This window comes from Rosa rugosa, chromosome 3, assembly GCF_958449725.1.
Source record: "Rosa rugosa chromosome 3, drRosRugo1.1, whole genome shotgun sequence".
Lineage (NCBI taxonomy): Eukaryota > Viridiplantae > Streptophyta > Magnoliopsida > Rosales > Rosaceae > Rosa > Rosa rugosa.
The window spans coordinates 35,786,573-35,855,410 of record NC_084822.1 but is presented as its reverse complement, the minus strand read 5'-3'; the positions used below and the strand labels follow the sequence as shown (position 1 = coordinate 35,855,410).

At 38.5% G+C, this 68,838-nt stretch overlaps 8 protein-coding genes and 1 pseudogene across 21 annotated transcripts; 5 read left to right on the top strand and 4 right to left on the bottom strand.

Annotated features, from left to right (window-relative positions):
• Positions 1-169: 169 nt before the first annotated feature.
• Positions 170-3,803, top strand: LOC133741109 (G2/mitotic-specific cyclin-2-like). Of its 2 annotated transcripts, none has more exons than XM_062169050.1 (11): positions 170-324; positions 520-580; positions 685-784; positions 912-968; positions 1,067-1,103; positions 1,195-1,413; positions 1,511-1,627; positions 2,488-2,577; positions 2,671-2,991; positions 3,078-3,256; positions 3,386-3,803. In XM_062169050.1, the coding sequence occupies exons 2-11, from the start codon at positions 529-531 to the stop codon at positions 3,522-3,524; spliced, it is 1,311 nt and encodes a 436-aa protein (XP_062025034.1). In that variant the 5' UTR covers positions 170-324; positions 520-528; the 3' UTR covers positions 3,525-3,803. The 2 variants fall into 2 exon arrangements, with proteins under 2 accessions (XP_062025034.1, XP_062025035.1); XM_062169051.1 differs by having other exon boundaries at positions 477-580.
• A 3,501-nt stretch (positions 3,804-7,304) lies between these two features.
• LOC133737650 (uncharacterized) lies at positions 7,305-8,744 on the bottom strand (annotated as a pseudogene).
• Positions 8,745-11,189: 2,445 nt separating this feature from the next.
• LOC133740437 (uncharacterized) lies at positions 11,190-12,505 on the top strand. Of its 5 annotated transcripts, none has more exons than XR_009861218.1 (5): positions 11,190-11,344; positions 11,435-11,493; positions 11,585-11,625; positions 11,698-11,743; positions 12,031-12,505. XR_009861218.1 is itself a non-coding variant. In XM_062168397.1 (5 exons), the coding sequence occupies exons 1-5, from the start codon at positions 11,198-11,200 to the stop codon at positions 12,082-12,084; spliced, it is 333 nt and encodes a 110-aa protein (XP_062024381.1). In that variant the 5' UTR covers positions 11,191-11,197; the 3' UTR covers positions 12,085-12,505. The 5 variants fall into 5 exon arrangements, 3 of the variants coding, with proteins under 3 accessions (XP_062024381.1, XP_062024383.1, XP_062024382.1); XR_009861217.1 differs by having other exon boundaries at positions 11,947-12,505; XM_062168397.1 differs by having other exon boundaries at positions 11,191-11,344; positions 11,712-11,743.
• Positions 12,506-27,116: 14,611 nt separating this feature from the next.
• LOC133737648 (probable F-box protein At1g65740) lies at positions 27,117-28,460 on the bottom strand. Its single transcript, XM_062165166.1, has one exon. It carries the CDS (start codon positions 28,458-28,460, stop codon positions 27,117-27,119), a length of 1,344 nt encoding a protein of 447 aa, XP_062021150.1.
• A 2,618-nt stretch (positions 28,461-31,078) lies between these two features.
• LOC133736842 (uncharacterized) lies at positions 31,079-34,287 on the top strand. Its single transcript, XM_062164436.1, has 10 exons — positions 31,079-31,225; positions 31,316-31,374; positions 31,466-31,506; positions 31,593-31,624; positions 31,753-31,781; positions 32,425-32,461; positions 32,678-32,734; positions 33,253-33,329; positions 33,551-33,624; positions 34,026-34,287. Exons 1-10 carry the CDS (start codon positions 31,142-31,144, stop codon positions 34,043-34,045), a joined length of 510 nt encoding a protein of 169 aa, XP_062020420.1. The 5' UTR covers positions 31,079-31,141; the 3' UTR covers positions 34,046-34,287.
• A 703-nt stretch (positions 34,288-34,990) lies between these two features.
• Positions 34,991-41,312, top strand: LOC133739142 (protein LAZ1). 4 transcript variants are annotated; one of them, XM_062166867.1, is made up of 9 exons: positions 34,991-35,128; positions 35,894-36,161; positions 36,274-36,330; positions 37,398-37,506; positions 38,385-38,569; positions 38,661-38,749; positions 39,522-39,783; positions 40,227-40,478; positions 40,758-41,312. In XM_062166867.1, the coding sequence occupies exons 2-9, from the start codon at positions 36,009-36,011 to the stop codon at positions 41,112-41,114; spliced, it is 1,464 nt and encodes a 487-aa protein (XP_062022851.1). In that variant the 5' UTR covers positions 34,991-35,128; positions 35,894-36,008; the 3' UTR covers positions 41,115-41,312. The 4 variants fall into 4 exon arrangements, with proteins under 4 accessions (XP_062022851.1, XP_062022853.1, XP_062022852.1 ...); XM_062166869.1 differs by having other exon boundaries at positions 35,052-35,128; positions 35,949-36,161; XM_062166868.1 differs by lacking the exon at positions 34,991-35,128 and adding an exon at positions 35,156-35,790.
• An 802-nt stretch (positions 41,313-42,114) lies between these two features.
• LOC133739493 (topless-related protein 2-like) lies at positions 42,115-45,725 on the top strand. 4 transcript variants are annotated; one of them, XM_062167272.1, is made up of 7 exons: positions 42,115-42,365; positions 42,537-42,684; positions 43,180-43,308; positions 43,402-43,506; positions 43,970-44,152; positions 44,229-44,401; positions 45,163-45,725. In XM_062167272.1, exons 2-7 carry the CDS (start codon positions 42,559-42,561, stop codon positions 45,494-45,496), a joined length of 1,050 nt encoding a protein of 349 aa, XP_062023256.1. In that variant the 5' UTR covers positions 42,115-42,365; positions 42,537-42,558; the 3' UTR covers positions 45,497-45,725. The 4 variants fall into 4 exon arrangements, with proteins under 4 accessions (XP_062023256.1, XP_062023257.1, XP_062023259.1 ...); XM_062167273.1 differs by having other exon boundaries at positions 42,531-42,684; XM_062167274.1 differs by lacking the exon at positions 42,115-42,365 and adding an exon at positions 42,379-42,396.
• A 255-nt stretch (positions 45,726-45,980) lies between these two features.
• On the bottom strand, positions 45,981-46,505 carry LOC133737647 (putative F-box protein At4g22180). Its single transcript, XM_062165165.1, has one exon. It carries the CDS (start codon positions 46,503-46,505, stop codon positions 45,981-45,983), a length of 525 nt encoding a protein of 174 aa, XP_062021149.1.
• A 12,046-nt stretch (positions 46,506-58,551) lies between these two features.
• Positions 58,552-67,416, bottom strand: LOC133735390 (uncharacterized). 3 transcript variants are annotated; one of them, XM_062162801.1, is made up of 7 exons: positions 67,263-67,416; positions 67,089-67,169; positions 66,702-66,830; positions 66,466-66,528; positions 66,183-66,307; positions 65,518-65,743; positions 58,552-58,998 (listed from the first exon to the last, which is right to left on the bottom strand). In XM_062162801.1, the coding sequence occupies exons 1-6, from the start codon at positions 67,356-67,358 to the stop codon at positions 65,551-65,553; spliced, it is 687 nt and encodes a 228-aa protein (XP_062018785.1). In that variant the 5' UTR covers positions 67,359-67,416; the 3' UTR covers positions 58,552-58,998; positions 65,518-65,550. The 3 variants fall into 3 exon arrangements, with proteins under 3 accessions (XP_062018785.1, XP_062018786.1, XP_062018784.1); XM_062162802.1 differs by lacking the exon at positions 58,552-58,998 and adding an exon at positions 60,053-60,459; XM_062162800.1 differs by lacking the exon at positions 58,552-58,998 and having other exon boundaries at positions 65,390-65,743.
• Positions 67,417-68,838: the final 1,422 nt, after the last annotated feature.

Genomic DNA, 68,838 nt, shown 5'->3' with positions numbered 1-68,838 from the left:
GGGAAAAAGCGAGATAGCCGTTAGAGAGAGAGAGAGAGAAGCATCGTGACTTTTCAATTGGTATTAAAATCGGACGGTTGAGATTAAGTAGCCGTTGTATTCAAAACCGAGACGAACACACATGGCCGTTCTCTCCGTGCCTAATTTCGCTTTTTAATTTCTTTTCCTTTTTATTCTGGTATGTGAATCTCTGCTCATAAAACCCCAAGAACAAACTGAGAGAGACAGAAAGAGAGAGAGAGAGAGAGAGAGAGAGAGAGAAGAGAGAGAGAGAGAGGCTTAACCCAACTCGGCCAAATTCAATAGCCTCGACCTTTCGTCAAGGTTTGTTGGTTTTTTTTTTTTTGGTTCTTTGTTCTTGCGGAAATTTTAAATTTTTTGAAATTTGAGTGATCTGGGTTCTTGTTTTAGATCATGGGTTTTGCTCGGTTTGGTCTAATTTTGAATTTAGGGTTTTTGGTTTTTGGTATTTGAAGGTGCTTTCTTTTGGGTTCTAATGTGTTGCGGCTGGTTTTAAAGGTGATCGAAATGGGTTCCAAGGAGAACAATCAAGGTCTCGTTAGGCCTGCAAATTTCCAAGGTAGAGAGATATACTTGAGAACCTTTAAATGGTGTTGAGGGTTTAATTTCGTTTTTGGATTTAAAATTTTGATTTCTATTTTTGTGTCATTGAAATTTGTAAAGGTCCAAGATTGTTGGGGGGTTCCAAGTTTGTGAAGGAGATTGGGCACAATCATCGAGCGGCACTAAGCAATATCACCAATTTCAAAAGAGAGGCTTCTGGGTATGTGGCTGTTTCTTAGAATCTGAATCTGTTTCTGGGTTTTTTGTTCTGGCATTTGATTCTTTTAACTCTAGTAGTCTTTGGGTTTTAAGTAACTAATTTGAGATTTTTGTTAATGGCTATTCAGGAATGATGTGGCTGGTGATAAGAAATTGTCAAATCTGGGACATAGACCCATTACAAGGTTGGAACTCATTCTTAGTTGATCTCCATTTTTGGTTGATTCTTTTCTTGTTTTTTCTGCCAAGATTTCAATTTTTTGAGCCATGATGTTTTGTATAGGAGGTTTGCTGCACAAATGGTCCAGCAATGCCCAAAGGTATATTCTTGTGACCCAATTCTGTTGTTTTCATTGTTTTTCCTTATTAATTCAAATTGAAATTTATTGGGGTTGTGATTATATGTTTTAGGAATCTGAGGAAGTCATTGTGACTACATTGGTTCCAAATCCTAGTGGTGTTAGGGATTGTGATCAGGAAATTAAGAAACTGAACTCATCTACCGTCAATCCTAGTGGTCTTGTGGACTGTGAGATCATAGATGTGGAGGACAGTGAGGATGAAGATTCTGATGCTGTGCCAATGTATGTGAAGCACACAGAAGCTATGCTAGATGAGATTGATAGGATGGTATGTGTGTCTAGTACTTTATTTGATTGTCAAAATAAAAGGTTCCTTTTTAGTTCATTAGAAAATTAACAAGGTAGATGGTGATGCATTACTGCAGGAGGAGGATGAAGAATCAGAAGATCCCATTATGGATATCGACACCAGCTGCGTTAAGGATCAACTCAGTGTTGTGGAGTACATAGATGACATCTATGCACACTACAGGAAAACTGAGGTACAGTTAGGTTATTGAAAACACTGTTTGATTAGAAGAGCTTAGAACATGTATAGGTTGCATTTGACAAATACATGATAACTAGAAGTTATTTTGATAACACATCTGTTTGATTAGAAGTGGTTAAAGCATGTATAAAGGTTGCATTTGTGGTCTCATATGGTGTTGAGATAGAATGGAAAGGATTCAAGTAGATGACCTAGGTTGCATTTGACAAATACATGATAACTAGAAGTTCTTTTGATAACCTTCTGCTTTTTTCTTAACACATTGGTGTTATGTTGTTGTTGTATTTGTAAGTGTTGAGCCACATTAATGGGGTCTTCTTATTGAGATGAAGTTACTAAGTTAATCTATTTCTGTTCTTTTAGGGGTTCTGCTTTCTTCTTAACACATAATACAACCACATTATGTTGTTGTTGTATGTGCAAATGTTGAACGCAAATGTTGTATGTGCAAATTATCTCAATCATAACACTAAGTTATAGTCTTATGATTGAGATAATTTCCTCAGTTGAAAAATCTATTTCTGGTTTTAGATAATAATAGCAACCGTATTTCAATACAGTAGATAAATTGCAATGAGTAGATAAATTGTTCTATACAGTAGTTTAATTTGTATTGTGACTCACTTAGTTATGAATAGTTTTTTTGGTTCTTTTTAACAATAGTTGTGTACTGTGTATTAATTATGACTGATGAACTACTTTGTCAAATAGTTGCCATTATTACAGAAGTAGATGACTAGTTGTGTCTTGTATTTTTGACCGGCTCATTTGTTACTCTCTTTCTTCTGGGTTTTTTTTGGTTGGCCTCATTGCTAATGAGACATTCTGAAAATTTCCACCTTAATCATGCAGAATCAAAGCTGTGTCTCCCCCCGTTACATGGCCCAGCAACCTGACATCAATGAGAAGATGAGGGCTATTCTTATTGACTGGCTTATTGAGGTACGGTATTAATTCATTGGACCAATTAGGTTGAAAAGTCTAAATCTGTGAATAGGTTTTCTTTATGGGTTTGATTTTTGATTTTGTTACCAGGTCCACTACAAGTTTGAGCTTATGGAGGAGACGTTATTCCTCACCATCAACCTTATAGACAGATTCTTAGAGCGTCAAGTGGTGGTCAGGAAGAAGCTTCAGCTGGTTGGTGTAACAGCCATGTTACTAGCCTGCAAGTATGAGGAGGTTTCTGTCCCAATCGTGGAGGATTTTGTTCTGATATCAGATAAGGCATATACTAGGAAAGATGTCCTTGACATGGAGAAATCAATGGTCAACAAGTTACAATTCAACTTTTCTGTTCCTACCCCATATGTGTTCATGAGGAGATTCCTCAAAGCTGCTCAGTCTGACAAAAAGGTCAGTAATAGGAACCCAGATTTGAATCTTGTTTTTCACTACTCATTATGATAATAGTATTGAAATACTCTTGGAATTTGAAACAGCTTGAGCTTCTGTCCTTCTTCCTCATTGAGCTATGCCTAGTGGAGCATGAAATGCTAAAGTTTCCACCATCTCTGCTAGCTGCTGCAGCAATTTACACTGCTCAGTGTAGTCTTTCAAGGTTCAAGCAGTGGAGCAAAACCAGCGAGTGGTATACCAATTACTCAGAAGATGAACTTCAGTGAGTTTTTCAGTTTCATATATGGCAATTTTGTACATAGGGAATAATAAAAGTTTCATTGCCGTATCACAGTACCACCTGAAATCTTATCAGTACTTATTGTGTGTTTTATTGTGTCTGTACCAACAGAGAATGCTCAAGGTTGATGGTTACTTTCCATCAGAAGGCTGAAACTGGTAGGCTAACAGGAGTGCATAGGAAGTACAGTACTTGGAAATTTGGCTATGCTGCTAAAGCTGAACCAGCTGAGTTTCTCCTGAATCCCTGACGCTTCTGTGGGTTTAAGGGGCGAAAGCATTACTAATTTCAAGGTCTTTCTGAAGTTGTCACTTAGCAACAGAAGTTGCCCTGGGGGTCTTAGTGGGGATGATGGGTTTCTTCTTTTGTTGCCAACACAAACATCTACTTGAGAGTCTGCATTCTGCAGATAATAATTTCTTAGTAGTTTTCCATTGACTCAATGTTTTCTAAGTTTCAAATGGTTTCTTTGATGTGAATATCCAAATGGTTGCTTTATGTGAATATATAAATGTGTTTGGTCTCTTGCTACTTGGTGAACCCACATTATTGCTACCTATAGTGTAATTTCTAGGGGTTTTATTCGATTTGTTTGGGAAGAGAAAGGAACCAAATTCTGGAAGGAAGTAATTGACGTAATTGGCAGAGAACATCTATGGAACCGGTACGTCTAGAGAGAATTGGAACCGGTAAAATGTGAAATATTGTATCACCTCACCAATGGAACTTGGGACCTGGGACATCAATTCATTAGCACGATCCAAGGAGGAGAAGCTGTCTCTCTTTGACTTTCCCTTGTACATCAGGAAAACCGGTGGACTTTTGGTGGAGCATGAATGTCTCTGACCCTCTTCTCATAGAAACCGACTGCCGAGACTTGATCATTTCTTTAACATCTTTTAGGTGGTGCCTGCCACGAGCCAAACTTTTGCTTCTTGTATCTCATATATTCTCTTCTGGTAATCATAGTGAAGACGCCCACCAGATTCCCACCAGCCTGCCAAAATAGAATCTGATCAATCCTGGTTAAGAGAATCTTCAAAATGTTCATCACAAATATCGTTTGGTGTAAAGAACAAGATGAATACAAGTGTTCGTCACATTTTTGTTTTGTTTGACATATCGATCAATTCAAATGTTGTTGCATGTTTTGAATGGAACTAAAAGATGTCTACAGCTACGAACACTAAAGTAGATAACAATTAATTGAGGATAAAAGTTTGATTAGAAGATGAATGAATCTTTAAAAGATTGCTTATACAAGATCCGGGCTCTCTGCTCTCTGGATTTTCACTTTTGAAAGGGAATCAAGATTTGGGTCTAGTATGGATGAAAAGAAGCATCCCATGGTATGGATGATCATGCAGAACAATAACCAAGTTGTATACTTTTTTTTTTTTTTTTTTTTTTTTAACTTTTGAATTAAACCTCAGAGGAGCTCACAATTTACATCTCTGCAATATAGAGAAAATAATAATAATAATAAAAAATAAAATAAAAACAGAATCGGGAAACCTAGCTAGAATCAGAATCATCAAGAAAAGAAAAGACTACTGCAATGGTAGCGGACTTCGGCATGGTGGCAACACGTTGGAATCAGACTAATTAGGGGCACTTATGGTCACAAAGCACAGAAAAGGCAAGGGGCAGTCTACCCAAAGAAGATGAGCAAAAAGGATGCGCACTTTGGTTACTTGTTTATTTACTATTTGTTTCAAATCCTAACCATTTCCCCAATCTATAACAGCTTGTGGCAGAGAATTAAGAATTTAAATTAGTTCCCTAGCTTGTGGCTTGAAGACCTCCGCGGGGAAATGATTGGAGCAATATGTCACATGGATCAAATGAAGTTACCTGAGACATATTAGCATGTGATCAACTAATTTAGTTTAGTGATCAACTTTGTTTAGCATATATTAAATTCGCTCCCTCTATTCTATACCTATACATAAAAATAAATGATATCTATGAAGAACCTACTCGAAAAAAAACGATATCTTTGAAGAAGCTTGCCTGTTTCAAAAAAAAAAAAAAAAAAAAAAATTCACCTCAGAATTTTGCATTAGGAATACCCTGAACTGGGTTTGCAGTCAATTAATAGTTTTGCATCATAAATCAAAAGTCATGGAGGTTGAACAAAAATGGAGGATTGGCGAAAAAAAAAAAAAAACAAATAAGAAGGTATATTTGTGAAGAAAAATTAATGAATATATGGAGTTATGATGAGTAATCTCACCTGAAGTTTCTATATATCACAAAGTTTTTATGTTTTGTATATATATACTATATGAGTAAGGTTTTTTTAGTAATTTAAGGGAGGTCAAGTGAGCAAGTTTGTTGTTTAGAAAGGAAAAAAAAAAGGATGTAAAGAGCATGGAAGGTCTTGAGAGCTAAGTTTGAGATCCCAATAGAAACTCTCAATTCTTTTCTAATGTTGCATTCTGCACTTTTCCATCAATAGTGTTAAACGTGGAAGGGATGGTATTTTTTTTAATATTTTTTTATTGAATGCTCAAGAGACTAGAGATCTAAATCTAATACTACCATGGCGAGAAATTACATATATATACCAAGCTCCGACTTAATTGGAGTTCCTTGGACATTCTCAAAACTCTGAGTTTACTTGTTTCTCTTTGGGTGCTCTCGTACTATGACGTCTCAATGTTAGCGCGGACGGTTGTTCTTGCCGGTGCGTGATGGGGGGGTGTGGTTGGTAAAGTGGATGGGTAGGGTCGTGAGCGATTGCGCTTTGGCCTGCCTAAGAAAATGTAATGAAATTTTTCCTTTTTTTCTTCAAAGCCAAAAAAAAAAAAAAATAGGTAAGATTTAGACCCAAAATTCCTGAAGAAAAATGTCACGTCTAGCTAGATTCTGGTGGGTCTTTGACACAGGTAGCCCCCAGCTGATCAGAGCCGAGACTGCAAAGTCTGTTAGAAAAAATACACGTGTCAATCAGCAATGGAGCGACTTAATCGGGGACATTTCCCTATATAAAAGCCCACTGAAACTGATCGGCGTCGCAATTCTTCAGTCTGTTAAAGCAATTCTTCAGTTTGTTAAAGCTCTCTCTCTCTCTCTCTCTCTCTCTCTCTCTCTCTCTCTCTCTCTCACAAGTCTCATCATCTTCATCTTCTTAGCGTAATGGAAACAGAGGAGGTTGCCAGCTTGACTGCAATTGCTCTGCTCTTCATTCTTGTGATTGCGGTCATTGTCAAACTGCCTTGGCGATCATCTTCCGGTACCGGCAAGCGGAAGAAGCCCAAGAGATATTATGCTGAAACTTTCAAGAACACCCGGCCATATGTATAGTCAGTCATCGATCGATCACTTCTTCTTCTTCTTCTTCTTCTTCTTCTTCTTCTTCTTCTTCTTCTTCCTCTTCTTCTCCTTCTCCTCCTCCTTCTTCTCCTTCTTCTTCTGAGATCAGGTAATTGGCTTCTTGAAGTTTCTTTGTTCGTTTCTTCATGGCTCTTCTTCTTCTTCTTGTTCTTCTTCTTTTTCTGAGATCAGGTAATTGGCTTCTTGAAGTTTCTTTGTACATTTCTTCATGGCTTTTCTAACTGGACTGTATTGTCGTATATGGAAGTTTGGCGACGCTGCTAAAGATGAACAGGGTTGATTTGGGGCCTTCTGAATCTCTGAGTTGGGGCTAAGTTCTAGGTCCCCAGTAAAAAACCAAAAGCTTTCTTCTTTTGTTGCATTCGGCAGATAATACTACATGCATCTTCATTAATTTTGTTTTTTACTTAGACTCGAAGTTCATTAAAGATTCATATAATTGCTTTGATGTGAAAAGCTTTTTGTAATTTCTAGGTCTCAATTAGTGAAACCAGATATGGTGGCTTTCTGATTCTTTTGTTGCGGACCTGAACATAGATTTTAGCGTTTGCATTCTGCAAATAATAATGCACCTTCTTTTTTTGTTCTTCTTTGTAGTGGAGTATAACAAATTAGAACTGGTAACAAATTTATTAGAACTGGTAACAAATGTCATTAATGAAAACTCTATCTTTACACAAAAAAGTGACGCTCATCTATCCAGTAAACTTGGAGTAAACCAACTCGGTCCACAGCCGTCTGTTGGTATCATCATACTTGGAAAGGGTCGCTCGACTCTTCCACTATCTAGGTAGAAGATGCCAATCTCACGTGATATACAGGATTCTAGATGTGGACTAAAGCCTCCTATTGTTGCAAAATATATGCAATTCCCCTGCAACTCTTTGAAATCAGAAGCCGGAAGGGCCAAGGAAGAACCATAGTTTGCCACAAATAATATTTGGTCCCCCAAAGTTTCAACCTTTAGAAAGTTGCCATTGTCAGCATCAATCTTATATATTCCGAAACATTTTGTCCTAAGGTAAACAAAGCCAGCTGGATTATCATCCTCATTCTCCTCATTATTGCCTTCTCCTCCCATATCCTCATTACCTAGTTCCTCGATGAGGACCTCATCTCCTTGTTCGTGGTTGTTGTTGCCTTCCATGTTATCCTCATTCACATCTTCTCCATCAACATGATCATAAAAATGATGGATCAACAGAACTTCGTTGTTGGTTGATTCTAACAAATATGCATGGTATGCCACTCCGGGAAAGACATCGATCAGCCCATTATTGATCCACCAATTTTGTTCGTAATAGACCAACTGCAATTTCACTTCAATGTCTCCTCCAAGTTTCAAAGTCTGAACTGCACCAACACCATTGGCACCACTACAGTACTCAACCAAGGCAAATAGCGTACCCGAAGAGGAAAACAATAACTTGGTTATGTCACCCACATAGTTGGTCTCATCTAATACTTGGAACACACTCCAGCTTTTGTCTCCAGGTCTACACAATCCCAATTCTTTGTCATCATTAAGAACTATTGCCACTATACACTCTGAGATATCATTGCTGGATAACGCGAGTACCTCAACAGTGGAACAATGCACTAAGTAGGGTAGTTGGTGCCGTGCTCCTGAAATTGGATTCAGTAAAAACAGTTGTTCAGAACTCAGCCATCCGTACATCTTAGACATAAACAGCCAACCTTTGGAAGAGCCACAAAACAACGTACCGTAATTTGTCCTAGGGAACCTAAACTTGAAAATTTTTCCCTCAGAGAGGCTTGAGAAGCTCAAGTAGCTAGGGAAGGCTGGGACTTGAGGGTGAACTAACCATGGGAGTTGTGGTGGAGCATGAATGTCTCTTCGCATCTAAACACACCTCCAAAACTTGCACAAACTGCTGAATCGTACTCGACCACTAAGGTTCGTGTGCTTAAGAATCATCTCTATCACATCTTCAGGTGCTTCCTGCCAGGAGCTACTGTACTTTTGCTTCTTGTATTGAAGCTTCCTGAAGAAAACACACCTGATTAACGACACATAGTCTACAAGGTTGTAGAGGTAGTCTACCAGTTTATCCAAAACTAAAAATAGAGTCTGATCTATCCTGTTTGAGAGCATGTTCCAATTCCCCATCGATCTGACGTGCAAGACTATCTGCTCTTCAATAATTCATGTTCAATTTTGTAACAAAAAGAAAATCATACTCAATTCAATTTTCTGTTCGTTGGATGTAAATATATATAGTAAAACTAGTTGGAAATATGATTCGAATAGAATAAGAAAACATAACCGAAGTATGAAAGTAAATCTAATCAAAATAGACCAACTTAATTCCTACTTTTCAATCCATTTCATCTTTCTTTGGACACATATCAACAGCCTCAACGTTGTCCAGATGCACTTGGGAAAGTGTGTTTTTTTTAAAAAAATTAATTAATTAATTAATTAATTTTTTAAGTGCGGGGTCGCACAAGGCTTTGAGTACGTCACAATCTTTTTTTTTGTCATTTTAAGAGATCTTTTGTGGAACTTATTTTTCGATCATATATTAGCATCTCAACTGTTTATTTTTAAGGGCTCCATGAATAGATTATTTATGCAAATTTTCTGCTAAATTGGTGACTATTAAGGTATCGAACTAGATTAAATCAATAGACAAACCAAATCTGTCAAACTTGAATCGTTCATGTTTATAATTGTAAATCAGAGTTTTGAATGCCTTAACGATTATCAACTTAGCTATTTCAAAAAAAAAAAAAAACGATTATCAATTTGGCTATAAATTTGTAGAATTGATCTACTCGTATATATCTAACAACTTAACGGTGGAGATGTTGATAGGTGATCGAAACGTTGGTCAAATAATCAATCCCTTAAATTGCCAAAAAAAAAAAAAAAAAAAAAATCCCTCACTAGAAGAGCTTTGTGTGTGTGTATTGAGTTTTGCTAAATGTACCCAGCAAATTTCTCAGTGTAACCGACAGTAAAAAAGTTATTTCTCAATTTTCAATTTTATCCTTACACCAAGCTCACACCCAGCAATCTTGTGCTCCTCCATGACCGCACATACCCAAATCATCTCTCTCACACCCAGCACATTTATCAGTAAGCACAAGGGTGTCTAAAAGACCAAGTCAAATCAAAATTCACCATTACTGCATATATAAAGTAAGAACCTACAAACTAAAAACAGAAAATTAATCCTAACAAATAGTCCGAAACCAAAGAGAATAGAGTTTGTAGTTCTGTGCTACAAGAATGTCATCGGTAATGCCCCATAAACTCCTTAAAGCTTCTCCCCAACGCTGTCCCTGAGCTTAATAATTGAATTGTCCGTCAAATTACCCCTAAAGGTCCGATCATCAACTCAATCAACGCTCCCCATTATTGCCAGAACCCAAACGATCCCAATCGCAAAATCCAACACTCTTGTGTTGCTCTACTCACACCCGTTACTTCAATAAACCCATAAACCTATGATTTCAAATGTTGAAATCTTCAACATCCAACTAAAAAATCAACAATTAGATGAACCATTTGAGAAAGAAACTTGGTGTTTCTTGATGGAGAAATCCTTAGTTAGACAATTGATAAAAATCATCAATAACTATAAAGTTTATATAAGATTGGATTGTACATGAAAACTAAGGAGATATCAATGTTGAAGATTGGAAAAATTTGATGGAGAGTTGGTGGGGACTGGGGAAGGGATGAAGACTGCTGGGTATAGTTATGGGGTTAAAATTGGAATTTTGGATAATTATTTTTTACTGCTGAGTATATTTAGAAATTTGCTGGGTACATTTAGAAACACCCGTGTGTATTTTACTATGGCTAATATATTTGTTTGCACAAACATATACATGTACTTATGTAGTCTGCTTGGTAAAGGTCTCCACGTCTTTTCTTCCTTCTCACAGCTAGTTCGAATCTTCCCATTGGTTAAATTTTCACACTAGGCCTTTTAAGTTCTCAAGATTGAGCCCTGCTCCATGAGATATGCATTCAGCACCAGAGGCGGTCTAGCCTAGTTCCCAGTTGACTTGGCCGTTAATGGAGTTTTGACCACTGCAAGACTGCTGGCTAGAGTGGAGTTGATAATTTAATTTGGGAAGATGCAATTGCCTGATTCTATCTTTTTCACTTTTACGGATTATAGAAATCCCCACTTAATTCTTCTTGCTCCACTTGCGCTGTTGGAGCATTCAAAACACATTTCGCTGTTGGAACAAGCCCTAATATTTTTTATTTAATTTTTTTTTTTACTGCAAAAGATGAAATAAGTCATTTCGCAGCTTAAACAACATTACACCGGAATGCAATCAGGGCATTTTATTGAATAATGTACGTACAAGAAATTCTGATTAATGCAATCAGGGCATTAAAAAACGTTATATGGTTCGATCTCCTATTACTAAGAGAAGCCCTACAACGTTAGCTCACTTACAGCCTAACATACTTCCACTAGATGACGACCAACCTCATTGGGTAAGTAGAAATTAATGAAAAGAATTAGCGACCAAATCGTCAAAAGAGAAAACAGAAAAAGGAATAGGGGACCTCAAAAGTCAAAACGAGGGCGTTGTATGGTGGCGGTTTTAAATAAGACCGAAGCATCCAGCAAAGCTACACGCAGATCAGACCGAAAAATGGAGAACGCGACTCTTCTCAGAGAATGGTTCGCGCGAGTTGACTCAGAGAAAACCGGAAGCATCACTGCCCCTCAGCTCAAGGTTCTTCTTCTTCCTCTTCCTCTTTCTCCTAAACCCTAATTCTTTTCTCTTTTCCTCACAATTTACCAACTTCCCTTTGCTGGTGATCAGAATGCTCTCGCCGTTGGAAACCTCGAATTCCCTCTCTCAATTGTTCAGCAGATGATCAGGTCCTCATAATCATCTCAATTTAGATTACCGATTTCATGTGTGTATCTGTTGAATTGCGCATATTGATAAAGATGTAGCCTTTTTTGCCAGGATGTATGATTTTGATAGAAACGGAACTATGAGCTTTGAAGGTATATATGCTCATATTATCTAAATTCAACTTGTTATTGTGATCCATATATGGGTTCGCTGATTTTAAGCAGTTTATATTTCTCAGAGTTTGTTGCGCTCAACAAGTTCCTACTAAAGGTGAGAACTTTTATCACTCAACTACATTTTATTAATGTTCATTGAAGCCCTTTTTTTTCTTGAGGATTGATGCCTGTATTCCTACAACTTACATGTATCTTTCTTGGGATTTTCCGTCTTCTTTGTTATGGTTGCTTTATGTGAATATATAAATGTGTTTGGTCTCTTGCTACTTGGTGAACCCACATTATTGCTACCTATAGTGTAATTTCTAGGGGTTTTATTCGATTTGTTTGGGAAGAGAGAGGAACCAAATTCTGGAAGGAAGTAATTGACGTAATTGGCAGAGAACATCTATGGAACCGGTAAGTCTAGAGAGAATTGGAACCGGTAAAATGTGAAATATTGTATCACCTCACCAATGGAACGTGGGGACCTGGGACATCAATTCATTAGCACGATCCAAGGAGGAGAAGCTGTCTCTCTTTGACTTTCCCTTGTACATCAGGAAAACCGGTGGACTTTTGGTGGAGCATGAATGTCTCTGACCCTCTTCTCATAGAAACCGACTGCCGAGACTTGATCATTTCTTTAACATCTTTTAGGTGGTGCCTGCCACGAGCCAAACTTTTGCTTCTTGTATCTCATATATTCTCTTCTGGTAATCATAGTGAAGACGCCCACCAGATTCCCACCAGCCTGCCAAAATAGAATCTGATCAATCCTGGTTAAGAGAATCTTCAAAATGTTCATCACAAATATCGTTTGGTGTAAAGAACAAGATGAATACAAGTGTTCGTCACATTTTTGTTTTGTTTGACATATCGATCTGCATGTTTTGAATGGAACTAAAAGATGTCTACAGCTACGAACACTAAAGTAGATAACAATTAATTGAGGTACATCATCAACTAACCTTAGGATAAAAGTTTGATTAGAAGATGAATGAATCTTTAAAAGATTGCTTATACAAGATCCGGGCTCTCTGCTCTCTGGATTTTCACTTTTGAAAGGGAGTCAAGATTTGGGTATAGTATGGATGAAAAGAAGCATCCCATGGTATGGATGATCATGCAGAACAATAACCAAGTTGTATACTTTTTTTTTTTTTTTTAACTTTTGAATTAAACCTCAGAGGACCTCACAATTTACATCTCTGCAATATAGAGAAAATAATAATAATAAAAAAAAAATAAAAAATAAAAACAGAATCGGGAAACCTAGCTAGAATCAGAATCATCAAGAAAAGAAAAGACTACTGCAATGGCAGCGGACTTCGGCATGGTGGCAACACGTTGGAATCAGACTAATTAGGGGCACTTATGGTCACAAAGCACAGAAAAGGCAAGGGGCAGTCTACCCAAAGAAGATGAGCAAAAAGGATGCGCACTTTGGTTACTTGTTTATTTACTATTTGTTTCAAATCCTAACCATTTCCCCAATCTATAACAGCTTGTGGCAGAGAATTAAGAATTTAAATTAGTTCCCCAGCTTGTGGCTTGAAGACCTCCGCGGGGAAATGATTGGAGCAATATGTCACATGGATCAAATGAAGTTACCTGAGACATATTAGCATGTGATCAACTAATTTAGTTTAGTGATCAACTTTGTTTAGCATATATTAAATTCGCTCCCTCTATTCTATACCTATACATAAAAATAAATGATATCTATGAAGAACCTACTCGAAAAAAAACGATATCTTTGAAGAAGCTTGCCTGTTTCAAAAAAAAAAAAAAAAAAAAATTCACCTCAGAATTTTGCATTAGGAATACCCTGAACTGGGTTTGCAGTCAATTGATAGTTTTGCATCATAAATCAAAAGTCATGGAGGTTGAACAAAAATGGAGGATTGGCGAAAAAAAAAAAAAAAACAAAGAAGGTATATTTGTGAAGAAAAATTAATGAATATATGGAGTTATGATGAGTAAACTCACCTGAAGTTTCTATATATCACAAAGTTTTTATATTTTGTATATATATACTATATGAGTAAGGTTTTTTTGGTAATTTAAAAGAGGTCAAGTGAGCAAGTTTGTTGTTTAGAAAGGAAAAAAAAAAAAGGATGTAAAGAGCATGGAAGATCTTCATTCTTGAGAGCTAAGTTTGAGATCCCAATAGAAACTCTTAATTCTTTTCTAATGTTGCATTTTGCACTTTTCCATCAATAGTGTTAAACGTGGAAGGGATGGTATTTTTTTTATTGAATGCTCAAGAGACTAAAGAGATCTAAATCTAATACTACCATGGCGAGAAATTACACATATATAGCAAGCTCCGACTTTATTGGAGTTCCTTAGACCTTCTCAAAATTCTGAGTTTACTTGTTTCTCTTCAGGTGCGGACCGTTGTTCTTGCCGGTGCGTGATGGATGCTCCGGGGGGGGGGGGGGGTTGGTAAAGCGGATGGGTAGGGTCGTGAGCGATTGCGCTTTGGCCTGCCTAAGAAAATGTAATGAAATTTTTCCTTTTTTTCTTCAAAGCAAAAAAAAAAAAAAAAAAAGGGTAAGATTTAGACCCAAAATTCCTGAAGAAAAATGTCACGTCTAGCTAGATTCTGGTGGGTCTTTGACACAGGTCGCCCCCAGCTGATCAGAGCCGAGACTGCAAAGTCTGTTAGAAAAAATACAAGTGTCAATCAGCAATGGAGCGACTTAATCGGGGACATTTCCCTATATAAAAGCCCACTGAAACTGATCGGCGTCGCAATTCTTCAGTCTGTTAAAGCAATTCTTCAGTTTGTTAAAGCTCTCTCTCTCTCTCAGTCTCTCTCTCCTTTTCAAGATTCTCTCTCTCTCTCTCACAAGTCTCATCATCTTCATCTTCTTAGCGTAATGGAAACAGAGGAGGTTGCCAGCTTGACTGCAATTGCTCTGCTCTTCATTCTTGTGATTGCGGTCATTGTCAAACTGCCTTGGCGATCATCTTCCGGTACCGGCAAGCGGAAGAAGCCCAAGAGATATTATGCTGAAACTTTCAAGAACACCCGGCCATATGTATAGTCAGTCATCGATCGATCACTTCTTCTTCTTCTTCTTCTTCTTTTTCCTCTTCTTTTCCTTCTCCTCTTCCTTCTGTTGGAAGCTTAAACTCTAACACAGACAACTCAAAGTTTTGTGTGCTTGAACGCCTCAGTTATTCAATGAAACAACCTTGGCTTTAAACAGCCATTACAAACAGGAATGATAACAAACTGCATCCACGTTTTACATGTCCTACAAACGTGGTTAACTAGAGGAAGAACAATTCAAAACCTAATCTTAACCCTACAAACCAGGGTGTTATTAACAAGGAAATAACAAACACGATAATAAAGAGATAAGTCACAAAGACTTAGTCAGCAAGCAATCAACGAGGCCCAACAAATCCTCCCTTAAACTGACCTGCAAGAAATGCAGACAGTTTACTCCAGTATTCAAGCACACTCCGAGCTGCTCCCTTAACTTCAAGAACGCATCTAACTTCAGGGGTTTAGTCATAATATCTGCTAACTGATCTTTAGAACCACAATACACTTAATCAACCACACCAGCTTTGGACAAATCTCGAAGAAAATGGAACCGAACATCAATATGTTTGCTCCTGCCATGCATGACAGGATTCTTCGAGAGTTTAATTGCAGAATTATTGTCACAGAAGATTGTAGTGCACTTACTTTGGTTGAGACCGAGCTTTCCCAGAATTCTTTGCATCCACACGCACTGGCACGCACAGGAAGCAGCTGCTATAAACTCCGCTTCAGTCGTGGAGAGAGTAACCACTGGTTGTTTCTTGGATGACCATGCCACAGCACCAGAACCTATCTTAAAGACATAGCCTGAGGTGCTTTTACGATCTTCAAGGTCACCTGCGTAGTCACTATCTGAATAAGCCACCAAACATTCCTATCCTCCTTTCTTGTACAGAATACCCATCTTAGTTGTTCCTTTCAAATAACGAAAAATCCTCTTCATAGCTTGTTGATGCAGCTCTGTAGGTGTCTCCATGAAGCGACTGATCAAACTTACCACAAACATGAGGTCCGGTCTGGTGGCAGTCAGATACATAAGGCTGCCCACCATTTGTTTGTAAGTAGTGGCATCAACTCTCTTACCTCCTTCATTTTTCACAAGTCTGCACCCAGGTACCATAGGATTTTTCACGGGATTAAGGCTCTCCATTCCGAACCTTTCTAGCACCTCATTGGCATACTTCTTCTGGCTTATAAATATCCCATCTGAACTTTGCACTACCTCCACTCCGAGGAAGTATTTCATCCTCCCAAGATCAGACATATCGAATTCTCACTTCATTGAACCTTTGAACTCACTGAATATCTTCTCATCGTTCCCTGTGAAGATGAGATCGTCCACATACAAGCTGACTATGAGAACCCTTCCACCTTCACCATACTTAATGAATAGAGTGTGTTCACACAAACATCTCTCAAATCCTTCTTTTATGAAGTAGGATTCTATTCTGCTGAACCAGGCTCGTGGTGCTTACTTGAGCCCATATAGGGCCTTCTTCAACTTATATACTTTATCTTTTGCACCCTCCACTTCATAACCTCGAGGTTGTTCGATGAACACATCTTCACTGAGTTCTCCGTGCAAAAAGGCACTTTTTACATCAAGTTGATACACACTCCATTCTCTATTAGCTGCAAGTGCAAGAATCATTCTAATAGTGTCCCAACGAGCAACAGGAGCATATACCTCGGTGTAGTCAATTCCGGCTTGTTGAGTGTACCCTTTTGCTACGAGCCGGGCTTTGCATTTGTCTACTTCTCCTTTCTCGTTCAGTTTAGTCTTGAATATCCACTTTACACCAATCTTCTTAGCTCCTCTCGGCAACTCAGTCAATTCCCACGTTCCATTCTTTTCAATGGCTTTGATTTCCAAGTCCATTGCTTCTCTCCATGTAGAACTCTTGACTGCCTCTTCGAAAGTTGTTGGATCACTAGCTGAAGTGAACATAACAAGCTGCTGCATCATTTCCTCATCCTCAGACAGACCCTGACCACTTTCGTAGTCCTCCATCCACACCGGTACTCTCTGTATCCTCCCTTGAACATGACTAGATGTATTAAATAGAGTTGAGGCATTATTTTCAGCTGCTGCTTCACTTGAAGATGATGAACCAGAGCCATTAACTCCACCTTCAGCAGTTTGCTCAATCTGCTCTTCTTCTTCATTATTATCTTCCTCGATCTCTTCTCCTCCTTCCTCATCTCCCCATTCAAGTATATCACACCGAGTTTCTTCAACAGACTTTCCCCAATTCCACGTCTCCTCTTCTTCGAACACCACATCTCGGCTTATGACAATTCTTTTTGCCTCTGGATCAAACATTCTGTAAGCCTTGGATTCTTCGCTTATGCCCAAAAATACACACCTGAAGCTTTTGTTGTCAAGCTTTTGCCTTTTGTTATCTGGTATGTGAACATGTCCGATGCAGCCAAACACCTTAAAATGCTCTACAGAAGGCTTGAGTCCACTCCACGCTTCTTGTGGTGTCTTGTCTTTCACTGCAAGTGTGGGGCATCGGTTAAGAACATGTACTGCCCAATTTACCGCTTCCGGCCAGAACTCTTTGGGAACTTGTTTGTCCGTTAGCATGCACCGTACCATGTTCATAATGGTTCAGTTTTTTCTCTCTGCCACCCCGTTCTGCTGTGGGGTGTAGGCTGCAGTGAGCTGTCTACCGATTCCATTTGAGCTGCAATATTGGTTAAATTCCAACGAGGTGAACTCCCCACCTCGGTCAGTACGAAGACAGCAAATAAACTTTCCAGTTTCTTTCTCTACCATGCTCTTGAAGTTTTTAAAAGTAGTGAATGCTTCTGACTTGGCATGTAAGAAATATGTCCATACTTTCCGACTATAATCATCTATGAAAGAGATTATGTATCTTTTATGGCTATTTGACTCAGGAGTAATCGGACCACAGATGTCGGAATGCACGAGTTGTAGTGGTTGAGAAGCTTTCCACAAACTTTTCTTCGGAATTGAGTCTCGATGCTGCTTCCCGATAACACAATCTGTGCATAATTTGAATGAGGCTTTGAGAGGTGGCAAACCATTCACCAACTTCTTGTATGCCAAGGTTCTCAGACCCTTAAGACTCAAATGTCCAAATCTCCTATGCCATAAGTGAGTGGTATCTTCAGATGTCATTTGAAAACAAGTCGGACCTGGAGCATGAGTTGGCACAGAGGCAAGCACTACAAACATTCTATTGGCAGTCATAGGGGTTTCCATAATCAATCCTTTCGCAGGATGGTAAACTTTGCAAACTCCATATTGAATCAAAATAGCCACATTCTTCTCTTGAAGTTGTCTAATACTAAGCAAGTTATTCTTGAGCTCATGAATATAAAATACATCAGTGATCACCTGAGTAGCTCCATGAATATGCAGTCTGATGCTTCCCTTCCCTACCACTGCTATCTTTGTATTGGTGCCGAGCTTCACTGTTTGTCTGAAACTTTCGTCAAGGTTAAGAAACCACTGCTTGTCTCCGGTCATGTGATTGCTGCAGCCGGAGTCTAGGAACCACACCTCCTCTCTCTTGGAATTGTGCATCTCAACATATGACATTAGCAACATCTCTTCACTTTCATCGAGTTTAGCATAATGGGCATTCTTCTCCCAGCTAGGGCACTCATATTGAAAGTGTCCTAGCTTGTGGCACTTGTAACATTCTATGATTGCCTTATTAAGCTGCTGCCGACCCCTTCCTCTTCCTCGAAACATGCCTCTTCCTCTGCCTCTAGTGCCAACCCTCTCTTCATGGCTGACCTTTAGTGCCTGTTCTTCATTCCCATGTCCGTTCATCCTTTGTTCGTGCACCAAAAGACTACTCTGCAGCTCATCTATTGTCAAAGTATCCAAGTTATTGCACTCTTCAACAGAGCACACCACGTAATCAAACTTTGAGGTCATAGACCTCAATATTTTTTCGATGATTACCACCTGCTCCATCCTCTCCCCATGAATCTTCATTTTATTGGCAATTGCAACAGTCCTAGAGAAGTATTCATTCACCTTCTCACCTTCCTTCATCTGTAGGACTTCGAACTCTCTCCTCAAGGCTTGTAATTGGGCACGCTTGACTCTAGTTGACCCTTGGAACTTCTGTTTCATGGAATCCCAAATATTCTTGGATGTTTCTCTGTTAAGGATTGTTTCCATTATCGTACGATCAATGGATTGGAAGAGATAGTTCTTCACTTTGAGATCCTTAAGTTTTTGTTCATCAATAGCCTTCCTTTGTGCCTCTGTCAATGCTGCCTCATTCTCCACCGCTGTGATTCCATCTTCGATTAATGGCCAATACTCCTTTGACCTCAAGAAATTTTCCATCAACATGGCCCAGTGATCATAGTGGCCATCAAATTTCGGTATGGCAGGCTGCACAAAGCCTCCCTCTGAACTCGAAGCCATTCTCTCTTCTCACACTTTTCTGGCTCTCTCTCACTCTCTAAGAAATCTGCTATTTCTTTCACTCAGATCAGGCCCCGTGGTGGAGCTCTGATACCACTTGTTGGAAGCTTAAACTCTAACACAGACAACTCAAAGTTTTGTGTGCTTGAACGCCTTAGTTATTCAATGAAACAACCTTGGCTTTAAACAGCCATTACAAACAGGAATGATAACAAACTGCATCCACCACTACTAGAATTATGTTATTAGACATCGTATGTTTTAAATCGGTCAGACTTGCCCACGATGTAAAAAAGTAATCTAACATCGTTTTACGAAAATACCGATTTAAATGTATATTATTAACATCGGTTCTTAAAATGACTGGTGTTAAAAATTTTGTTCGAAAATTTGCGGGAACCTATTTTTGCAAAAAGCGCTAAGTTTTTAAGTGAAATGAAGAAGCGGGTACTAAAACTCAAAACTTTCACACTTAGAAAAAAATTGCGCCCGACCCCAAAACTGAAACAGATCGAAAACCCGGCCCTAATGTTACTCTCGCTCGACTCCTTCATTCTGAACTCACCCCAAACAGATCTCCTCCCAAACTCGACCTCCATTCTCAACCCGACCCCAAACTTGACCTCCTCCTCCATTCTCTAGCTCAGACCTGGACCCAGCCTCCTCCGCCTTTCTCCGCATCCGCCTCCGCCTACGACCCCAACCCTAACCCCCTCCTTCTTTCTCCTTCTTCGTCTCAGAAACAATGAACGAGAAGAACACCCCCACAGAGACCACCGACGAGTCTCAATTCCTGGGAACCATCTCCGCCTCATCGATTCGAAACCTCCACCCCAGATCCATCTCAACCAAGCACGGAAAATCCTTCTTCAGCCCAAAAATTGCCGCACCAAATGCCGAAAAAGCCCCTTTCACCTAACCCTTACATCCAAGCTGACCACGATTCAGCTTTCGCTAACAAGCCGCTACCAATATCGTTCGATTTGCCCAAATCTCCTACCTCTGCCGCTCAGAACATTCCGGTGAAGGTACTTAAGAAATGGAGTAGCTTATTTACTACTTTATGTTCTGTAATTTGAAATTGGAGCGTGAATTTGGAAAGTTGAGTCTCGAAATTGTTTGATTTGCATAGTGAGATTGATGGATCTGAAAATCCCAGGTACATGTCTCTTGTTTTTCTACTTCATTTTGGTAAGTTGAAATGTAGAATGTAATCGGGTATCTGACATGTGTTCGTGACTGTTTGTTTGGGATGATTATTTGTTGGAGCAGGAGAACACTGAAGTGAAACAGTTTTAACTATCAGTTCGATCTGTTGCTCTTTTCTTAGAGGTACATATTTCGTTTTCTTATTTAAATTCTTTTGGAAACTATAGGGCAACATTTGGTCTCTTTGGTCTTTGTGTAGTAATGTCTGTTGTCGATTTCTTCTTGGGCTAATTACTGTTTAGTACCCTGTGGTTTGGGTCGAACATCAATTCAGTCCCTCGACTTTCAATTTCATCAAAAACACCCCCACACTATCATTTTCTCGTCCAATAGGTCCATCCGTTATAATTCCGTTAATTTATGCCGTTAGCTGCTGACGTGGCGATCCAACTCAGCACAGGTGGGCCCCACATGGAAGTGAAATTCCTAAAATGACCCTGGCCAATCTGAAATGAAAAAATCCAAAATAAATCAAACACTTTGCATTTGGGGAGACTCGAACCCACGCAAGTGGGTGTGAAAGTGAAAGCCCCAACCACCGGACCACATGCATGGTTCTAATATATTCCCACAAAATTAATATATATTTGTATACCCAACCGGATATGGATTAAATCCAAAATAAATCAACACTTTGCATTTGGGGAGACTCGAACCCACGCAAGTGGGTGTGAAAGTAAAAGCCCCAACCACCGGACCACATGCATGGTTCTAATATATTCCCACAAAATTAATATATATTTGTATACCCAACCGGATATGGATTAAATCCAAAATAAATCAACACTTTGCGTTTGGGGAGACTCGAACCCACACAAGTGGGTGTGAAAGTGAAAGCCCCAACCACCGGACCACATGCATATTGTTGACATGCTCCAACAAAAATTAATATAGATCTCTATTTTGGATTTAATCCATATCCGGTTGGGTATACAAATATATATTAATTTTGTGGAAATATATTAGGACCATGCATGTGGTCCGGAGGTTGGGTCTTTCACTTTCACACCCACTTGCGTGGGTTCGAGTCTCCCCAAACGCAAAGTGTTGATTTATTTTGGATTTAATCCATATCCGGTTGGGTATACAAATATATATTAATTTTGTGGGAATATATTAGAACCATGCATGTGGTCCGGTGGTTGGGGCTTTCACTTTCACACCCACTTGCGTGGGTTCGATTCTCCCCAAACACAAAATGTTGATTTATTTTGGATTTAATCCATATCCGGTTGGGTATACAAATATATATTAATTTTGTGGGAATATATGAGAACCATGCATGTGGTCCGGTGGTTGGGGCTTTCACTTTCACACCCACTTGCGTGGGTTCGAGTCTCCCCAACAACACTTATTTAGTTTGGATTTTTTCATTTCAGATTGGCCAGGGTCATTTTAGGAATTTCACTTCCATGTGGGGCCCACCTGTGCTGAGTTGGATCGCCACGTCAGCATCTAACGACATAAATTAACGGAATCATAACGGATGGACCTATTGGACGAGAAAATGATAGTGTGGGGGTGTTTTTGATGAAATTGAAAGTCGAGGGACTGAATTGATGTTCGACCCAAACCACAGGGTACTAAACAGTAATTAGCCCTTTCTTCTTTATCATATGTATATAATGAACAAATTAGAGATTTACTTGATTCAACCATGCGGAACCTTGATATTGTGGGGAGTTATGTGTTTTGATATTTGAACTTATGTTTTGATATTTGAAACTGGGAACACCGGACACCAGGGGATTGAAAATGCACCTGAAGTTTAACAGGTTGCATGAACTGATTTTTGAAATTTGATACAAATAGGTAGACCTGAGATTTTACTAAGTTGGTAGCCCTCAGTTGAGCTTATAGCTACTAATGTTTTTTTTTTTCCTCAAATAAGGTACTAATTTGTTTAGATGTTCTGATATTAATACCACTAGAATTGGAAATAGACCCGAGTATAAATCAGAGTTTGAACTTATTTGAATGAATTCCAATTGTGTTTTTGTTTTTGTGATTTAGGTTTGTTCCGTACTTCATTCAGCCTGGATGTTGATGTTGCATGATGAAGACTTGAAAGGATTACTAATTCAAAGAACACAGGTCTGCAATCCAGCTATTAGATTTCAATTGATGGGCAATTGTAGTTTCCGTTTAAAATTTGATTTGGGTATTGCTTAGCTTCATCTGGGATTGCTCGGTTTGCGATCGGAAGTGGTGTGGTGTTCTCCTGTAGTTTGTATTGTCTTGCATGTATGATTTGCTCTTTTTTTTTTCATTTTCTGCAGAGTCATAGGTTGTGGACTGTTTGGTACAGTTTTTCATGATTGATCTTTGTCGAGTTGTTGGGTTGTGCAAGTTGTTTGAAGGTAAATATTTTTCTTTCCTGTGATGGATTTTGGATGTGGGATTGGTTTACAAATGGAAATTTCAGGTTTTACCATGTCATTTTAGTATCTTTATATTCTGCAAAGTTTGTTACTATCGAGTGTCGTTCTTGGCCTCTCATGGAATTTGATTGATATCTTGATGCATTTTCATTTGAACAAAGATAGGAGATGGGATGAGATTGTATCCTCTTTGAAATTGGATGGGAGGAATCTCAATTTTCCGGATTTTCTTCTAAAGCTTGATGCACTCTCTCTGTTTCATTATGAACAGATTTACTTTTATAGGGGACTTGATAAATTGGCTTCAGTGCCAGGTATTGGAGTTAATCCAATAGCTTACCCAAGCCTTTTGGATACTACGTTCATATGTTTGGCAAAATTTTCGCAAAGTGTGTGGTGTTAACTGCTTAGAAGTTTTTGGTTTCAATTAGATCTGCATCTTCTTTCTTGCACATAAGATATTTTGTATTTTAGAGCTTATGAGGTTGAAATTTGCAGATCTCACTATTAATATTGAGGATAACCTACAAATGGAAATGAAGTGCACAAGCCATTCGTCTCAAATGGTAACAAATGTTGATGATGGGCCTGGAGAGAAGAAGATGCTCAAGGAGAGCTATTCTTAATCAATGTCGACATGTATATACGGTATAGTCACCTTTTCTTTTACAACTCTGTAGATTTGTCATCATATTGCAATTGCACATTGAACTGTTATAATTCAACCTGATTTTGCATATAGGTTGACTGTGCCGATGGTTTCTATTTATCATGAACAAAGACTAAAGTGTGAAGTTTGGTTTCCTTTTTGATTTACAAAGCTTCCATTTTTTTTTTTTTGGAAAATAAGTTGTTCAATATAGTTAGATCTTGCTAAATGGTTTGTTAAGCAAGTTAAATTACTGGAACTTCCTCAGACTATATCAATGCAGGCTAACAAGGGAAGCACCAGACTTCTAGGTTATGGGCTATGACATTGAAGAGCCAACAAAGAAAAACCAATTAAGTGAAAAAGGTTACCATGAAAAAGAATTGACTCAATTGAGACTATAATTGTAATAAATTTTGAGCAGTTTTTTTTTTTCTTTCTTTTTTTATTATTTATTTTACCTTAGTACATTGTACGGTGAAATATAGGAAATTAGAAAGTTTGATCTTTGTTGTTTTATAGTTAAGAATTTAGTTTAATGTTTCAATTTTGTATGCAATGATATGCAAATTTTACGTTTTCTTTATGAAGACCTCAATTAAAAGAATACTCATATTAAAAGATGTTTAAGTTGCACACGCATTATGCGTGTGCGTTGTTTTCTTGTGTTTTCAAATTTTCTAAATAGGATAAAGATGCATGCTTTTCTCCTACTTTGAGTGTATATGCTTACAGATGTTAAGTAGCTTCCTATAGTGATGCCATTTGTGCATATGTATATTCAGGGAACTAGCAAAGGATTTCGTTGTTGCTGGCACTGCATCAGCGTGCGTATATGGTGCTTGTGAGGCGATGTTCAAGCCTGACATGGTTTGTTTCTGCACTCAACTAATCAAGATTCGTTATTTGAACTGCTTGTATTTTTCTGTATATCAGGTTTTTTAGTTTTAGATACTTTAGACCATCATATATGTTCAATACAAGTAACTGTCAATAACTTGGCTACTCCAGAAATGTCATAGTGCCAATCGTAATTTATACTTGGATTTTTTATTTAACTTTGAGTTATTTATTTACTTTTGGAATTTTGTACGCTATGGTGGGAATTCTTATCTCTTTGATCTGAATACATTATAATTCCCATTGGCTCAGGATGCTGGACTTTTTTTACCTATACATGGTTCTGCTCCTGATATTGCTAGACAGGTTGGTTTTCCTGCACATCAAATTATCTTGCTAGCTCTTGGAGTACAATGCGATTTAAATATGAAACGGTCCAACATGCAGGATAAGGCTTTTGCCTTTAGCAATGGTTCTCAGTGCTGCTATGCTATGCTTTCAATGCCTCTTTTTTCTTTTTTGGTTTTGCTTGATATTTGTCTGAGGGTTTGTAAATGTTTATTTTGCTTGAACTTGACAGATCAAAGTTTCAAACTTTGCACTTATTAGTGCATTTATGACGGAGTTGGAAGCTGAACACCTGTTATCCAGGTTTATATGTGATCCTTTTATTGGAAATTCTACATGATTTTCATATTATTTGAGTACTTATTTTATCAAGTGTTGCTGGACAGATTTCAGTCTAGATTGTGTTCAGATGCTCATCAATAATATCTACATTTGTAGGATTTTGATGTATGCTGCAGATAAGTGACACATGACCTTGTTTCTGCAATTTGTATGCAGAACGTTAGAGTCAACTAGCTGATCAGGTGGAAGCAACATTAGTTAACAAAGGAGCCAGAGTAATATCCGAAGAATCAACCTGTTGGTGTTGTGCTTATGCGGGCGTGGCTGGCCAGAGATAACCAATACATGGGAACCCTTGGAGAATCTCCAATCTGTCTCTGATGTTATAGAAGCATTTGAAAAAAGGTATTATTTTGTTTCTGTTTCTGTTTTACGTTCCAGTTAATTACTTCCAAGTCTTTATATTGCTAGTGTTGGCCTCTATAGATAGTCCATAGGGTTTCCACACTAATTATCTTCATTAGCTTGTTTACCCAATCACTGTGCCTTGTGTGTTGTTTATATATTTCTAGTGGGCGGTAAAGACGCGGAAATCATATAGCCAAAATCAAATTAACGAGGTGCGCATTGAAGTGGCTGATTATATACAGAGTTTGATGTAGGACTGTGACTGCCAAGATGTTTTTTGAGTAAGGCTAGCTAGTTTTGGCTTTGAAGCAAATCTTGGTGTGGAACTTTTGTACATTGTTGCTCATATGTTTCCAAGCTAGCTTTTGTAAGTTTAGGGGTTTATTTTCTGAATTATGTTGAATCATGAATTTGGAAAGAAAATTAATGGAAAGCCCCTAATTTTGGATGATGAGAAATGCAATTTTTTTCCCAGCAATAGCTAAATGCAAACTTTTCACATCATGCTTCTCAAAATGAAGTGAAGTATATTAAAGCATAATAAAACAGTAATGCTAAGGAAAACGAAGTCAGTTGAGAGATTAGAAATCAGTATCAAAAATGAAATCGATGTCCTATGATTATCAATATATCGAATTGTAACTCAAAACCGATGTAATCAAAACTACTGCACATCGATTTCTAATCACCAAACCGTAATCTATTATGAACATACAAATCACCTACCATGGAGCAAACCGATGTGTGGTCAAAAGGTGAACATCGGTTTTACGAACAAACAATACTCATGGGAACTGATGTCTACAAGTGTACTGGACATCGCTTCTGGAATAGAAATCGATGCAAATGTTCACGTAAGTATTGTTCGACATATACTTTATTAACCATAAAATGTGAAAATATGAAGAATTAGACATACCTAACATACAAAAATATGATGATTATAACGATTATACATCTATTTGTTTTTTAGAATCGATGTTGGTTGTTGTCTGGGACATCGGTTAAAAACACGCTTATACTGATGTCTATATCTTTCTCTACACCCACTAAGACATCGGTCGAAAATTAGTTTAACATCGGTTCTGGACTGATGTCTATGAACAAAATTCTAGTAGTGCACGTTTTACATGTCCTACAAACGTGGTTAACTAGAGGAAGAACAATTCAAAACCTAATCTTAACCCTACAAACCAGGGTATTATTAACAAGGAAATAACAAACACGATAATAAAGAGATAAGTCACAAAGACTTAGTCAGCAAGCAATCAACGAGGCCCAACACCTTCTTCTCCTTCTTCTGAGATCAGGTAATTGGCTTCTTGAAGTTTCTTTGTTCGTTTCTTCATGGCTCTTCTTCTTCTTCTTCGATCAGGTAATTGGCTTCTTGAAGTTTCTTTGTACATTTCTTCATGGCTTTTCTAACTGGAGTGTATAGTCGTATATGGAAGTTTGGCGATGCTGCTAAAGATGAACCGGGTTGATTTGGGGCCTTCTGAATCTCTGAGTTGGGGCTAAGTTCTAGGTCCCCAGTAAAAAACCAAAAGCTTTCTTCTTTTGTTGCATTCGGCAGATAATACTACATCTTCTTTAATTTTGTTTTTTACTTAGACTCGAAGTTCATTAAAGATTCATATAATTGCTTTGATGTGAAAAGCTTTTTGTAATTTGTAGGTCTCAATTAGTGAAACCAGATATGGTGGCTTTCTGATTCTTTTGTTGCGGACCTGAACATAGATTTTAGCGTTTGCGTTCCGCAAATAATAATGCACCTTCTTTTTTTGTTCTTCTTTGTAGTGGAGTGTAACAAATTAGAACTGGTAACAAATTTATTAGAACTGGTAACAAATGTCATTAATGAAAACTCTATCTATACAAAAAAAGTGACGCTCATCTATCCAGTAAACTTGGAGTAAACCAACTCGGTCCACAGCCGTCTCTTGGTATCATCATACTTGGAAAGGGTCGCTCGACTCTTCCACTATCTAGGTAGAAGATGCCAATCTCACGTGATATACAGGATTCTAGATGTGGACTAAAGCCTCCTATTGTTGCAAAATATATGCAATTCCCCTGCAACTCTTTGAAATCAGAAGCCGGAAGGGCCAAGGAAGAACCATAGTTTGCCACAAATAATATTTGGTCCCCCAAAGTTTGTACCTTTAGAAAGTTGCAATTGTCAGCATCAATCTTATATATTCCGAAACATTTTGTCCTAAAGTAAACAAAGCCATCTGGTTTATTATCCTCATTCTCCTCATTATTGCCTTCTCCTCCCATATCCTCATAAAAATGATGGATCAACAGAACTTCGTTGTTGGTTGATTCTAACAAATATGCATGGCATGCCACTCCGGGAAAGACATCGATCAGCCCATTATTGATCCACCAATTTTGTTCGAAATAGACCAACTGCAATTTCACTTCAATGTCTCCCCCAAGTTTCAAAGTCTGAACTGCACCAACACCATTGGCACCACTACAGTACTCAACCAAGGCAAATAGCGTACCCGAAGAGGAAAACAATAACCTGGTTATGTCACCCACATAGTTGGTCTCATCTAATACTTGGAACACACTCCAGCTTTTGTCTCCAGGTCTACACAATCCCAATTCTTTGTCATCATTAAGAACTATTGCCACTATACACTCTGAGATATCATTGCTGGATAACGCGAGTACCTCAACAGTGGAACAATTCACTAAGTAGGGTAGTTGGTGCCGTGCTCCTGAAATTGGATTCAGTAAAAACAGTTGTTCAGAACTCAGCCATCCGTACATCTTAGACATAAACAGCCAACCTTTGGAAGAGCCACAAAACAACGTACCGTAATTTGTCCTAGGGAACCTAAACTTGAAAATTTTTCCCTCAGAGAGGCTTGAGAAGCTCAAGTAGCTAGGGAAGGCTGGGACTTGAGGGTGAACTAACCATGGGAGTTGTGGTGGAGCATGAATGTCTCTTCGCATCGAAACACACCTCCAAAACTTGCACAAACTGCTGAATCGTACTCGACCACTAAGGTTCGTGTGCTTAAGAATCATCTCTATGACATCTTCAGGTGCTTCCTGCCAGGAGCTACTGTACTTTTGCTTCTTGTATTGAAGCTTCTTGAAGAAAACACACCTGATTAACGACACATAGTCTACAAGGTTGTAGAGGTAGTCTACCAGTTTATCCAAAACTAAAAATAGAGTCTGATCTATCCTGTTTGAGAGCATGTTCCAATTCCCCATCGATCTGACGTGCAAGACTATCTGCTCTTCAATAATGCACGTTCAATTTTGTAACAAAAAGAAAATCATACTCGATTCAATTTTCTGTTCGTTGGATGTAAATATATATAGCAAAACTAGTTGGAAATATGATTCAAATAGAATAAGAAAACATAACCGAAGTATGAAAGTAAACCTAATCAAAATAGACCAACTTAATTCCAACTTTTCAATCCATTTCATCTTTCTTTGGACACATATCAACAGCCTCATGCAACGTTGTCCAGATGCACTTGGGAAAGAGTGTTTTTTTTTTAATTAATTAATTAATTTTTTTTTAAGTGCGGGGTCGCACAAGGCTTTGAGTACGTCACAATCTTTTTTTTTTGTCATTTTAAGAGATCTTTTGTGGAAGTGTGGAACTTATTTTTCGATCATATATCAGCATCTCAACTGTTTATTTTTAAGGACTCCATGAATAGATTATTTATGCAAATTTTCTGCTAAATTGGTGACGGTTAAAGTATCGAACTAGATTAAATCAATGGACAAACCAAATCTGTCAAACTTGAACCGTTCATGTTTATAATTGTAAATCATAGTTTTGAATGCCTTAATGATTATCAACTTAGCTATTTCAAAAAAAAAAAAAAACGATTATCAATTTGGCTGTAAATTTGTACAATTGATCTACTCATATATACCTAACAACTTAAAGTGGAGATGTTGATAAGTGATCGAAACGTTGGTCAAATAATCAATCCCTTAAATTGCCCAAAAAAAAAAAATCCCTCACTAGAAGGGCTCTGTGTGTGTATTGGGTTTTGCTAAATGTACCCAGCAAATTTCTCAGTGTACCCGACAGTAAAAAAGTTATTTCTCAATTTCCAATTTTATCCTTACACCAAAAAAAAAAAAAAAACAACTCACACCCAGCATTCTTGTGCTCCTCCATGACCGCACATACCCAAATCATCTCTCTCACACCCAGCAAATTTATCAGTAAGCACAAGGGTGTCTAAAAGGCCAAGTCAAATCAAAATTCACCATTACTGCATATATAAAGTAAGAACCTACAAACTAAAAACAGAAAATTAATCCTAGCAAATAGTCCGAAACCAAAGAGAATAGAGTTTGTAGTTATGTGCTACAAGAATGCCATCGGTAATGCCCCATAAACTCCTTAAAGCTTCTCCCCAACGCTGTCCCTGAGCTTAATAATTGAATTGTCCGTCAAATTACCCCTAAAGGTCCGATCATCAACTCGATCAACGTCCCCATTAATGCCAGAACCCAAACGATCCCAATCGCAAAATCCAACACTCTTGTGCTGCTCTAGTCACACCCGTTACTTCAATAAACCCATAAACCTATGATTTCAAATGTTGAAATCTTCAACATCCAAATAAAAAAATCTACAATTAGATAAACCATTTGAGAAAGAAACTTGGTGTTTCTTGATGGAGAAATCCTTAGTTAGACAATTGATAAAAATCATCAATAACTATAAAGTTTATATAGGATTGGATTGTACATGAAAACTAAGGAGATATCAATGTTGAAGATTGGAAAAATCTGATGGAGAGTTGGTGGGGATTGGGGAAGGGATGAAGACTGCTGGATATAGTTATGGGGTTAAAATTGGAATTTAGATAATTCTTTTTTACTGCTGGGTATATTTAGAAATTTGCTAGGTATATTTAGAAAGACCCATGTGTATTTTACCATGGCTAATATATTTGTTTGCACAAACACATACATGTACTTATGTAGTCTGCTTGGTAAAGGTCTCCACGTCTTTTCTTCCTTCTCATAGCGAGTTCGAATCTTCCCATTGGTTAAATTTTCACACTAGGCCTTTTAAGTTCTCAGGATTGAGCCCTGCTCCATGAGATATGCATTCAGCATCGGAAGCGGTCCAGCTTAGTTCCCAGTTGACTTGGCCGTTAATGGAGTTTTGACCACTCCAAGACTGCTGGCTAGAGTGGAGTTGATAATTTAATTTTGGAAGATGCAATTGTCTGATTCTATCTTTTTCACTTTTACGGATTATAGAAATCCCCAATTAATTCTTCTTGCTCCACTTGCGATGTTGGAGCATTCAAAACACATTTCGCTGTTGGAACAAGCCCTAATCTTTAATTTTTTTTTTTTTTACTGCAAAAGATGAAATAAGTCATTTCGTAGCTTAAACAACATTACACCAGAATGCAATTAGGGCATTTTATTCAATTATGTACGTACGAGAAATTCTGATTACTACAGATTTAAAAAATGTGGTAAAAATGTTTTCTATTTTATTCAATTGTTTATTCTACAGTTATTGTCTTATAAAGTAAAGTTTTCTGGTACAAAAAATGGTGGTCGAGTGAGCTACCACTCCAAAGGTAAAAGCAACATGATTATGGCCCCTCCCCAAGGGATGTTTTTCATAAGTTGGGGTTCTAACTAGATACCTCCTATTACCAGGAGAAACCTTGCAGCATCCGCCTCACTTGCAGCCTAGCATGCTTCCACTATATCAACCTAAGTAAAAGTTAATGATGTGACAAGAATTAAATAAAAGTTAATGATATGAAAAGAATTAGCGACCAAATCGTAAAAAAAAAAAAAAAAAAAAAAAAAAAAAAAAAGGAATAGGTACCGTCCCCTAATAAGACTGAAGCATCCAGCAAAGCATTACACGCAGATCAGACCGAAAAATGGAGAACGCGACTCTTCTCAGAGAATGGTTCGCGCGAGTTGACTCAGAGAAAACCGGAAGCATCACTGCCCCTCAGCTCAAGGTTCTTCTTCTTCCTCTTCCTCTTTCTCCTAAACCCTAATTCTTTTCTCTTTTCCTCACAATTTACCAACTTCCCTTTGCTGGTGATCAGAATGCTCTCGCCGTTGGAAACCTCGAATTCCCTCTCTCAGTTGTTCAGCAAATGATCAGGTCCACAAAATCATCTCAATTTACAGTACCGATTTCATGTGTGTATTTGTTGAATTGCGCATATTGATAAAGATGTAGCCTTTTTTGCCAGGATGTATGATTTTGATAGAAATGGAACTATGAGCTTTGAAGGTATATATGCTCATATTATCTAAATTCAACTTGTTATTGTGATCCATATATGGGTTCGCTGATTTTAAGCAGTTTATATTTCTCAGAGTTTGTTGCGCTCAACAAGTTCCTACTAAAGGTGAGAACTTTTATCACTCAACTACATTTTATTAATGTTCATTGAAGCCCTTTTTTTTCTTGAGGATTGATGCCTGTATTCCAACAACTTACATGTATCTTTCTTGGGATTTTCCGTCTTCTTTGTAGGTTCAACAAGCTTTCTCAGAGCGAGAGAGGTGATTCAATACTTATTTTGTGTTTTAAGCAGTTGCTTGTCCACTTTAGTAAACATGTTCTTGTGAGTTTTGAGTTGCAGTGTCTTCAGATCAACTTGATTTAAGTTGTACATGATAGATTCGACCAATAACTTAAAATTTCATCTTACTGCTAGTAATTAAGTTTGGCTAAAGTGGTCGGCACTCCATTATTTTTTCTTATAAAAGGTGTATGGTGATATGAAGCACTCCATTATCTTACGGTTAGTAATTAAGCTGGTAATGGGTTGACAATCTATGTATTATTCTTATAAGGTTTACGGCTTTAACCGTTTATTGGTAAATTAACGGTTTGCTTCTCGCTATATGAAGGAACTGAAGAGCTGATAGTCTTTTGCATAATTTGTGCATGTTAGGAAATTAGAATGCTTAGAGAGATTATGTTTCAGACCTTTGACAACGTTTCAGTATGAAATTTTATGCTCTGACATTCTTGTGCCCATCATAGATAAAATACATGTCACGATGCCTACAACTGAATTTATTGATTATCCATAGTTGCCATGTTTCCTTTCAGTACTGAATGTTTGAGATCAAGGCAACTTCTTTATATACAGGTCAATGCATTTAATAACAGTTGAATTTTGGTAACTTATTTGTTCAGGGGTCGGGGCTATCTCGTTCCTGATGATGTGTATGAGGTAATTTCTAATTTCTGTCTCAGATGAAAATTTGAAGCTCGTATCTATTATCAATAGCCGTGACTATTTCTCGCAGTTTAAGCATCTTATATGTTTTGATAGTGTTGCAATGAGAAGACTGTCTTACCTCTTCCTTCCTCTGATTTTCACCTTTTTTTATTTTTTATTTTTATTTTTTATAATTTTTAATTTTCAATTGCTGAACCACTGTGACAGGCATTGGGGAAAATTGGTTTCTTCCTGGACTCCCCTGCTTTCTACACAGTCTGTGAGGTATACCATCTACTTTAAAGATGAAAATTGAAAGTGTGAATGATTTGTTTAATATGATTCTAGTTCTTTGGCATTTAAGGTTAACTCACAAATTATTTTATTTTATTTATTTTGATGTATGTGGTAGTTCTGGTTTAATTGATTATATGATTTGTTTCCCTACATGGTGGCCTTGTTTTCTTTTTCCTTTTGTCATTTCTAGGTGGGTGGGTTTGTTTTTGTGTTTTTTTTTTTAAATTTTTATTATGGTTTTTTTTTTTTTTGGGGGGATTCTTCATGTCAAAACTACTCTCTCTCTCTACACACACACACACACACGTATATGTATATGTACCGTCCTTGGGCAGATATCCTTAATGCCTCTAACATTGTCCTTTGGTTATGCCCTGGTATGCCTTGATGAATCATCAATTCCTTACTATGACCCTCAAAAAAGAAATCATTGAAAGGCTCCCTATTATGCATTTGATGCTTGAGATTTGAACATGTTGCTGATTCCTTGTCCTCAAAACATGCAGAGCTTTGATGAAAAGAAGAATGGAATGTTCCGACTAGCTGACTTCATATCTCTTTGTATATTTGTGCAGTCTGCTCGGTAGGTTGCACTTATTTTAGGTTGAACTAAGAATTAATGGGTACCACCACATCCTAGGTTTTGATTAGACAAAATTCCATACACGTACATGCATGCACTTTCTGTACTCAAGTTCCATTTTGACATGCTTGACTTAAAAGTGGACCTTTCAAAATTTGAAATTTTTATCCACAATTTACTGGGAAGACTGATTTATTTGTTTGAGACTTTGTTTGCTGCAGTAATCTGTTCAATTCATTTGATACAGCTAAGCAAGGCAGAGTGACTCTTGATCTCAACCAATTTGTCTATTGCTGTGAGTGCCTTTTCAATTTGACAGAAAACTTTAGCACATTACTGTTGTCTTGTATGGTCCACAAGTGTTTTGTTTGTCATTTGATTAGGAAAGTTTTATAGCACCCACACTAGCGACATCTATGCTGTGAAACTTATCATTCGAATATAATCTTGTCACAAGTAGCTTTTTGTTAGCCCTCCCCTTCTTATATGTACATCACTGGTCCAAACTCTTATCGGTTCAACTTGAGTGAAGCAAATGATGTCGCATTGAAACAGTTTGATTCTTTGCTGTTGGCCTAGAAGCTCATAGCTCATTTATCTGAAAATAAAAAATAAAATAAGCAAAATATCGTGATTTGACATATTATTCATCCCTAATTGTCGTATATCTAGTGTGCTTATTCCTTTCTTGTTCAGCTGCCAATTGCAGAATATAACCTGCTGCAATGATGGGTGCTGCGGAATTCCGACATGTGTTTGTATTCAAGTTTTTTCTTTGTGGATGTATGACCAGCAGAGTATGCATCTGCTTCCTAAGATGTATCACCTAGAATGGGATACGGCAGTGTAAAAAAGCAAAAGCTTCAAATGGAAAAGTTGTATGCTTCAGTGTGTTAAATTTTCTCTTATTGATGTTCCAGACACATCTTTTACATAATAGAGGAAATATGTTACAATACAGTCTCTACAGATGTGTTTTCGTGACATTCTTTAAAACACGAGTGGCTGGTTCTGGTAAAGGTCAAAACAGAAAGGCTGGATGTGGAACCAGAACCAGATGCAACATGAAATCAACGTTATGGGAGCCAGATGCAACATGTTCCCTCACGAAAGTAGAGTCCAGCTTGAAGATGAGGGGAAGGGTCACAAAGAGATTGGCAATCCAAACGGCTTCCGCACAAAATTGAGCTAAAGCTCGATACTCAGCCTCCGCACTATTGAAATTGGCTAAACAAATGTCATTATTTATCTCCAGAAAAAAGTCATAAGAAAGTGACCCTGATCTAAAAGTCATAACTGAATACTCCAGAAAAAGATCTCTTCATAAGAAAGTGACCTTCATCTAGAAGTCATAACTGAATACTCCATTGATTTGAAATCTGTTTCCAAAAATCCACATCGAATACATCCAATTTTTTAAATATTTTTTACCAATTCTAATTGAACACCTCTAGACTTCTAAACTCCACGACAACCTTTAGAACACCATAAAAATCTAGATACAATAACAAAATGTGTTGGATAGGATTGTAATTTGTGTTTTCACCGATCTTAGTTAAGGAGAGTGAAATTCACACTTCTCATTTTACAATCCATCCATACTCTATGTTTTTTAGGTAATAAAAAAAAAAAAAAAAAAAACAGTAAAGTTACCGGGGTAGAATAAATAGAGTCACGTGGCGCGTCCGTGACTAATAGAGTTTGAGACGGGTTGTATTCATTGACGCACACTTTTCTGGGCTCTTGGAAGGGACGAGAGAATTGTCCATTTCTGGCCAACTCGACGAAACAAGCTCTCTGTAAGTGCTTTCTGAATTCCCACCTTTTATTTTCGTCGTTGACCTCCTCAACTCAACTCTAGTTTATCGGATTCGTATGTTGTTCCGGCAATCAGCTCATATTCTCTGTCTGGTTGCTGATCGGTTCTGTTACCAAATGAGTTCAGTTACTTGGTTTAGCGTATTTGACTTCCATTAGATCTTTTGGGTTACTGGAGATTATGTTTTGTCTATAATTCTATGGAATATGTGTAAAGTTTTGCTCTTTATGATTGCTATCTCAGTTTCACGATGTGGGATGATCGTTACCTCTAAGCTTTGTTTATCCATTACTCATGTGTTTCTGAACAAGTTATACCCATCAAATCCTTGATCAAATTTATCTCTGTGTGCAAGTTTTGGAGGTCTGCCATCAAAGACCCAAGCTTTATTTTAACCCACCTCACCCACAAACTCAATTTCAAATGACCAAAATGCCACTCACTTCATGCTACTCCACACTGTTTCCAGTGAAGAGTTCACATAAAGAAGACTCCTACTCTCTGTATTATGATAACAATGCTGTCACTGAGTATTGCAAGGTTGAATTTCCAATTGGTGTTAAGGGAGTGATGATCAACCTTTGTTTTCGTGTTGTGGGGTACTTGTAATGGGGTGATGATTTAGGGCGATTGCATTTATCTGTCAGCCTCTGTCTCTCTGTACTTTGAATGAATTGTGTATTTCAAATTTAATGTAATTTGTAACCCTCAGTTTGCACTTAGTATTGATCATCTGTGTGAACAGGTCCATGCTCCTTGTCCTGGGTGATTCAGCTTCTAATGTATATGTTTGTGAATAGATAACACCATTATGCTGGCAATATTTGAGAATATACGCCAGTTAGAAGAAAACGTAGCTGATGAAGATCACACCATTTCTCGATCTCACTACTCGGTTGGCCTATACAGCTCCTACATGGGCAAGTCTAAGTTGTGGTATCTTTGTACTCATCACTCTCACACTGTCAATCTATCTTCTCTTTGAGCACCTTTCCGCATACAAGAATCCTGAGGTATTCATCAGCTATTGAGACAAATTTATGTATAAAATTAAAATGTGCATTGACATTACTATATTTGTAGCTGACATACATTTTTCCACTTGGTTTTGCATTTACCTTTCAGGAACAAAAGTTTTTAATTGGTGTCATCCTCATGGTTCCATGCTATGCAGTAGAGTCAGTAAGCTATTTTTTTTTTCTCTCTATCTCTATACTTTTTGTAGATATGTGTGTTTGTGTGTGTTATAGAATCAGGCGGAATCAGAGCCTGCTGATTATTATTATTATTAGTATTATTGTATATAGCAACATGAATTTACGTTATGTCAAAACCATTTATTTACATATTTCGTTTAACTCACACTTAGCATACATGATGATCGATGTTGTAAATCACTGAAAGTAGGGATAAGAGAAGATGAAGGGAAGAAGATGAGGAAAAGAAAGTGTGGAGATTAGGCATACGAATTGCACGCGTCCCATGTTTGCTTGTAGTTGCTGCAACGAGAACCTTAAATTAAATAACATTTTGTTGTTTATTGTGCATGTAAACCTTTGCTTTAAGATTCACAGACATAAGATATTAATGTACTGTTAAACATTGATTTTTGATTAGGAATTCTATAAACATGCAATTTTTTTGACTCTACTAACTATGCATCACGATACGTAATGATCAACAATTGCATTGAGTGAGTGTTAAAAGGAAAGAGACAGAGAGGAGAATATATAGGGAAATAAGTTGAGGAAAAGAGAGGGTGGGGGAGACTATGGTGTACACTTTGCACACATTATGTGTGTGCTTCTAGTTCGTGTGAAGGAGAATCTTTTGTTAAAAGCAATGTAGGGAAATAAGTCGAGGAAAAGAGAAGGAGGGGGGGGGGGGGGGGGGGGGGAACTATGGTGTACACTTTGCACACTGTGCTTCTAGTTCGTGTGAGGGAGTGTCTTTTGTGTAAAAGCATTTGGTTGGTTTTGCATGTGAACCTTTGATGCAGAAAGTTTGTTAATTGAACAATTTCAAACCTTTTTCTTTCTCAACATCTATATTCTTTTTTTCTTTTTTGACTTCTCTGGAAGCTGATATGCTCATGTTACATGGTTGTCTTAGCTTTAAAAGTCCTTGTTGCTTATTTATTTGTTTGTTTATTTCTTTTCCTGATGTATCTGTGTTCTATAAAAGAAAGTACTCTGCCACTGATCTGTGGTATGATCTTTTCTACTTTCTAACATAGTTTTTGTTGGCAGTTAGTGTCTTTGGTGAACCCATCAATAAGTGTTGATTGCGCAATTCTACGGGATTGTTACGAATCTTTTGCCATGTATTGCTTTGGAAGATACCTGGTTGCATGTTTAGGTATGGCTTTTCATGAATGATGGCTGAAAACTTCATTACACAGTAAATGGTTATTTAGATTATCTCTTCATTTGTTGCTGGGTTGTAGCCTTTATATAGGACCATCTTTATATAGAATTTCATGATAATTTGCAGAAGCTTTAGTTGGCATCATAATTCAACATTTGATAGGTTTGAAATTCTCATCATAATTTTATTCTGTATTTGGATCAATTGTTGAATTTGTTGCACTGGGCTACGGCTATTTCACACATCTTAAATAGGGTGGTTTATGTGCAGTTTCATATATTGGAGGAGCTTAATCTGATATGCTATCTAGAACTTATAATTGAAGGTTTCGAAAATTTCATCATAAATTAAATGGTTATTGATCTCGATTTTGTATATCATGAAAGCATTTGAAGTGTGTGTTTGTGTACATTTAGTGCATGCTAATAAGAATTCAGATCTTAAAAATCTCTTGCTTCATGTTGACAAGACTGCACTGTTCACGCACCAGTATGATGCAAGATTCTGCAATTTGAAAGATGCTATTTCTTGCATACACATTCAATGAACTCTGCCTCTTTGCAGATGCATGCACAAATAAATACTATCATGCACGCCAAAACCTAACACCAGCATATACAATGTTTTAGTTTAAATATTTTGAAGGCCAATTGTAGTATTTGTTTATCAAAGTTATCTTTTGTGCTAGTCTTTGTATGAAATGTAAATATTTGATGTTTTGATGGGGCAACAGATGTTCATGACTTGCAAAGTTGCGATTTTGTAGTTCTTTTAGTCACAGATACTTATTTACTTCTCATATATATTTTTGTTGTTTTTGACATTTTTCCTCGGTCTACTTATTATTATTATTTTTTTTCCTTCTGAAGGTGGGGAAGAAAGGACAATCGAGTTTATGGAAAGACAAGGACGAGCAAGTTATAAGACTCCCCTATTAGTAGACAGTTCCGGAAATGGAACTGTCACGCATCCTTTTCCAATGAACTTAATCTTGAAACCATGGAAACTTGGTCAAGGATTTTACCAACTTGTCAAATTCGGAATCGTTCAGTATGTATGTGTGCCATCACTTTTCAAAAGCTATTACTTGATGCTATTTCTTTCGTTTCCCTTAAATAACGTAGATCACTTTTATCCTCTGGCAGATGATATTCAAGTCTCTCAGTGCTATTCTAGCAGTTATCCTTGAAGCTTTTGGTGTATACTGTGATGGAGAATTTAAATGGGGATGTGGGTAAGAGAATCCCAAATTACTGCAACTTGATATTGTGCAAGTAATTGTCATTTATATTCAATATGATAAGTTCATGCTTTTTCATGAAAAGATTAAAACTAGTAGATGTTGATTTTTTCATGGAATTCTCGTATGTTGACTGATCAGCGGTTCTATTGTTTGGACTTTGGATGTGTAAATTTATGTGTCTTAATTGCTCCTTGGGACTTGCAAAATATGGATATAAGTTGCATCCCTAGCACTGTTCTTTTGGCTCTCTAGTATATCTAGAATTGAATTGTCATGGCTCATAAAACTTGCTTCTTGAAGATGTTATAAAATTTCACTAAAGAGGCTGTAGGGTAGTGTCTGACATATATTTTCACATTTCTCAGGCCTATTGAGAGTGTGGATGTGTTTGTAGTTCATGGATAGGGGTGAAATTGGTTATGCAAACTTGCTTTCTTTGTGTATGTATTTTAAAATAAACACAAAGAGACCTAGACCTTTCAAGACCTAAGTTTTCCTTTGCCATACTTTATTTCATTATAACATATGGACGCACAATTTTTTTCTTTTCTCCTGGAGAAGGGGCCACACGTTTGACTTATATTTTAGCTTGTGGAATGTTGTTCATTTATGTTCTAAACAAGTATATACATTATTTTGTTAAGTATTCCTGAGATTTTGAATTGTCAATTTTTTTGTCCTTGCAAATGCTCTAGAACTAATTTATTTAACAAATTTCAACTCATAAAGATAAACTAACGGCCATGATTTCTTTTCTTTGTAGGTATCCTTATATTGCAGTGATTCTAAATTTTAGTCAGTCATGGGCTTTGTACTGTCTAGTTCAGTTTTACGCCGTTACAAAAGATGAACTAGCTCATATAAAGCCATTATACAAGTTTCTGACTTTTAAGTCGATTGTGTTCTTGACGTGGTGGCAAGGTGTGGCAATTGCTCTTCTCTATGCTCTTGGTTTGTTCAAAAGTCCTATAGCTCAAGGCTTACAATTTAAGTCAAGTGTTCAAGACTTCGTCATTTGTATAGAGGTACTGTTTCGTCGGGTAAATCAATTTAATATGCCTTTCAGCACTAGTTATTGCGTCTTTAGTCTTTTGCTACTAGTCTTTTAAATGATACTTTTGGACCTGTGAGAGTTTCTGAATGTTTTCTTTTCTCTAGAAGAGTAGTTTTGTGACTGTAAACCTTTAATAAGAACAAGTGGAGTTGGCTTTGAAAACCAATGAAAAATAGGGTAAATGAAAATCACTAGGTTGTCTAACAGAAGTTGTTGTCTTGCACCCAAGAGAAGACTGATCTTGTCATCAGTCTTGAAATCCATAGCTAATAGGTTTTTTCTGCTCCTCTTTTAGTTCTGCTACTAGCCTACTAGTATTCTGCATTACACCATCTTTGCATTTTACATGGTTGTGTGGATCATTTCTGTAGAACACATCAAATCTTAGTAGTTTTATGTATTCGTTTCACGCAGATGTGCATTGCTTCTGTTGTTCACCTGTATGTTTTTCCTGCAAAGCCTTATGAACTGATGGGAGATCGCTTCCCCGGGAGTGTCTCAGTTCTTGGAGACTATGTATCTGCTGACTGTCCTTTGGATCCTGATGAAGTAAGGGACAGTGAACGTCCCACAAAGCTACGCCTTCCTACTCCTGACATTGATGTTAGGAGCGGAATGACCATAAGAGAAAGTGTTCGGGATGTTTTTATCGGTGGTGGGGGATATGTAAGTTATCTGTTTTGTTCCCAATATTATCATAGATTACTATGGGAATATGGAACCAGTAGTAACTGCTGTCACAAGTTTATGACTGTTGGAGAGAAAAGTGTTTACCTTTAATCTCCGAAATGTTCCAAAATGTTGAACTATCTGTTGGACTGAAAGCAAATTGGTATTATAAAAGCAGTCAACTGTCTGTAATGGTATATGCTTGTTTTTTTGTTTTGGTCTAAGCATGCTTATTTGTATTTCTACTGATACATGTGCTCGTTGCCTCTAATACAGATTGTTAGCGATGTGAAGTTTACAGTAACACAGGCAGTTGAGCCTGTAGAGAAGGGGTTAACAAGGTTCAATGAGAAGCTACACAAGATATCTCAAAACATTAAGAGACATGACAAGGAGAAGAGGAAAACAAAGGATGACAGTTGTATTTCCACATCGTCACCTGTAGGGAAAGTGATTCGTGGGATAGATGACCCTCTCTTGAATGGAAGTATGAGCGATAGTGGTGTATCAAGGGCAAAGAAGCATCGCCGAAAATCAGGTTATACGAGTGCAGAAAGCGGTGGAGAGAGCAGCAGTGACCAAAGTTATGGTGGGTATCAGGTCAGAGGCCGCAGGTGGGTTACCAAAGATTAAAAGGTGGAAGATGATTGCAGAATGGAGGGAAAGATGTGGCTGCTGGCCTATCTTGGGGTTATTTTTGTTAGGGGCGTGAAAATTGTAAATGTCTACGTAGAGGAAACATTTTATTTAGGATGATGTAATTTACACATTCTGTAACAGCTAATATATGTAGAACTCATCTTTCACTAATAGTTGATTCCTTTTCCTTTAGTTTATCTCTTAAACTTTTTTATTCTGTTATATTCATCAAAAGCACTCAATTTTTATTTTATTTTTTTGACTTGTGGTTTTATATTTTTATTTTTGTATCAATTTTAATTGAAAAAAATTTAAGGCAAATTTTTTTACATAAGGTGAATTAAGCAGATGGTAGAATGACAATAGCCACACCCTTATTTAGGGCTTAGTTTCACAAGTTTTAGGCTTTCAAGTCTTAGACATTCCTGGGGAAGCCCCCTGCCCCCTCTACGTAGATAGGTCCTAGTAATGTCAGATTATTGGTTATTTATAGCTTCTCTTTATGTTGTAGTACTTATGTAGCTTTAGGGCTTCCTAGACAATGATACCATTCGTATGTGCTATCCATGGGTGGTCATTGTGTATTGTTACTTATTTACGTTCAATAAATTGACTCTCAAAGTCTCAATTATTAATTTAATAATTTCTATTGATTCCGATATCTGATGTTTTCATCAAAAGATGTGAAATTGGGACCATCGAATATCAATCTTCTGGTTAAAACTATACAAATACCATCCTTAAATTTAAATTCAAGGACATAATTTGATCTAAAATTATTATTACTTGTAAAATATTCTGAGTTCGATAGTAGTTGTTTATTCTCAATTATAATAACAATGGGTCGTTACTATATAATATACCAACGCTTTTGTGTATGGTCAAACGGAAAATGACGGGACGATGGGTGTCGAAGTTGCTAGAAGTTTCATTTTGACACTTGGTCACTGCTTAGTCACACCCAATTGCTAGTCTCTACTCTCCACCACCAAATCTCACAGAAGGCTCTCTGTGATGGAAATGTGAAGTATGCGAGGCATCTTGGTTCTCCTCTTGGCCCATCTCTCTTTCCCTCTCTTGCTATAGCTTTCTTGCTTGTTTTCTTTCACCTACCAGCAATCTTTTTTCTCGCTTCTGCTGCCGAACCTGTGGAGACGAATTAGTCCACGTGAGAGACGGCACAGAGTCTCTGAATCTCATATTTGTATATTGATTTGGAAACCTTGACTTAATTGTCAGAATCTTGTATGTTATCCATGTTTATAATTGAATACTGGTACTAAGTTACTTACTACTTGAAAAATTTGTAGCCATTCTCACAGATTACACCAAGTCCCATAAGTTATAGTTGTAATGATATTTTGCCCCCTTTTCCTTTCTAGAATCTGATTTTTTTTTTCTTGATTAAAGTTGTAGAACAAACAACAAAGTTGATCCTATGGAAAGAAGACTAGTAGCTGATGTACCTGATGAAAATAAACTTTGGCAACTGGTAGAGATTGTTGATCCTCTTCACTGTCTAGTGGTTACGATGCCGCCGTATAGTAAAGAACCTGCTAATAAGGTGATTTGTTGTTTCATGATTTGTAATTCAAAGGTGCTCTCATTTGAGTTAATATTGGTCAACTTCTTTAACAAAATCCAAGTGGGAAGTTGATGGTTAACAGAAGCATGAATGATATATCTGTTCTTTTTTCTTTTTCTTTTTTAGCTGCATATGTCTGTCAAGAACATATATAGCGCGCTTTGAGAGTCTGTGCACCATCTTTCATGAAACGATTCCTGAGTTTTGTGTGCGTTTCAAATGACCATGCCAGTGGTCTTTTAATGACTAATGAGGTCCCTGAAAACTGCAACAAAGCAGTTCCTTGCCCTGCATGCTGAAAGAGTGATTCCTACGTGATCTCTGCGTGCAGCAGAAATTTGTCTATGGCCAATGTGAAAACAGAATGACAGTGAATCATATGATGGATAGTTTCTCTTGTGTGCTACTTTTCGGATGATGCTGCATCTATTGGGTTGACAAACACACTTGGAATGAAAATTTTGTTGGTTGCAGGTAATAACAACTTTCATGTCACCTGCACTGGCCTCAACCTACCTGGCATTTCATCCTTTGAACAGCAACATCATAACGATTGTAACAGAAAATTCAATCATTCACATTTACTATCTTAGAGTTGATGAGGTGATTGATTCAGGCAGCTTTTTGTCTATTTTTATGTGATTGATCAATTTCTCTGTAATTTTCAATACTAATTGGGAGTTTCTCTGGTCTTAGGTGATCAGACCAAAATTCAAGTGCCATCAGAAACACATTCCTGGATTTGCATTTTCCGTCAACCTTAAAGTCATGGTTTCATCAGAGGCTGATGCTCAATCTCAAGTACATGAGATCTGTTCTTTTCTTGTGTTGTAATGGGAACAACTTATTATCCATTTTCTGTTATTGCAGTTCTGTGTCATTTGTGTTCACTTCATTTGAATATAAGTTGATTTGTAGAAATCATTAGGTCTTGCTGCACGTAGTACATGCTGGGTTCTTTTGAGAATGATTGTCGGTGAGATTATCTGCAGATGTATGATTGTCAGTGAGATTATCTGCAGATGTCTATAGATGCTTGGACATATTCTATGTCCTACAACTTGATTGAAGTGCATTATGTTTTTATTTCAGTTAGGTTTGCAAAAGTGTGATTCACATATATCTTTGTGCCAAAACCTACTTATTTGAGTCTTTGAATAATGCTAAGTTCCTTTATTTTCTGTGTTCCCTAGGAATAATTAAATAATCATGCCTCAATTTACTGTTGAAATTGTTAATCTTAAAAAGAAAACTGCATTTGCAGCTACGCTTTTGGAACATGGATACCTGGGATAAGAGGAAATTAGTTAGGATTCAACTGCCAACTGGAAAGGCGCCTACTGGTGATACTCAAGTGCAATTCTACTCTGATCAAATCCTGTTGTTGGTATTGGTTAAGACTCAACCAGCACTATATGATGGTGCCAAAACAGAATGCATTCAGCAGGTATGAATTCGTCCATGTACTCATCAATCACTCTTTGTATTCAATAAAACCCTGATTTGCTTAGTTATTATTGCAGTGGATGCCACGAGATGTGCTGCCTGCACCGATAACATGTGCAGCATATTCCCTGAATAATCAACTCTATGGGGCTTTATCTGATAGCAATGTTGGAGTATTTGATACTGACAGTCTGAAACTTAGATGTCGTATAGCCATGTCAGTGTACTTTGTAGAAGCATCCCGCAACAGGTATTTCGAGCATTTAATTATTCAGGGTTTCTGATGGCTTTTTCACTGTGTTGGTTCTATATTCCCTAAGATTTTTGTTTATAATAATAATTTGTTATTAAAATCATTTATTTGGTTTTCAACTCTTACTAATTTGCTAGCACTACTACTATCTTTGACTCTTTAAGGGAACTCTGCTTGTAGTTTATTTTCATGTATGATTATTTTCTCATTGAATTTTATGTTTATAGTAATATTTATCAGTTCCACTACATCAGTACAAAGCCTGTTTGATTTTTTCTTTGTGACGTTGTACTTCGTGTCTGCCATTGACTTGCCATTGTTTTCTCAACGTTATTTTCTTTATATAATTTCTTTTACCTAGCTATTGTGGATAATTTGTTAGGAGTCCATTTGGTTGTGGCATTTATGCTTTGGTTCTCTTTGATTTAGTCTGACCCTGCAATCATGAATCCCTGACAATTCTCAACTTTGCTCTAAATCAATACCACATGGTGCTTTGGTTTCCCTCCCTAAATCCTTGTTGTTTTGCTACTGATCTTTTACTGTCCATTTGTCATCCTTCTTAATTCTACTAGCTTTTCCTACTTTCTTTGTATTGTTTATATGACATAAATGTAGTCACTGATTTTGTAATGCTCTATCAGAAGAGTGGTTTTCTTTGCTTACCACCTTAAGACATGTTATAGATGGGTCTGTTTGATTTCCTCTGGACCCTGAAAATTTTGGATTACCAGTTCTGACTCTGGTTATTTGGGCAGGTTCAAGGTTCCTCAACCTGGTTCAAACGCTGGGATTGGTGCTGTGCTAGTGACTGCTCAGGAAGTGGAAGCTCATAGTGAAAAGGGTCTGCTTGTTGGAGCGGTTGCAGAGAGTGATGCTACTGAGGACCCCATTTTTCCTGGAGAGCGCATGAGCAAGATGAAGGACGCAGCTGGGGTATCTCTCAGAGTATTTTTGGCGACACCAGGAGGAAGATTTTTACTGTTGCTGAGACTGAGCTCAACAAAACTGCTGCTGCTGCTGCTGATCTCCAAGGCAGTTGAATACACAACACTAGTGATTTACACTACTGCTTCCATGATCCATCTTTAGTCTTTTCGATTTAGGGTTTGAAGTAGGATGCCCGGTGCTATAATGGTCATGCATGGCATGTATTTTGAAGAGAAAACAAGTTAATATGGCGGCTGAACAGAAATTAGTTGGCTTAGTCACGGTTTTATTCTGAAGAGAAAATAGTTGTTATTATGGTGGCTTGGAGTCTTTGACATGAAATTGCTAATGTTTGATACTTTGATTATTGATTAGTACTAAAAGAATTACCATTTACCATATCTTAAATAGTTGCTGGTTTCTTTACTTGTGATTTTGTTCATGCTTTTATTGGCCAGTTTTTATGTTTGGAAAACAGAGAGTTAAAAATCGAAAAGACAATAAAGTTACCATTACGTACAGATTCTCGCAGAATATACAAGTATACATACATGACGAGCATATTTGTTAAGCTCCAACAAATATGCATAAAGACCAGCAACCTATAGATACTGTTATCAAGTTCAAGCATTCATTCCCCACCTGTCTACCATAAACTCGGGGTGAACCAACTAAGATGAGAGTACCTTGGCATCTTAACAATTGGAAAGGGTTGCTCAATTTTTCCACTATCCAGGTAGAAAATGCCGACCTCACAAGAGATGCAGGAAGTTTCTATATTACTTCCTGTTGTTGCAAAATAGATGCAATTCCCTTGTAACTCTTTGAAATCACTAGCTAGAAGGGACAAGGAAGAACCATCCTCTGCCACAAAAAATATTTGATCCCCTAGGTTTTCTACCTTATGATAGTAGTTATTGTCTGGATCAATCTTGTATACTCTAAAACATATTGTCTCTGGATCTTCCTTGTCAATATTAAAATCTGGGTTTAGTTGCTTTGCTTTAGCATAAACACTGAGTAAGATTTGTCCAGCCCACTCAAGAATGCTCTCATGCTCCTCATTATCTTCCATGTTATTATCATCCCCTTCTTCTTCTTCGTTGTTATTGCCTTCCTCGTTGTCCTCATGGCCTTCCATAAATTCCTCATCATCTTCATCAACATCCATTCTCAGAATTTGATGGATCAATTAATAAAATTTCGTTGTTTGTTGATTCCAACAAGTATGACATGCACAAAAGCCCTACCGGATCAACCCCGGCATCAATCCACCACTCCTCTATGTCAGATCAGCTTCAATTTCACTGCCTCATCTCCGAACTTTAAAGTGCGGTCTGCATCAACACCACGACCATTGCGCTTACCTGTAACCAAGGCATATAGCACGCCAGTGCTGGAAAACAATATTCTGTTGACTCTCTCGACAAGATTTTCATTTTCTTCAAATACTTGGTAGACACTCCAGCTTTTGTCTCTAGGTCTACACAAAGCCAGTTCGCCACTATTATGAACTGCTGCCACCATACATTCTGAGATGTCTGGGCTGGATAAAACAAATCCATCAATGGTAGAATGTTTTCCATAAGATGGAATTGTTTTTAACGATGGAAGTTGGTGTTGGGCTCCTGAAACTGGATTTAATAGAAAGATAAACATCTCACGTTTTAGTCCGACATAGTCCCACTTCCACAAAATCAACCAACCTTTGGAAGAACAAATAAACCATTGCAGATGGAAACATCTCGGAACTAGCCTGGCCAGCCTCGACTTCATGAAAATCGGCTTAGGCAGCCTCAGCTTGAAAACTTTTCCCTCAGAGAGGCTTGAGAATCTCAAGTAGGTATGACAGTTTGGTAGTTGAGGGTGTACTAACCATGGGAGTTGTCTAGGAGCACGGATATCTCTTCGCATAGAAACCAACCTCCAAGACTTGCACAAACTGCTTAAACGAACTCGACCACTGAAACTCATGTGCTGAACAATCATCTCTTTGATATCTTCAGGTGGTTCCTGCCAATGACCCAAGTCATTTTGCTTTTTCTTGTTGTCTAGTCTCTGATAACAATAAGTTTGAAGGCTCTTGAGGAAACCAGATATGGTTAGCACGTGGTAGTCTCCCACATTCTTCTGAGCCAAAAATAGAGTCCTAATCACAGTTAAGAGCATTTTCGTTTGATCGAGAATAGATTTCATCAAACTACAAAACAGTAATGATGCTTCTACGTACCGAAAACATCACTCAATTTTTTATTTTTCCATATATAGGAGATGGCTGGCTCCTTTTTATAATGCTTCGGCTTGGACAATTCCTACAAGGAGGCAGCTGACTGTTTTCCTAATTTCTGTACGGTTGGATTACAAATTCTAATCCAAAATGGATTAAAAGTTTCTTTAGGAGGACCTACTTATCTTACTAATTAAGTACATGTGTTTCACGCGTCGTCGTAACTTAATTTAGCTTCTGTTTGGGTAGAATGGGATGAACAATTGATAGACTAGATTTGAAGTTTATTTAATCCGCAGCTCTAACCCAATTTAGTTTTCATGATTTTTGGTATGCTCAAATATTCAGTCTTTCCGCTGTCTAGTCTGTCTATCTCTGCTAGGATCCATCATAATTTATAGGTCTTTATTTATATGTCATGCAGTAGTTGCATGCTTTATTGAAGGATTACTGTATTTGTCATATGATATATGAGAAAGTGATTAATTCATGCCTGGAGATGTTAATGGCTTATTGAAGTCGTAAAGGAACTCGAATCTTCCATAATAAGTTAGCTTGATGAAGTACTAGTAGTTTACTAGTGGGCTGATCATCAGCTCCCCTTGAAGGCTTGAACCGATAACAATCGTGGTCAATAAGTTGAACATGTACAAGCCAATTTTAGATATATCCTAATTAAAAAGATCGACTATCCGCTAATAATACTGTAAGGAGAGCTTCTACTATATATACTCTAGAGAATGACCATGCATATGGAGTATTTGTCCAACTGTTATATCTGTCTTTATACTAAATTAATCCAACGGCGGAAAATCTCATTTGTACCATAGATGTTAATTACTTGTACATCAAGAAACAAATCCATTTAACTTGGAGGTAAAAATATACTCACCCTACAATGACAAGAATGCCATATAAGGCTCTCTTGGCCATTGTTTTTGGCCTCAAAAAAAATTTGGCACAGATAGTTCTTCCTTGTCCATTGATACCGGAAAATTTTTCGATCAAGAGAGTTGCATTTGTTCTTCGAGACACGGAAAAATCTACAGCTTCTGTCTAGATGGTCGAAAGATCCTACCATCCCTGGCCCCGGCAGCAACCTTTATTAGGAAAGGCTTGGTTCGTTCCATGACTATATATGGTAGAGAGGGATCGAGATGGCGGAGACATTTTGCTTAAGAAATCTTGGTCCTCTTTTGGTGCTGTTTCAATTTGGGATTGCTTATTCTGGATACCTCCTGTTGTGAGCAACTCATAACTTTAATCTACAACAAATTTAGTACAAGCCTCGCTAGCCTAGCTACTATGATTTCAACTTTAGTACAACCAAATTTTTATTTTCTTTATAATTTTTATTTTTCTCTTTTGTTTCTATCTTGTCTTGGTTTTAAACTCGGTACGTTAAGCTCGCATCGAGCTGATTTCCCTGTTACTATCATTAATTGTACAATTAATTGTACAATGGAAGACATCATTGTTCTACGTACCCCTCATAACATATACTATATCTTCTTTTTTGTAAACATTTCAATTTACTTAATAATATGCAATTTTTTTTTTACAAAAAAGAAAATTATTTATAGATGAAATCCTATTTAAATATGAAATCCTAATCCTATAAGGATAAATATTTCGATCAAGCTCTCTTTATATTTTTTATGAAGAGTCAACTCGATTATATTACATACATTGAACATAAGGGAGAGACTTCAGTGAGGACTTTCAAATCAAGAGTTGGATGAGTGATCACATCCTCCTCTTTAATTTCTTTTCTTTATTTTTTTAGTTTGTGGCATAAACAATTTAGTTGCATAATTAGAGATGATTGAGACTCGTTCGGGGAGTAAGAGAAACAGAATACAAAACATCTCCACCATCGAGCAAACTTGCTATGGGTGTTGGCAGCATCCACCAGAAGACGTACATCATGGAGAAAATTTTACAACATTTGAGATTAGATGATCGTTTACGCTTAAGCTTCGTCTGCAAGTATTGGCAGTCATTTGCTACTCGAAGAGATATGCCCAGTGGTCCACAACTCCCATGGTTGATACTCCCTCAAACCCCAAATTGTCAGTTCTTAAGCTTTGACAACCTCTCTAAGCACGAAGTCGTGTGGTTGAATATGCCTGAGCCAGTTAAAGGTGTTTGGGTTCATGCTTCTTCCAAAGGTTGGTTAATTATGTTTAGAGAAAAAGGACTAAAATCTCAAGTCTTTCTGTTAAATCCTTTTCTGGAGTCCAACTTCCATCCTTAAAAACAATTCTAACTTTCCAAATCAGTTTTAAGCAATGGCGTAAAGCCCACGACTTTGTTACTGAAATTGTACTGTCTAGTCCAAATATCTCAAAATGTATAGTGGCAGCATTTTTTGATCATCATGAGTTAGGTTTCTGCAAACCTGGAGATAAAGGCAACCCACCAACCTCTGATTGTGCGATCCATTTATATTACAATCGCAATTTGAAATCAAAAACAGAATCGCTTGATTGCGGAGATATTGATACATCTTTTGAATGTAGAGATTAGGCTTTTGAATGTGGAGATTACATAACCTCCAACCCAGGTATAGATTTCAATTGCTGGAATCAAAAGTTGATTAATTCTGGGCGATGTCTTTGCGCAACCGTTTCATGACTTTCATCTGCAGAAAATTTGGGGATGGCGACAGCTTTAGTAATTTTTAACAACAATGGGTTTTAATATTTATCCTATTTAATAGGTTTTTTTTTAGATAGACCTAATTAATAGGTTTGAGTGTATATTAAAACAATCTTATGGATGAGTTTAATCTAAAAGGTGTGTGTGAATTTAGGTGTAGAATCAAATTCTCCAATATTATTTGACACATCTATTGGAGAAGAAGTTGGAAAAAAAAAAAAAATAACATTGTCATGTTTGCCTTTACATTTTGACACACTTCATTTGACTGTACCATTGGAGATGCTCTTAAAAATCTATAGTAGTAGCAGGGGCGTAGCTAGGATTCGACAATGGGATGGGCTAAATTTATTGTGGCAATTTTTTGGGCGAAGCCCAAAATTTTTTTTTGTGACCTGCATAATATCAATGAATCTCATCAATCGATTCAACCCATTCCCAATTATCAATGAATCTCAGGCGGACTGAAACTCTGAAAATGGGGGGTGGCTCGGTGGCTGGAGCCTGGAACTCTGGAAGGTGGAATCAAAATTGATCTGAAGTTCTGAACGGGGAGACAAGGAGAGTGAGAGTAGGAGGTGGCTCGGTGGACTGAAACTCTGAGATTGGAGGTGGCTCCCGGCTCCGTGGCTCGCAGCGATTGGAGGTGGCTCCGTGGCTGGAGCCTAGAAGCTGGAACTCTGGAAGAGTGGAAGGCGGAACCGATCTGAAGTTCTGAACGGGGAGACGGGGTTGGTGTTTGAGAGTCGGGACAGACTGGTCTTGGGACCGACTGACCGACAGCAGCAACCCAACAACTCTTCAAAGCATTAGTATTTTTTTTATTTTTTTATTTAGACTATACCCATACTTGACGCATTTTGGGCGAAATTCTCCCTTGGGCTATAACCCAAATAGCCCTGTGAGTGGCTACGCCCCTGAGTAGTAGACTGTTTTGACAGTAGCCAATAAGTCAGAAAATTGAAGCCACATTTGTGAAATGGTTTAATTGTTTAGGACCTATGTGGTATGGTTCACAGTATCTATGACTCTATGTTAAACTAGCATGGCGGAGTGTCCACTGCTCTCTCCGCCTCGTCATTACGTGGACAGTATGAACTGGGCAGACTATCAGGTGGAAAGCGAGTCAAATTTCAGCTTGTGGTGCTTTAAGAGAACATGTGTCCGTCATCAAGATAGGACAGGTGTCCTGTTTGCTTTTTAAAATTGTAATTTGACTGACGTCATTCATTTTTTTTTTTCACCGGGGCGCTTCATATAATATTATAATGATCTTGGATTTAGTACGTAGGATGATGTACAAATTTTCTAATCATGAACTATTCTTTCCCCCAATAAAATTTGACGTTTGCCTTTTTATTTAACATTTGGCTCACATTTTAGTCTTTAAAGAACTCCATTGTCCCATATTAGGCTAGTTTTGCTGTGGTTTCAGAAGTGTGAGGAGAGATGGAAAGCTCTGGAATTGCAGACAACTGCAATTAACTCTTCACCTACACAAGGGTTGGTACAGATTAAACTCTTTAATTTGCTTTGGTTTTGCAACTTTTGGTTCTCCTTCTCAAGTTAAACTCCTCAAGTTGCTTTTTCTATGTTGCTCTTGATCTTTATGGTTTCTTGTTAACATTACTGAGTCATGTATATGCATGGGTTGTTCTGCTTTTGCTACACATTAGCTCTTAAACCTCTTTCTATTTCTGCTCAAGAAAAATGGAAACATCTCTTATTGCCCAATAATCTTAGTTATTGATTGATGCTCAGTGTTTTTACAATAATTGAAACATCTATTACTGCTCAATATTAATATGGAAGAGGGGGTTTCTGTTATGATCTCTGATTAATTAATCTGAAGTATTCTTGTTGATAATTCGTATGTTATTTTTATTTTCTTTGTTTACATTTGAGGGATTCATACTTTCATAGCTTATTTTAAAAGTACAATAAATCTAATAGAGCTACTTGTGGCTCTCAACTAGAATGGGACTGATTGTACCAAGAGTTGGTGCAAACAAATCATGCCCAACTCATGCCCAACTCTTGTTGCTCTGCCTCTTCTCCCATCTTTAATTTGGTAACTTGCAGTATGCTCTTCTTAATTGTCCATATCAGGGACGATTAATTTTCATTGTTAAAACACAAAAGTTCTTACTCATATTGAAGAACATGGGGATCGAATCTCAATATCTCATGTAGTAGGAACAGGGAGCTTCCAACATCATTTTCTATATCTTTCTGTCTGGGATGATTAGGAAAGATTTTTGCGCCTTAACTGCTTAGTATTTCTTATATAATCTGCAATTCAATTATGAAATAGTGATGTACTTCCAATTTGATTAATCTTCTCATTACCATATATAACCACAGCATAGATATGGAGAGTGCCGGCCACCAGAATGCCAATGCAAGACTTGGGAGGTCAGTACAAATTAATCTTTAATTCGATCGTTTTCAATTTTCTGTAGTCGAAGTTCAATTCATTAGTGTCTTGTTAAACTTTCATCAAGTCAAACTTTCATAAAATAATCTTATAGGCAGCCTCGGCACATACTAATAAGGATCTCAGTTTTTGTTATTGTAGTCACTTGTATATTTCTGCTAAAGCTTAAGAAATAGTGAAGAAAAATGGTCTGGTTCTTGGGAGATGTCGAAGTCCTTTTTATCAACATGTATCTTTGTTTTCAATGGTATTGTTTGGTATCCTATTATATTTTTAGAAGCAAAGATCGTACAATCCAAAATTCTCTTCTTGATATCTCATAGTTAAAATTCCCATCTAGTTGGGACAGGGGGCCTCTGTTTCTAACATTATTCTTCTAAGTTTCTTTTTATCGACCATCAACTTACTGACCCAGTCTTGTTTAATCAGTATTGTACGTTATAAATAAAATTCTAACTTGATTAATTTCTCTTTCATAAAACCAGCACAAGGGGGGAGAGTGCTCCACAGGGACATTCCATAATGATATTGCTGGCATTGCATGCATTCATGTTTTCTCTCATCGGAGTCTTAGGCGTCTACCTCCAACTCAAGTTTCCGAATGTGTCTACATATGCGACCGCCTACGGCACTGTGATGACGGACCTCATCATTATTGAGACATGCTTTTACATCGTCTCTTTAGTTGTGATGGGAATCCTAGCTGCTCGCAATCATACAGATTTCGAAGATCTGATGAACAATATTAGCCTCTTACTTGGAAGTCTGTCCCTGATTTTAGAGTTGCTCGTCCTTATTTCACCTTTCGGATGGATCGCACTCTTCGTATGGAGCATCTGCCTTTTATGCTTCCTGAGTAAGTCTTGCCGGTCTCTGAACACACTCTATCAAAGTGCAGTTGCACATCTTGTACAAGACTTTGGAGAATTGAAACAGAAGCTGGTTGATTTGAATCGCCGCTTGATGGACAGTAACGCAATTGCAGCACTTCATGGTCCCTATCAGACATTGAAGGACCTGATCATCAGGAATGACGGGCGCATGAAAGAGCATGAAGCCCAGAACCATAGCAGTGAGGTACCTGTTTCAATTCTATAGTTGCCACGTGTTGATCCAGTAAAAGGAATTTGGACATCTATTCAGCCAATGAAGGCTAGCTTTTGTTATAATATTGTAATAATTAGGACAAATTTTCAAGTTTACTCTGCTGGATTGAGTTTGTAATACATTAATTTTGATTTGGGATTTGGGGTTTAAAACAGAGACATTACTTTCGCGGAGAAGAGGGAGAGCAATACTATTTGATTCTGTTAATTTTCGCATTATGATTACAATAGCTCAAGCGATGAGGGTAAATTTCGATTCAGAACAGTTCCATAGGGGTTTTGATAAGACTGATTTTAGTAAACCTCAGAGCAAAAATTGACAGTTCCATAGTGATTGTTCTCCTCGTCTTCGGTAGTATCTGCTTTCTGTGCGTTGTGATTAAGTCGTTCCAGTACTTTGAGGAGAAGCTGATCGTCATCAATGGCCGCTTGAAGGAAATGAGTGCAGTTGCAGCACTCCGTGAAAACAGAGACGTGACTTGGCGGGAAATAGCGGGAGCACCAAGTTTTTGAGTTTTGCAACTGGACCTAACCGACCTGGCCCAAGCAAGTATAAACGGCATGTTAGGACGAATCGGCCCACTTCCAAAATTCATACCAATCCTTGAGAGAGAGAGAGAGAGAGAGTTGTCTCTCTCTTTATTAGTGTCATTCTTTTTTATCCCTTACCATACTCATCCGCCTACCTAGATAATTTAATACTAGCTACAGCTACCATGTATGTACACTTATTAATAAAATACATAGATACAACAATTTTATAAAATACATAGATACAACCATTTTGGACATATAATCAAAGTATTATTTGTGATCCGCTTGAAGCCCAGACAGTAATTAGTTTCGCAGAAAAGAGCAGGAGTAGATTGCTTTCAAGTTTTGCAAGTGGGCTGGGCTGACCTGGACCAATCTGGCATAAACGGCCTGTTAGAACAAGTCAGTTCAATAGACCCACTATCAAATTATTGTTGTTGCATATTGCATGAGGAGGTCACGTGATCTTGTCTGCAATCCTATGCGGGCGGTCACACAGATGGTACAGGACCCTGTGATCATATATAGAAGGGATTTTGTCCATTTACATCATTTTTAGAGATTTTTTTCCCACTTACTCCATTATGTTTTTTTAATTTCCTTTTATCCAAACCACTCTAAGGAGGTCTTCCCTAATACCCCATTAAGATTTTTTTTTTGTTTTTTAATTCTTTTTAATACCATTTTACCCCCTCACCCCTTTGTTACTTAAAGAGAGAGAGAAAATAGAAGAGAGAGAAACCATAAGAGACTTCGCCGGAATCCTGTCACCTGTCGCCGGATTCCGGTTGCCGGCCGCCGCATATCGGAATTTGCTGAAAATCTCACCGGAAATGTTTTTTTGCCCCCTAATAGAGGAGCAATAGATGTCTATTGCCCCCCCAATAGAAGTATATTGCCCCAATAGTCTATTACCCCTTAATAGACGTCTATTGCCCCCCAATAAACCATTATCAGCCATGTATTGCCCTCAAATAGACGTCTATTACCTCCCAATAAGACTTTCAGTCGCCAGAATGAGAACCAATCTCCCTAAATTTAGACAAATAAAATTTTTATTACAGAAAAAAAACAAGGAGATTACATCAATTCAAAACGTCTATTGCCCTCCAATAGACGTCTATTGCCTCCCAATAGAACCTTCTATTACTGGAATATGAACTAATCTCCCAAAAATTAGACAAATAGAACTTTCATTAAGGAAAAAAATGATGAGATTACATCAATTCAAAACATTTATTGCTCCCCAATAGACGTCTATTGCCTCCCAATAGAAGTCCATTGTCTCCTAATAAATTTTTCTTTTGTTCTCGGCCTTCTGCAGTCTTTTTATCCAAAAAAAAAAGAAAAAGGAAAGAGAGAGAGAGAGAGAGAGAGAAAGAGGAGAGAGGGTGAAGACGTTGATTTCAGACGAAAAGAAAAAAAATGTGCATGCACCAGTTGAAAGACCCCATTACATTGAGGGCCAAAACCACATGCAGCAATCACTTTAGTATAAAAGTTCATTCCTTCCTCAATCTTCCCAGACTACGAGAAGTACTTGAAGAAATAGTTATAGTTTTTTGGGGTTAGTACAATAGCCCAACAAGAATTAATTACTTGGATTAGCTTATCGTGCAATTGAAGCCTCTAGACTACGAGCTTCCTCAAAGCACGTATGCCGACTTTGTCATCATCGTCGGCGCAATCCTTCGACAAATCGTAGCTGAAATTTATATAAAAACAAAAAAACAAATATCAACGATTCAATGATTAACGAGTAATAAAATAAGAAAGGGAAAAGACACGAGAAAAAACTTGTAAAAGGTGATGCCCAACAAGATCGATTTTCATCCAAATAAGAAAGTAAGTGCAAAGTTTGATATACTCACTGCATCCTCTATAGTTGCACGCCATATTTGATCCAGCCATTCTCTCCAACCATATTTCACCATGGAGGAATGTGTGAGAGTCGAGACTGGCGGAGGCGAGGCCGACGAAGAAGGGAGTGTAGAGAGCGAAGACGGAATCATCCTTGAACTTGATCCAGAGCCACCGCGTGAGGCCTGCTTTGTCCACCATGGTCTCTTTCTCTCTTTATGTGTGTGCGATTCTTTGAATTTGATTTGGACTCCATTGATTCAGATCTGAAGTCGGCGATGCCTTTGCAGAGAGAGAATAGATATTTGAAGTGTGAGGGGTCGTCGGTGACTGAAACTGAGAGAGAGGAGAGAGAAATCTGAGAGAGTGGCACATTGTAATTTAATAGTTGAGCTGAGTCTAAAATTGACTTTTTGCACTTAAATGGGGTGAATGGGAATTATAATCTGTTGTTGGGGTAAGTGGGATAATTTTGGCTCATTTTGGTGCTTTGGGTCAAGGACCCTATATAGAAATAATAGAAATAGAAGGGGAGAAAGGAACCAACTGTTAATCAGTTACTTAGTTGATACTTGATAGTAGTAGAGTTTTGGTAGTGACTATTAAAGTATCAGCCTGGCTAGCCTCGACTTCATGAAAATCAGCTTAGGCAGCCCAATCAGCTTGAAAACTTTGCCCGCAGAAAGGCTTGAGAATCTCAAGTAGGTATGACAGTTTGATAGTTGAGGGTATACTAACCATGGGAGTTGTCTAGGAGCACGGATATCTCTTCGCATAGAAACCAACCTCCAAAACTTGCACAAACTGCTTAAACGAACTCGATCACTGAAACTCATCTGCTGAACAATCATCTTTTTGATATCTTCAGGTGGTTCCTGCCAATGACCCAAGCCATTTTGCTTTTTCTTGTTGTCTAGTCTCTGGAAACAATAAGTTTGAAGGCTCTTGAGGAAACCAGATATGGTTAGCGCGAGGTAGTATCCCACATTCTTCTAAGCCAAAAATAGAGTCTTAATCACAGTTAACCCAACGCCTGAATTAACCTATTGTTTTTCCTTACTTGTATGCTAGGTGAGAGACGCTCTACACCTAACCTATTTCCTAAAATGCAACCTAGGTTGACGCAACTCTAGATTTAACACATAGAAAACATTAAGATTAAGAAAAACGAGACATCACAAGACATCATGAGTACGACGCGTCTCAATTAATTTAGGAACCTAATCACTCGCCTTATAGGCGATTTACTACTCTAGAACTTTCAACAGAACCTTCTTAAAAGGAACAGGCAATGATCATTCATAGCAATAGAATCCTAAACATGCAATCTAAGTTGGCCACCAAAGAAAGCACATAAAGAAATCATCAATGTAAAAATAGTAATTAAGTTCTCATTCATTAAATAAACAAAAACTAATTAAATGTCATGGCATGGCATACAATCATGATTGGGGCTTCAACATCCCCTAACTACTCAGAATTTAGTTGCACATGGTTTGAATTGGAAGCACAAAAGAATTCATAAGTAAAGTAAAACAAAAAAACCCTAAAAATCAAGTTGGAAAATCGTCAGAACGACCGGTCGTTGGGATCCGCCGATTGGTCGGTGAATGGCTGATGATCTGCTAGGGATGGCAAAAATCCCCAGCGGGGCGGAGCTCCATTGGATACCCGCCCCTAATGGGGGGAGAATTCGGAGACAAATGGGGAATGGGGATGGGGATCTCCAATCCCTGCTATTTAAGATTGGGGATGGGGCGGGGATGGTATTGTGATCGCCATCCCTAAACCCGTCCCAATAATATATACATATATTTAACTTTTATATATATATATATATATTTTTAATTTATTTTTTATAATATAAATCAAAAATATGTACATTTACTACTTTATTTTAATGGCTACGCTTTTGCTTTAATGGTGTTTTGACTTTTGCACTCACTAAATTATGATTTATGAATTTAATCATGTTTTTGTTTAAGGAAAACCAAAATTGAGAGAGAATTGAGTCGTACTTTCATTGATAATAGGGGTCTCTTTATATAGAGGATTACAAGACATAGAATCAGAGTTATACAAGGAAATATAATCGTACAATTAATCAGATATTTATGAATATCTCCGAGAATATCTCAAATTCTAAATCCTATTACAACTAGGTCAAGTAACCTAGAGTTTGGGCCGGACACATATTCTGGATTTACTTGAACAGTTTTAAATTTATTTGTTGTAGATTTTTATTTTAAAAAAGGCAATATGAAAAAAAATTATTTTATTTATTAAATTCTTATTGGGGATTTGGGGAGGGTTTGGAAGCTTAGTCCCCCGTGGGGATGGGGATGGGGAATCCCCAATATAAATTATTGGGGATTGGGGCGGGGATGGGGGTAGAGAATGATCCCGGGATGGGGATGGTATTATGATCCCCATCCCCAACCCGCCCCATTGCCATCCCTATGATCTGCTTTCTTCTGCTCGGGTTTCTTGCTTGATTCTCGCGCGTAAGCCTCTTTTCTTAGCTTTCCTAGCCTTTTTATAGTGCTATTGAGTCCTTTTTCATTATTTTTTGGTTTGAGAGTCCTTGAAGTGTAGAGAAAGTCATCTTCTTAATTCTCTGATTGAATTAGGATTTCTCCACATCACTTTGTCCAATGAGAATTCGCCATGTCATCATCAATATTTCTGCGAATATCTTCATAATTTGTTGCGGTATGTTTATGGATTGGGCTCCTCGATCCTTCAAGGTCTTCTGCTTGGGCCAGGACTTCAAGCTTTTTCCTTATTTGCACATCTTTCCTCAATATTACCTTCTTTCTGTATATTTGCTCCGAAAAACCTAATAAACACAAAAGTAAATAAATAAAGAGTAAATAGAATAAACTAACAAAAATTAATATAGGGATTAACCATATACATGTCGCATAAAATGCTGCTATCAAGAAGGAAATTGCATTTATTTTGTAACAGATAAAATGATCAACATTCTCTATTTAGACACCGGAAAGATGGAGAGATTGTTTCCAGATGTTGACAATTACCTAGAGGGTCAGAAGGGTTGGTTCACTCCAAGTTTATGGTAGAGAGGAGTTCAGCTGGTTCCTTGATTTTGTATCTAAAATGTTTTAGTGCAATAATAATTTAGTGTACACAGTGCAACTCAAGTCTGCTATTTGTTAGCTGCGTGGTCACAAACTTTCCTCTTTAACTAGGAATCCATCTTTCGGCAATGATGTTGATCCCGGTTCCTTGATTACAAAAATTGAAGTGTCAAGTCCAATTATCTCAGAGTGGTGGCAGCTTTAAACCGAACAAGTTGGGCTTGTGCAGGCTTGTGCAGACCTGGAGACAAAAGCTGGAGTGTCATCCAGATACTGGATGATAAAGATAAATTTGTTGCAGATGTACTCTTTTCGTCGAGTGGCATGCTATATGCCTTGGTTGGTAGTTCCAGTGATAACATTAAAGATGAAGTCGTTGCGACTCGCACTTTAAACTTGCCAGATCATGCTGTGGAGTTGTTAGTATATGACAAAGATGAGGACGTGAGCCGCTACAATTTAGCAGTTAATGGCTTTGCTGGAATCCACTCATGGTTGTTTGAATCATCTCTTAAGAAAGAAGTCTTGTTGGTTCATGAAATTTGTGAGGTCGTAATAACTGGCAATGGGGAGGATGTCTCTGAATCTTGGAGGCTAATGATTTCAGGAAAAAAAAAAGTATGGGAGAGGAAGTAGTACTTTTGGCAACTCATTGTTCTCCCTTGTCCCTTTTGGCTAGTGATTTCAGGAAAGATTTAGAAGAAGGGAATTGTATTTATGTTCTGAGAGATGGAGGTATCAACACCTTCTGTTTGGATGGTGGAGATGTATAAAATGCAGGCAATGCTAAAAAATTCGAACGGCTTGGTTCAATCCAAGCTTATGGTAGACTTGAATCAAGTTGTAATCTATGCACCAACTTGAGAACATGGGCTTTATATGTTAGCTGTAATTATATGCCTGCCATTTATTTCCATTTTGGATTGTTGCATTGTTCTGGTGTAATTAGGAATCCTTATTGTACCCATTATCGAAGGGAGAAATCATCCAGAAACCTAGAATTCGTATTCTGTCCGTCATTCCTACTCCTACAAGGAGAAGAAGTCTCTCTTTGAAGAAGAATTTATCGAAGATATACTGTTTCCGGCATGTAGCAAGCTGTATGCCTTGCTTGATGGTCCTGGGGTTAACTTTAAAGATGAAATCATTGCACCTCGCACTTTAAACTTCGCAGATGATGTTGTCGAATTGAACTGGGTCTGTAACAAAACAGACGACGCCAATGTTAATGCTTTGATCCGCTGGGGATCTAATTAACGATAAGTAAAGAGAGAGAGAGATTGACACAAGATGTATAGTGGTTCGCCTCCGCCTGAGCGGGAGACTACGTCCACTTAAAAACTACACTAGTGTGTCGAGCCTTGCGGCCTAACAAGATTACAAAGTATGTAATGGAATGAATGAATGTGGGAGGGGGGCATTCCTCTTATAGATGAAGGAATGCCCTTCCTATACTTATTCTTCGATGTGGGATAAGTAAAGTTACTATTCTAGTCTATTTAACATGTAGAAAGCCATGTTGTGGAGGCATCTTGGCAAGGGCGGGAAGGTGGCTTCCCGGTGGCGGATTTGCGACTTCCGGATACCGCCGCGTAGCCTGAACATAGGGCTACACGATGTATGTCTCGGTTGGGCCTTGCCATGTCTTGTGGATGTCCCAAAGTGTGTGTTACTTATGCTTGGTGATGTAGTAAATACTCCATATTATTGGAGGTATGTACAAGTCCCCGAAGTCCCCAAGTAAGAGTAGCTTCTTGGTTGGGGAGTTATAACCACGAAGTCATCAAGCATAAGTAACCGGGCGGTACGGAGCCCCTACAAGTCCCCGAACTCCGTAAGCAAGAAGGGACTCGTTAACCTGCACAACAAAAACAAAAAGCAGGCATACGTAGAATGCTCGTAGCATTGGGCAACAAATGTGAGTTGCATGGATATGCGTTGGCATATATAAACGTATGGGGTGCGTGATACATGTAGATGTCTACACGCGAATGGCGTCAAGTATGATCGATGATGACGTACAAACTCGAGAGCGCGTATGGCCGTGTGGGCATATGGATTGCATATGATAAATGGAAGTTGTACGAGCGCTGCGAAGGTAAGCGTTTGTTTGGTTGTCGCTTGTATTAATGGAACGCGAAAAGAATTCAATTTGTCGGGAGCGACAAATGGTAGAAGAATTCCATGTTCCATTAACGTGTGGTGTGTCGAGTAGAATGCCGGGAAGGCATGAGCGGGAAGCTCAAGGGGGATGAGCGGAAGCTCAATGGGATGCCGGGAAGGCATGAGTGGGAAGCGCGTGAGCGGAAGCTCAAGGGGGATGAGCGGAAGCTCAATGGGATGCCGGGAAGGCATGAGCGGGAAGCGCGTGAGCGGAAGCTCAAGGGGGATGAGCGGAAGCTCAATGGGTTGCCGGGAAGGCATGAGCGGGAAGCTCGTGAGCGGAAGCTCAAGGGTTGTCGGGAAGGCATGAGCGGGAAGCTCGTGAGCGGAAGCTCAAGGGTTGCCGGGAAGGCATGAGCGGGAAGCTCGTGAGCGGAAGCTCAATGGGGCGGGCCCCTGCTAGGCCCCGCTAGAGAGTCCCCGACTCCCCAGCCATGTTTGTTGAGGGGGAGCTGCACGGAGCAGAGGGTGTTGGGAAGCGATCCCAATCTTTGGTACCCAAGCGTCGGGGTTAACTGCCGGATCAATGGCTGCCGTAGGCTGTGTTAACTAGTCCCTTGCTTGCCGGATCAATGGCTATTATGAGGCGTTGCCTGACCGCTTGGCGGTTTTGGTCGTAGACCGTGGATGTGTACAGTATGTATTTGCATGAAAAAAATGACAAACACATAGAGCAAGTATGTACAAGTAGTAAAGTGGCCAAGAACATGTCGTAGACATGCGTAAGGGTCAAATTGCAAGAGCGGAAGAGATAAGATGCAGTTACTCATCTTATGCCGATTTGGAGGCCAGTGGAGTTGGTCGAGCATGACGGTCCATTGCATCGGCGAAGCACCATAGTAGAAGGCTAATGGTTTCGTTGATTGAGACGGTGCCTTTTCCTTGACATAAGATAGATGATTTAGCATATAAATTTGTAAAATTTACCATGTAGCCATATAGTAAATGTCCGTAGTGTAATGGCGACTTGCCACATAACATGTATATACACAAGTGCAAGCATTTCGGACATAAGGATTATGTGCATGAACATCATGAGTTTAAGCTATAGCCGTGTTTTAGGCGTATAGAAAATATAGTGCAAGTTGCCATGCTGATGATGTGAGCATATAAAGCATGACAAGCATAAGCTATATGTGGTATGGAATTGTCAAGCATGCATCTGTTGACCAATTGCCCTGCACGTGAATAACCAGATAAATGGATAAGAAGACTTATCTTGTTGGTATCTCTGCTGCAAATGGCATGGATGAAAGACTGGTTTCTCCAGTTGTCCAAAGCAAGAACAGTGCGGTCACAGAAGACAGCATAGTGGGCGGGTCGCTGCCTAAACCTGCTGCCATGTGGCGGAGTGCTAGCCGCTAGGGACTGGAGCTGGCGGACGATGTAGCCATGATCGGCGGTTTGGCGGAAGATGGCAGCTAGCGGTGGCGCAGAAAAACCGCTGCCGCTGACTGGGCCTAGCGGAGGAAGCTTAGCCGGTGGTAGCTCCAGCCAGCGGTGGAGGTTTGGGCAAGCGGGGGTTTGTGATGCCGGAGTTTTTGGCGGAGAACTCTTTGGCGGAGGTTTGCCGCTGCAGAAGTGTGGCGGAGCGGAGACAGTCCGGCGTGGTGCAGTGAACTTTGAAGTTGGGCGGAAGCCTGGGGCGACAGTTGGCAGAGGTGATGGTCGAGCGGAGTCTGTCCGCTGATAAAGGACAGTGGGACAAGTCCGGCGGAGCTATGGCCGAATGGAGGCCGCTGGTGACCGGTGGAGCGGAGCCTTGTGCTCGCTTGGAGCTCGACGGAGAGGTGTTGCTCAGCGGTGATATGTAAGCGCGGAGAATCCCGGCGGAGGAGGCGCTGGGCATGCCGGCGCTGGGCTGGGCTGGCGGTGACTTGGTCCGAGCTGTGCGTAGCTGAGGCCGGCGGAGGAATGCAGCGGAGCCTACAGTGAGCTTGTAGCGAGCTGGTTGAGGAAACCGCAGTCGCTGGCGGAGGAGCGGAGCAGCGGAGCTTCTAGAGCTGCCAGAGCCCGGTGCCAGGCGGTTGGAGCTTGATCAGCTGATGACTCTACGTAGCGGAGTCGGGTGGAAGATGCCGGCTCGGGCAGTGCTTGAGTTGGGCGGAGCTCAGCGGAACTTTTTGTTCAGCGGCAGTGTCCCAGCGGTGATGCTGGTTGGCGGAGCGGAGCAGTCCGGCGGTGAACTTGCAGCGGAGTCCGAGCTGTCAACTTGGAGAACTGGGCAGAGGGATGTGTGGCGGAGATGCAAGTTGGGCGGCGAAGTTGCAGGGGAGGCAAGAGGCAACGCAGCGACGAAGAAGAAGTTGCAAGGGTGTCCAGAGAAAATGTCTGGGTGTCCAGAGAAATTATTGCCGCCCGAAAATTTTTTTTTTTTTTTTTTTGGTGGTGCCAGCGTTGACCAAGCCTTGATGGGCGTTGACCGACCCCGCCGGGCGTTGACCAGCTCATACGTTGGTGTTTTGAGCAGTTTCTGCAAGTTTTGACCACTTCATGGGCGTTGACCAACTCCGCTGGGCGTTGACCACGTGTTGACCAGCCCGCAAGGTGCAAATTTCTGCACACTTTGCCCTAGTTGCCGCCAAGAAACATTAATTCAAACATAAACTCAAAGAAGGAAGGAATTTCTTCAAGCTCCGCTAAGCAGACTTAGCTCACGGTAGGTGACGAAGCCAATTGTTGGCTTCCCACAGACGACGCCAATGTTAATGCTTTGATCCGCTGGGGATCTAATTAACGATAAGTAAAGAGAGAGAGAGATTGACACAAGATGTATAGTGGTTCGCCTCCGCCTGAGCGGGAGACTACGTCCACTTGAAAACTACACTAGTGTGTCGAGCCTTGCGGCCTAACAAGATTACAAAGTATGTAATGGAATGAATGAATGTGGGAGGGGGGCATTCCTCTTATAGATGAAGGAATGCCCTTCCTATACTTATTCTTCGATGTGGGATAAGTAAAGTTACTATTCTAGTCTATTTAACATGTAGAAAGCCATGTTGTGGAGGCATCTTGGCAAGGGCGGGAAGGTGGCTTCCCGGTGGCGGATTTGCGACTTCCGGATACCGCCGCGTAGCCTGAACATAGGGCTACACGATGTATGTCTCGGTTGGGCCTTGCCATGTCTTGTGGATGTCCCAAAGTGTGTGTTACTTATGCTTGGTGATGTAGTAAATACTCCATATTATTGGAGGTATGTACAGTGGGCTTGTTTGTCCATATAATTTTTAAGATTGTACCCGGGATGCAGCATCATGGTGACTTTGATGGGGAAGGCAATGATATCAACTGGGAAGGCGTTGGATCGATTGGGAAGGCAATGAGGTTGAAGGGGAAAGCCAATGAGGACAGTGAAGGCGTTGAGGATGGTGTATGGAGGCCAAGTAATTGTGTAATGTACAAGATCGACACGAGTGTGGTAAGTTTGTTGAGGTAAAAAGTTTGCGGGAGGAAACTATATTTTAATATAGTACTCTCTTGTCCATTTTGGCATGTAATGTCAACAAAGATTTAGAGGGGAATTGCATTTATATCTTGGGAGATGGAGTTCTGGACGTCTTCTATTTAGATGATGGAAAGGTGCTAACATATCTGGTACACCCTGAATTTGGAAAGGCTTGGTTCCTTCCAAGCTTATGGTGGAGATAGAGATGGAGACTTGCTTAAGAATTTTGCTCTTCAATTGAAAAGTTTCAAGAGGCACCGGTGCCTTTAGATTTGGGAGTGTCTATTTTGGATGCTCCAATGCTCCTCCTATTGCGACCTACTCATGTTTGATGCCCTGCAATTATTGTTAATTCTGTGCAACATATTTTTTTGGTTTATCTAAATAACAGTACCATCTGTTTCTTTGCCAAAAAACTAGAATAGGTAGAGCACTCAAACAGAACCTAGAAATCCCGAGAGTAATGAAGGATACAAAATATAATTGAAGTCCAGAGCAGAATGGTAGAGGATGGAAGAGCCTAGCCAAGTGCAAGATTTTTGATATTAAGATATTTGGATTGCATTATGACTCGTAATATAACAGTAATAACTAAAAAGCAAACAAATAATAGCACCTATAAATTATAGGCGCTATTGTCATTACGAACCTTGATATGTATTTAGACCTGGACGTGTAACATTCATATAACTGCCCGAAGCTCTGCAGTAAGCAAGGAAAATTTCCGGTGCTCTGACAAGATGGAAGGGGTTCTTACTGTTTGCATTCTTGAAGTCAAGTCATCATAGGTGGATGCTGCATCAGGCTTAGCAGCATTCAATATTGTCTGCAAGATTTGTAGGGTATCGCCATGACTAACAACTAAGATTGTGCACCTACGTAATGAACATGAACATAACACATTAACATGCATTATTGTATCTATCAAGAATTACGATGGCTTTTTCATCTTTGGTTTTAAATTCAATGGAAAGTGAAAATAACTATAATGATTTTACCCAAGTACAGAGTTCATGTTTCAATGGAAAGTTTTTGGTAAGTAACATTTCGTGATCACTTAAAGAACTTTGTACATTTGATTTCATGTCTGCCAACGCCATTGTGACAAGATTAAATGCAATGTGAAACATTATTTAACTAATGAGGTTTTCTAACAGAACATGCAAATGTGCAATTTCATTATCAAAGATGCTCAGTTTTGTGACCAAATAAAAAAAAAATAAAAAAAAAAAGAGAAGAAAAACAAAAAGAGATGCTTGTACAGTTATTGCGAAAATGAATACCATGTAGGAATACAATACAGATAAAAATTACCCTTGAAATTGTGATTCTATGTTTGCAATAGCCTCTACAAGTCTAGATGCAACATCATCGACACTTTCTCCTCCTTCTGGCTTCATGAGTGGATCTTTCTCATCAATAGCCCATACTTCGTGATACTGCCAGCAAAAATAAGAGAGAATTAAGATAGCCTCAGCAGAAGAAGATAATAAGTTAGCAGCTCCAGTTGATAATCAAGTGGCTATAAAGAGAAGCTCTTCATCTACCACTTTAATCATTTGGAAAACTACACAAATACCTGTTAAAGGTAACTTACTTTATCATGTGACATGAGCTCATATGAAGGACCAAAGAAGCGTTCGCGGAGGTTTTCCATCACCTGCCAAGAAATATGCACTTCCTAATTAGTGGTTTGACAGCTAATTCCTGGAGTTTGTAATTACATTCATTATAGACTCAAACACGCTTACGCAAACAAGAAATTAATCCAGCTCTTTTCCAGTACCCTTTCTAGCACATATACAAATTATACATTGGCACAGACCATCTCACCTTACATTGAGCATCCTCAAACTGAATATTCAAGACAGATGCAACAACTTCAGCAGTCTGTCTTGTTCTCGAAAAGGGAGAATAGCAAATGCGAACATTTTCAATTGGCATGCTATTTTCCTCAAGTACCTGCACATGCTACCCAATTATTCACTAAACTTACTCATCAAATGCTTAAACTCAGTACATCAATGTAACTCTTACTAATCGTACCGATCACATGCTTAAATAACAACCAATATTAGCATCATTTATCCTTTTAGGCACTCAGTAGTCACTACATTCAAGCCAAGGTTATAGCTACATACTGACATTGGTGTTCTTTGTTAAAATCTAAGAGCTCAAAAACCCAGCTCAAAAAGTGAAATTTGAACCACAAAATCGTACCTTTCGGAACAACTCTCCAGCCAGTTTTGCTTGATCAACACCTTCCGGCGCCAATTGATATTCCGGGCGCGTCCCATTTTCCTGTGAGAGATTTCAAGTGTCAAAATACAAAATAGTCGGAAAAACAAAGGACTAAACAGCTAAATTTAAGCAAAAGAATAAAGGAAGAAGTACCATGGAGGAGACGATTAGGCCTTTCTCATTAGGAATGCTCTTGCCGTGCCTCAGTACCCAGTATCTGTTCCTCGCAAACGACGTCGTCTCCGCCATTTCCAACGCCCCAATCCAACTCCGCCTTCGCTCTCTTTAGTTTTAGTACGACTCCAAGAAGCTAGAGGTCAACCAATGAAAAATTAAGACTTTATTTAATATGACGTGGCACGTTTTGAGTGGTAGTGTGACTACTGTTTAGTAAGGAATCTGCCGCAGAGGAGTAAAGTTCTTTAATTATATCCAGACTCGACCCAAAAAAAAAAAAAAAATTGCGGAGCTCTTTGAAGTAAAACTTCAAATGGTTGATATTTAATATGTTTTTTAATTCAATCATTATTGAACGATGGGGTTAATCTGCAGTGGGCCGCGATTCTGTTTATCTGAAACTTAGGGGGGTGTTTTCAATTAGGAGTCTATTGGATTGTTTTGTATTTGAAAATTCTTTTAAAATCTTGTGGTATTCAATTAAGATTTTAAAAACTCCTTTAAAATCCTATGGTATTCAATCCAGATTTTTGAAAGTCCTTTAAAATCTGGTGGTATTCAAAGTTCAATGATTTTCAAGGATTTTGTTAGATGCTTGATTCTGTAGGATTCTAGGATGCTAGGTATAAATACCAAACTCTATCAGAAATCCACTCTCGAGGTGAGATTTTAACGGTGTTTTTTCTCTCTCTCTCTCTCTCATTGTGAAGATGAAAAAACTTCAAACGACGAACTGACCTCGTACTAACCTCAACCTTTCTCTATTCTCTACTAAAGGTAATTTCTTATCTTTGTATAATTAAAAATTCTCTATTCTATTTTGTTGTTTGGTTTCGTGTTCATATGATAGTTAATAATAATGTGTTTAGCTTCAGAATTTCTTTCCTCTTCAATTTATATATTTGGTAGTAAGAATTTAAGTTGCAGCCGATTTATTTTTTTCTCTGACCTAGCCGCGCTCGTGCTAGGGTTACTTTCTTGGACAAGGAAGCAAATTTGCGATCTATGGATCTGGATGTTCTAAGCTGGAATTGCAGAGGTATCTGCAACGATGCAACAACGCGGGCGCTGAAGGATTTATGCTCTCAGAATCGTCCTCATTTAGTCTTTTTATGTGAGACCAAGATTAGCAGGTTAGAAGATTTTGAGAAGCTTCGTCTGGCTCTAGGTTTTACGCATGCAGAGGAAGTGTTGAGTTCGGGACAGGCAGGGGGCCTGGGGCTCTTTTGGAACGACGACTTGAAGATTCAGATTGGTACTAAATCTGCGCATCATATTGATGCGGTGGTGGTGGGTGAAGCTGGGCTCCCGTCTTGGAGAATGACAGGGTTTTATGGACATGCAAGGACTGGCGACCGGGATCGTTCTTGGCAACTTCTTCGTGATCTAGCGGATCTGGATTCCCTCCCCTGGATGGTGATTGGGGATTTCAATGAGATTCTGAATAGTGGGGAGAAGATTGCCGGTCCTATCCGGCCGGAGAGACAAATGCGTGGGTTCCGGGAGGCATTAGGTTACTGTGATCTTCTGGATGTAGGTTTTCAGGGGGCAA

Bases quoted from the DNA above. Each gene is read 5' to 3' on its own strand.
- LOC133739493 (XM_062167272.1), top strand. From the start codon at position 42,559: ATGGAAAGAAGACTAGTAGCTGATGTACCTGATGAAAATAAACTTTGG. The intron at 43,507-43,969 runs GTACATGAGATC...CTGCATTTGCAG, and splicing joins AGGCTGATGCTCAATCTCAA to CTACGCTTTTGGAACATGGA. The intron at 44,153-44,228 runs GTATGAATTCGT...TTATTATTGCAG, and splicing joins AAACAGAATGCATTCAGCAG to TGGATGCCACGAGATGTGCT.
- LOC133741109 (XM_062169050.1), top strand. From the start codon at position 529: ATGGGTTCCAAGGAGAACAATCAAGGTCTCGTTAGGCCTGCAAATTTC. The intron at 785-911 runs GTATGTGGCTGT...ATGGCTATTCAG, and splicing joins TTCAAAAGAGAGGCTTCTGG to GAATGATGTGGCTGGTGATA. The intron at 1,628-2,487 runs GTACAGTTAGGT...TTAATCATGCAG, and splicing joins CACACTACAGGAAAACTGAG to AATCAAAGCTGTGTCTCCCC.
- LOC133740437 (XM_062168397.1), top strand. From the start codon at position 11,198: ATGGTGGCGGTTTTAAATAAGACCGAAGCATCCAGCAAAGCTACACGC. The intron at 11,345-11,434 runs GTTCTTCTTCTT...GCTGGTGATCAG, and splicing joins TCACTGCCCCTCAGCTCAAG to AATGCTCTCGCCGTTGGAAA. The intron at 11,494-11,584 runs GTCCTCATAATC...CTTTTTTGCCAG, and splicing joins ATTGTTCAGCAGATGATCAG to GATGTATGATTTTGATAGAA.
- LOC133735390 (XM_062162801.1), bottom strand. From the start codon at position 67,358: ATGGCGGAGACGACGTCGTTTGCGAGGAACAGATACTGGGTACTGAGG. The intron at 67,170-67,262 runs GTACTTCTTCCT...AATCTCTCACAG, and splicing joins GCCTAATCGTCTCCTCCATG to GAAAATGGGACGCGCCCGGA. The intron at 66,308-66,465 runs GTAAGTTACCTT...TTTTGCTGGCAG, and splicing joins AGCTCATGTCACATGATAAA to TATCACGAAGTATGGGCTAT.
- LOC133737648 (XM_062165166.1), bottom strand. From the start codon at position 28,460: ATGGGGAATTGGAACATGCTCTCAAACAGGATAGATCAGACTCTATTT.
- LOC133736842 (XM_062164436.1), top strand. From the start codon at position 31,142: ATGGAGAACGCGACTCTTCTCAGAGAATGGTTCGCGCGAGTTGACTCA. The intron at 31,226-31,315 runs GTTCTTCTTCTT...GCTGGTGATCAG, and splicing joins TCACTGCCCCTCAGCTCAAG to AATGCTCTCGCCGTTGGAAA. The intron at 31,625-31,752 runs GTGAGAACTTTT...TCTTCTTTGTAG, and splicing joins TCAACAAGTTCCTACTAAAG to GTTCAACAAGCTTTCTCAGA.
- LOC133739142 (XM_062166867.1), top strand. From the start codon at position 36,009: ATGAAGATCACACCATTTCTCGATCTCACTACTCGGTTGGCCTATACA. The intron at 38,750-39,521 runs GTAAGAGAATCC...TTTTCTTTGTAG, and splicing joins GAATTTAAATGGGGATGTGG to GTATCCTTATATTGCAGTGA. The intron at 39,784-40,226 runs GTACTGTTTCGT...CGTTTCACGCAG, and splicing joins ACTTCGTCATTTGTATAGAG to ATGTGCATTGCTTCTGTTGT.
- LOC133737647 (XM_062165165.1), bottom strand. From the start codon at position 46,505: ATGGATGTTGATGAAGATGATGAGGAATTTATGGAAGGCCATGAGGAC.